General features: G+C 44.7%; 2 protein-coding genes and 1 long non-coding RNA gene across 6 annotated transcripts; 1 reads left to right on the plus strand and 2 right to left on the minus strand.

Moving 5' to 3' along the window:
• The first annotated feature begins 5,325 nt into the window (after nt 1-5,325).
• LOC128123700 (uncharacterized) lies at nt 5,326-14,041 on the plus strand. 2 transcript variants are annotated; one of them, XR_008222785.1, is made up of 4 exons: nt 5,326-5,454; nt 8,129-8,185; nt 8,505-8,776; nt 12,247-14,041. It is a non-coding gene; the product is annotated as an uncharacterized LOC128123700 (long non-coding RNA). The 2 variants fall into 2 exon arrangements; XR_008222786.1 differs by lacking the exon at nt 8,129-8,185 and having other exon boundaries at nt 5,334-5,454.
• A 7,244-nt stretch (nt 14,042-21,285) lies between these two features.
• On the minus strand, nt 21,286-47,532 carry LOC128123699 (uncharacterized). The gene is made up of 4 exons (XM_052759968.1): nt 47,473-47,532; nt 29,604-29,862; nt 24,832-25,102; nt 21,286-21,358 (listed from the first exon to the last, which is right to left on the minus strand). Exons 1-4 carry the CDS (start codon nt 47,530-47,532, stop codon nt 21,286-21,288), a joined length of 663 nt encoding a protein of 220 aa, XP_052615928.1.
• Nucleotides 47,533-62,369: 14,837 nt separating this feature from the next.
• Nucleotides 62,370-63,670, minus strand: LOC128123701 (periphilin-1-like). Of its 3 annotated transcripts, none has more exons than XM_052759971.1 (3): nt 63,580-63,670; nt 62,945-63,399; nt 62,370-62,806 (listed from the first exon to the last, which is right to left on the minus strand). In XM_052759971.1, the coding sequence occupies exons 1-3, from the start codon at nt 63,653-63,655 to the stop codon at nt 62,483-62,485; spliced, it is 855 nt and encodes a 284-aa protein (XP_052615931.1). In that variant the 5' UTR covers nt 63,656-63,670; the 3' UTR covers nt 62,370-62,482. The 3 variants fall into 3 exon arrangements, with proteins under 3 accessions (XP_052615931.1, XP_052615929.1, XP_052615930.1); XM_052759969.1 differs by having other exon boundaries at nt 62,370-62,839; nt 63,077-63,399; nt 63,580-63,655; XM_052759970.1 differs by having other exon boundaries at nt 62,945-63,670.
• Between the last annotated feature and the right edge of the window lie 7,834 nt (nt 63,671-71,504).

The following is a 71,504-nucleotide window of genomic DNA, read 5'->3' on the forward strand; positions in this document are numbered from 1 at the left end:
CAACATACAAAAATCCAATCCAATGTAAAATATATGAAATTAGTAGTTGCCTTCTAAAAGTAGATTCAATAATTGAACATTTTGTCTATATCATATCTAAATCCTCGCTTTTTTCTTTTTAGAGTAGATTCAATAATCTACCCTTCATAGTATCATCTCTGTGTCTTTTTTTTCAGGGTAGATTCAATAATCTATCTCATATCTCTATCTTCTTTTTTCTTTTTCCTTTTTTTTCTTTTCTTTTCAAACAAGAACCTACCTACAAGATTTATCTAATCTCCTTTTTTATCCTTTTTTTTCTGATCCTTAACAATAACAAATTGTAACGAACCATCCTAAACAATAATTATCATAAACCCATAAACAGACCAAACACCACTCACACCACCTCTTGGGAATGTGGGCGTCATGTTAGTAAAATTAATTCCTGCTGTTTGGGGACAAAGGAATCTTTAGGGGATCCTGAAAAGAAAAATTTTGAATTAATTGTCAAGTCCTGGGGGAGGTAGCTCTATCATTTGTTGTCCAGTCTCTGCATAATGCAAAAGTGCAGGGATTATCTCAAGTCCTTGTTCAAGAAGTCTGTGAGGCTGGATCATCGCAGAGAGCCATTTTGGAATTGTCCTGAGCAGTTTGTAGTCCAAAGCTGATCTTTGGGTGATGTTTGTCAGCTTAGTGGTATTATTATTGTCCATGTGGAATAGTCATTGTGGGGCCCCATCATCTTTTTAGAGACTTCAAACTGGCTGTTAGGTGTGGTCGTGATTCCTTGCAGAAAACTGAGAGAGACTCAAACACAAAAACTTGTACAGGCAGCCAGCTATCTGTGTTATTTTAGATTTTTTGAAGTTGCTTACAACGTACTTCCTGTTTTCTTAGGTAATATATCCTTCTGGAGTCTTTGATGTAGTTGAAGAAAAGATAATTATAATTATAATTTTTCCTTAATTATGATAAATGATCAATTAAATACAAAACTTTAGACTCACAAATATAGGCTAGATAGAATATTTTCATTGATTTTTGCCAAATACAAATAGTCTAGATATTATAACTGCAATTCTTGCTTGATAACTCTTCTATTATATGCAGTTTTACTATGTGAAAGTTAAAACTTTCCTTTTTATTAGATAGAAAAGGGGAAGGGCTGTGGGATCTTTCTGTATGCTGTGAATATGTGTTGCTCTGATTGGTTGATAAATAAAGCTGCATTGGCCTATGGCAGGGCAGGAAGGAGCCAGGTGGGAAAATCCAAGGGAGATAGGGAAAGGAAAAAGAAGAGGCAGGAGAGACACTATCTTGCAGTCAAAGAAGCAGCACGTAATGGCACACAGGTAAAGCCATGGAACACGTGGTGACATATTGATTAATAGAAATGGGCTGATTTTAGTTATAAGAGCTACCTAGTAAGAAGCTTGAGCCATAGGCCATCACCATACAATTCATAATTAATATAAGCCTCTGTAAGTTTATTTGGGTCTGAGCAGCTGTGGGACCAGGCAGGGCACAGGAAAACTTCAGACTACACACCTCTCTGTATGAACTAATATCCCTGTACTATCAAGTGAAATCCTCTTGGAATAAAGCAACAGATCACTACTTTCTACCCACCCAAAGGCTTGGAATATTATTAAATGATTATTGAGCTTATACTAGATTTTACCCAGCTAGCTTTAATCTCCCATACTTGATGCTCCCATCAATAGAACTGGGGCAGAGAGAGCGAGAGCACACAGGGCAGAGGTGGCACATGCCATTAGAAATTCATTAACAATATTTATTCAATAAGCAGGGAATTCTTTTTCTATGCCCTATCTTATGTCAATTGTTCTGGGTGTGCTACAAGCACATATTCATAATCCTATATTGTTAATGGTGCCAAAAGATTTTGAAAACTCTAATTCAATATATTGCAAGTGTATCATGGGATTTTATCATTGCTGGTTTTTCTAATAGAATTTCTTGCCAGGTGGTGGTGGCTCACTCTTTTAATCCCAGCACTTGGGAGCCAGAGGTAGGCAAATCTCTGTGTTTGGGGACAGTCTGGTCTACAGAGCTGGTTCTAGCACACTAGCACAGTGTGGTCTACATGGTGAAACCCTGACTTGAAAACACACACACACACACACACACAGAGAGACAGAGAGACAGAGAGAGAGAGAGAGAGAGAGAGAGAGAGAGAGAGAGAGAGAGAGGTTAAACTTAACACCAAAGATGAGAGGAGAAAGATCACCAACCCAAGTCATCATTGCCAAATTAATTAAAGCAAGCTTTTTTATTTTTATTTGTGTACATGGACTGCCCTCCCCTAAGTTGGAGTCAAGAGGTCAACAATGGACATGAGGAAGAAAAAGGTTTTGTAGCTTAGAGGTAGGGGCTTTCCAAAAGGGAGGATTTGGTGGACAAAGTAGGTGGCATTACAGGAAGAGAACAAAAGCATAACAAGTTCATCATAACAGTCTCCTCAAACAAAGACATAGTGGCAAGGTGGGCATAACAATCTAGTTATAACAACAGGTAGTCATAACAACTTTTTGAAACAAAGATATGGTTGTCTTTTCTCAGAGCAGGCCATAGAGAACCATGTGTAGATAAGGTTACAGGTGAGATATAACCCAATCCTTGAGAAGCAAAAGTTTAATCATAAATAGGAATGAACATAGTTTCTCTTTATTATAAGATGATCTTTCACTCTAAGATGGAGGAAGGCTGATTCATCAGTAGCCCAGGCTATTCTCAAATTCACTATGTAGCCAAGGATGATCTTGAATTTCTGATCTTCCTAACTCTACCCCTTATGTGCTGGGGTTATATTCATGTACCACCATGCTTGAATTTTGTGGTGCTGGGAATCAAATCCAGCCAGGACTTCCTGCATACTTGGTAAGCAATCTACCAAATGAGCTCTCTCTCTCCACAAAAGCTGTTTTTGCATTGACAGAGGAACATCTGGCTTGAACATTGTACTCAATTGTAATTTCTAGCTGGCTATAGACTGCTGTGGAACAATCTCTGTACACTGTAAACATGTATTGCTCTCATTGTGAATAAAAAGCCGATTGGTCAATACCTAGACAGGATTTTTTTGGGCAGAGAGAATGCTGGGAGGGACAAGGGCTGAGTCTGAGTGTCATTGGCAAGATACAGAGGGAGCAGGATATGAGGTAACAAGCCATGAGCCATATGGCAGCACATAGATTAATAGAAATGGGTTAATTTAAGTTACAAGGCCTAGCTAAAAATCAAGTCTTAGCAATTGGTTGCACATTTATAATTAATAAGAAGTTTCTTTGTGGTTTTTTTGGGGGGAACTGGCTGGTGAAAAATGAAAGTCTGACTACAATAGACAGACACAGGTGCTCCTAGTAACTTTCTGAAACATGATGTGTTATCCATATTCTTCTTTGAATCAAGCAGTAAATCCATTCGAGCAAAAAGAGTATTCATCCTGCCCTAACCCAATGCTAGGCCATATGTAGTTCCTTAAATGACATAGTGAAATAATAAGGAAATGTAAAGATATAGGGGCTAATGTAGAGTTGTAGGGACTGGGGTATATATTAAGCATGAGGTTCATTTCTCAGCACAGTCACCCAGAATAGGATGCAAATATTTAATGATATACAAATATGTTGTCAATGTTTTAGAAAATGAACAGAATAACTTACAGAATAATTTGGATAAGATACTTGAATTAAACTATTCCTCACTTGCTTGGCCTGGTAGTGCAGACTTGTAACTCCAGCTGCTCTGGAGGTAAAAGCAGGAGGGTAGGAAGTTCAAAGCTGGCTTGGGCAACTTAGCCAGACCCTGTCTCAAAATTTTTGATTAAAAAGAGCTAGGGATGTAGTTCAGCCAGCTCAGGCTAGAGTGTGAGTCCTTGTTTCAGAAACAACAAAATGAAAACATTTAAGCATTTTGTTTAAACATTCATCAGAAAATGGACATGTGTCTTGTTTCACACTTGAGGTCATGTGAAAAATGGTATCAGGAACATACATGGAAGGAATTTTTAGTAGAATGGGCTGCTTTCAACCAAATAGGAGAAGGACTATTTGAGTGGAGGTACAGGACGATCAGATAGAAAGAGGAAATCAGGGGTACAGGGTAGAGTGGGGGAAGGGGGAATGAAAAAGTAAAATGAAACACGTCTATAAAAATGTCATTTCATCAATAACGAAAGGCAACAATTTGTCTGCTAATTTAAAAAATTAACACTGGGAGGTGGTAGCACACATATTTAGTTCCAGTACTTAGGCAGATGCAGGTAGATCTCTGAGTTTGAGGCCAGTCTGAATCTACAGAGCGAGGTCCAGGACAGCCAGGGGTACACAGAGAAACTCTGTCTCTAGAAAAATGAAACACCAACAACAGCAAAAACCTTTAACAATCACAGAGCACATATAAAAAAGGAATATCTCTTTTGGTTTCTTGGCTCTGTAGTAGAGCACAGGTACCATGAAGACAGGAAGGGGAAATGGGGGGAAACATAAGTGGGGAGGGCAATGAGGGGGGTGGGGGTGGGGGTGGGGGGAGGGTGATGTATGGGGTGGGAAAGCTAGCAGGAGAGGGGATGGATAAAGAATGCTTTGGGTGTTTGAAAAAATCCATAGGCAGATCTAGTTCTCATAGGCTTTCTTAAAAATGCATATACAAAATATGTACATGTAGTTTAATTGGAAATATCCCATCCTGGGGAATAATGCCCTCCCCTGGAAGCACAGACATTAGGAGAAAAAAATCTGGTGCCAGGTGTGTGAAACCTCCTTTGAGTTTTGTGGTTTGATAGTCCAAGAGATTTCCTCAGACAATATAAACTGTTGCCATTGGTCTGGTTGCCTGCCAGAACTTGAGGACATGCCCCTCCTGAAGAGCAAGCAACCACTGCTCTTCCAAAGGACCCAGGCACAGTTCCCAGCACTTCTGAGGCAGCTCACCGCCATCTGTGTCTATAACTTCGGTTCCAAGGGATCCAGTGCCCTCTCAGTTCCTCTTCTGTCCTCTGTGGGCACAAGGAATGCTTGTGGTACACACACATATATGCAGGCAAAACACCCGAAGGGGTGTGGTGGCACAACACTTTAATCCTTATTAAAACCTATTTAAGCTTGTTTCTCCCGTAAATGCTAATTTCCCGTTATATGGTTCCCTCAGTCACCCTTTGTCTCACTTAATGGAGCCAAAGATTTTCTCAGGAAGTAGCAAAGAAACCCTCGCTGCTTTCCCAGGTCCACAGCTCCCGCCCCTTTGAGACTCTGGGGCGGATCTAGGATAGATCAGTTATCCGCTGGGCGGGGCCAGCACTCAGAGGGACAGGAATTTCCTTCTTCCTTTCCTACTTCCCCCTCAACCAAGAGTTGGGAGAGTGGGAAGAAGGCGCCAAGTGCACGCTGCTGGCGGTTGCAGCCCCCCAGAGGCCTGAGATCGACCACAGGACGGCCCTGCCTGGACCACGTAAGATTCTTGCATTATCCCCACCTTCCTGGTAGCTTGAGCGATCTCTCTGGAGCCAGGGCCTCTCCCGTCCCTGAGTGTGGGACCCTGAGCCTGGAGCCTTGGGACTTGGCGCTCACTGGGACGGACCCTCTGGCAGGTGGAGGAGACACCACGTGGGATGGCCTTGTTCATGAGTTTAGGGACACTTGAGTTTGTGCACTGGGCAGCATCCGGAAAGCCTGGTGGAAGGGCCTCGTGGGGGACCCGGAATCACTTCCCTGGTCCAGAGGAGGCTGCGGGAGGCCAGAGAGGGCTCAGGGACTCAGCACTAAGCAGGGCCCCCTATTCTCTGCCTGTGCACCGCCATTTAGGCGCGGGTGCTGTGGTGGTTTGAGCTAAGTAATCGCTAAAGTGTAGCCGCCCTGTGCAAGGCTGTGCGGGTTCCCCAAACTTAGTGCAAGAACGTTTACTTTCGGGGATGTTTCAGAGGTGAAAACATCACCAAAAACAGCTGCCTTTCTGAGTGTGCATTGGAAAGATCTCACAAAATTTCAGGGGCATTTTATTCTTTCCAGAAAGACAGGGTTTCTTTGTGTAGCCCTGGCTGCCCTGGAACTCGCTCTGTAGACCAGGCTGTCCTCCATCTAAGAAATCCTTCTACCTAAGTCTCCCAAGTGCTGGGATTAAAGACATGGACCACCGGCCAGTCACATTTTCACTGGTCTAGACTCTAGAGTTTTGTGAACTGGAGAAGATATGAAATCATGGTTATGAATATTTTACAGCACTGATTTACCAGGACCTTGCTCATGTGAGGAAAAGCACTCTGCCCTACAACCACTTGCTCCCTGGAATATTAAAGGAATAATGAAACTTAAATTTTAAAATTTTTATGACTAGATTCTTTCCTATCCCAAAGTTTATAATAATACATAATATGCCTAAGAAGAACAAGTCCTACTTAAAAAAACAGATCAAAATGCAAATTATGTACAAATGAGGGCATTGTTGGTATTTGTGGGTGTTCCTCTGTATCCTTGTATTGGTGGTTAATCATACTGAAGCATAAGCCTCCAATGCAGCATTATTTAAAACTTAAAGTTTCTGAAGAGATTGATATCATAGTCCCTACTTATTTACCACGATGAATATTATGTTCACATATAGCCACGGGCTTTTTTTTTTTTTTTTTTGCTGTGTTTTTACTCAAATGTAGGAATACTTAAGCTTCCTCCTCTAGAGTCTAGAATGATAAAGGAATGTCCTAATACACAAAACAACACAAAACAAGTTACCTCTCTGCTTAGTTTCTGCATCCCTACAAGGTTTATCAAGGTTTATCAGTGAACCAGGCATGGAACTAGGAACTTCCTGTACATAGCCATCGCTCTTTCTCAAGTTTGTGTATACTCCAAGGTGACTTGATACCTGAGAAGCTTTAGGTTCTCTTCCTCTATTATTTTTCAAACTAAGTGTCTTGTCTCCAACATCCTCCTGCTTTCATCACCCAAGGCTAAGATAAGAGGCCTCTTATAACACATTCAGCACAGCAGAATTATTTTTGAAGTTTACTTTATCTTTTAATTTTCTATGTGTGTGTGTGATAGTGTGTGTGCGTGTGTATACAAAGTGTGTATGTGTTGCATGAGGCACGTATACACAGTGGTTAGAACAATTATATCCAGTTGGTTTTCATTGTTAACCTGGTCTGAAACAGGGTCTCTCTTATTTTTACATTTTCAGCGCACACTCCAAAATGGTGGACCTCAAAATTTTGGCGTTATTCTGCTCGCTTCTTTAATTTCTATCTACCTAAACAAAGGTAGAACAACAGGGGCACTATAATTTGCAGAGGATCTAGACACAGGTTTTCAGGCGCACACAAGGAAATGTTTTTACCTGAGACACCTCTGTGATCTTACAATTCTTCTTCTATGACTGTTACAACTTTTTATATGTCGACAACAATTTTAAGTATATTTTTAAGTCAAGGAAATTACTCCGTGTTTATATCCTTATAGGAAAGATAAAGAGTGGGCTTTCAATGTCATTTGAAATTATAAGGGTCAGGATAGAATAATTAACATAATCATATGATATATATATATTGTATACACATTAAAAATAAAAAAAAATATAATATGCATGAATGCTGTATAAGATCTCATGTATTTAAATTAAATATTCTCTCAGAAGAATTGCTGTCACTGTCCCATGGAGAATCATGCCATTCTAGGCTGCATCGGGGTTGATGTGGGGAATTTCTCATGCCGTACTTCACAATGAGTAAACGGCCACATAATGACCCACTAAATATGGTGGAGCCTTCCCAGCAGCACCCACATTTCACTTCTGGAAACCATACACATACTACCAGGTATCTAGAGTGGTACACAAAAGCTTAGGGACATATGGTAGTGTGGCCACATGTCTGTCATCCATTTGGCTCACTCCCTGACATCCTCTCTAATCTCTGTCCGCCAGGCTAGGGGGCAGTCCCTATCTGTCTATGGACACTTTTTACTGTTCCATGGGTCTGGGAATCTGGAGGGAATGATGTGTGAGTATACCCGGAAAGTTGTGGGAAGTCACAGAGGAAAGACAGGGGAGGGTGTTTGCTGGAGGCATCCTGGTGTTGGTGTTAAGAGTGAGAATAACTTCCTGTCTCTTAATTATATGTTGTCTGTCCTAGGTCCACTTGAAAATCCTGACAGAGCTGAGTCTTGTGTGTGCCTAGGCCCTGCCACAGGTAGGTGGGTGTCCACAGAGGATACAGAGAGTTCCTTGCCTGACAGGGTCTTGGGGATGTTAGAGAAAGGAAAAGAGAAGTTTCCTGAGTGGTACCTGGTACTTGGGGTAGGGCAGGGTGGGGAGGTGGGAGGTTAGGGGTGGGAGGCAGAGGACTGTGCAGAGGAGAGGGATTGTGACAGAGCTGGAGGTAGGTCAGAATGGTTGCCTGCTGCTGCCTAGGAGACGGTTAAGGTGGGAGCCGGGGCCCAGGGTTTGGTGACAAGAGGGCAGGTGGGCGCAATGTTTCTTCTTTTGATGTGTCCTTGTCTCCTCCTCAGGGACCTGGTCGGCCTGCCTGTTGAGGCGAGGTTGTGGATGTCCCCGGACCCTAGTGGTCCCTGCTTCGGATGATGTAGGGCAGCATCCACCTGAATGCACATCACTACCAAGGCCAAGGTTTTGGAAGGAAGCCCTTCTCCTCTCCCATCTCAATATTAGACCATGGGACCCTGGGCCACGGGGCTCAGGCCGCCGACCCTGGAGCCCTGACCAGTGAACACAGCTGCCTGTCCTTTACCCTTGTGTCCATCCAGGAGCGGCCATCTGCCAGGTGGGAAGCCCGTACTGGGCCTAGGGTTCCATTGAGTCGGGTGGTCTCCTCCCTTGTTGTCACACCTCCCCGTGTGCTCTCGGTTCTGGGACACCACCAACCCACTGCCCTAGCAGGAACGGGGTCAGCATGGGAGGCCCCTCTTGGCTGGTCCCTTGACCTTGAAGCTTGGGTCAGCAGACCCAAGGCCATCCTGGCAGCTGTACTGGTCACCTTGTTGTGTGGAGTCATGTAGACAGCTGCTGGATCTCTGAAAGCTGCTCTGTGTGTGTGTGTGTGTGTGTGTGTGTGTGTGTGTGTGTGTTTGGGGTGAGGGCGGGGTGTGGGCAGGGATGCAGCTGTGAGAATACCCTGGTTTGGCAGCTAGGGAGTGATGCTCAGCCCCTGCTCCCCAAATCCATGAGTATGTTTCTAAGACTCCTCCCCTTTAGTCCAGATTGGCATGTGGTTTGTGTAGGATTCCCTTAGGGTCTGGTGCGGGCTCTCAAGTGCTTCTGTGCCCACATGCACACACTCCCCACTTGGCCCCCTCCATGACACCCTCCACCACCTGCCCCCTCTCCAGGTACTACATGATACCCTCAGGCAGGGCTATCATGGGATGGCACGTGCCCAAAGCCAAGTGTCTCAGGGCAGTGCAGGGCATGCAGGAACCTGTTAAGGTCGGTATCCTCCATCTGCACACCGCACCCCACCCGCTGAACACCCTGGGGTTACTAGCAGCAGCCCTAGAGTCTCATGTCAGTCCTGTCCCTTCATACTTACTTGGCCTCCATCTTGGAACTTGGCAGGAAAACTCTTTTTTTTTTTTTTTTTTTTTTCAATTTTTTTGCTTTGCGAAGGGCGGAGGGAGAGCACCCTGCACCCTTGGCCGTTGGCATTCTCGGTGCCCTGCTGCCATCACGCGGATTCAGTTTGCCGATTCCGCCAGCAAGTCCCTGTGCTTCCCTGGAAATGGAGGCGGCAGGCTAGGGAAGGACTCCCGCCTGGGTCCCCCAGGACCAAAGCGGTTCTCTTGCCCGCTCCATGAGCCAGGAGAGCTGGAGGAGGGAGCAGGGTCCAGGAGACTAGCTCCGGGCGGGCGCCACTAGGCTTGGCTTGCGGGTCACGGAAGCACAGCCTCCCGGGTCCTGTGGCCTCCATGTCTGGCCGCAGCAGAGGACCTCTCCGCAGGGGATTGTGCAGCCTGGGCTACATCATGGTCGTTTTGGGGAAATTTCCTACCCGTGTGCCGGACCGCCTGCCCTTACTGTGGTGCCCAAGTCCACCCTGGGACCCCCTAGCTTTTGTCTGAGCCTCCCTAGCGGTATCCACAGCTCACTTCCGGAGACCACACAAACTCTGTCCTGCATCTCTGGGAGGTCCTCAGGGTCTCAGGCCTGGTTGCTAGCCACCTTGGCCAAATGTCTGTCATCCATTTAACTCTCTCCCTGCCATCCCCTCTCCTCTCTGGCTGCCAGGCCTTCTCTCTGGCTTTCCTTTTGTTCCTTTTACAGGCTTTCCCCTTGAGCTGTGCTATAGGTGGAATTCAGCGACTGGGACCTGTCAGAAAAGGTTCCTTCTCCAGAACCACATCCCCAGAACCGTACAAGGGCTCTGAAAGCCCCCCACCCATCATCATCCTATGCAAGGTGGTTGTGTGTACCCAGCAAGGCAGTGTGGTGGCTCAAAGTGAATCCCAGTAGAAGCAGCTCGAACAGGATTTGGACACAGGGGTGCTCATAAACAGGCATGGCAGATCGTAGGTACCGTGGTGGCCAGGTTTCATGGTCCCTGCCTCCCCCGACAAGCCTCCTCTGTGTTATGCAGGACACACATGCAGACCACATACTCCTTCCTCTGTTCTCCTGCCTAGCTCACTCTGCCTTAAACCCAGGGAGACCTCCCAGGGTCAAAGGTCAAAAATCCCCTTGTCCTGCACTCACTCCCCTGTGCAGGCCTCATCTCAGCAGGAAGAATACTTAGAGAAGGCTCTGAAATTAACAGAAAGCTCTATCTAGAGTCCTAGAACTGCTATGCATGGAGGAGTATTTGTGAGTGTGTGTGTGTGTGTGTGTGTGTGTGTGTGTGTGTGTGTGTGTGTGTGTGTTGGGTGTTTGTATACCTGGGATTATTGTGGCCTAGTCCTGTGAGAAGCCATACGCAATGGCTGAGAGGCACAGTATGTAACAGTTATGGTGGTCAGCTCTGGGATGTAGAGGAAGGACAGGTTTGCATGCAGGGGAAGCCTTCTAGGGCTCTATCCTTCAGCTCCAGCTCAGGTGAGCACAAGGTTTGGAGTGGTGCATCGTGTGTGTGGTTGGGGGCTCAGGCCTTGCCGGGGCATGGTGGATGAGAGCATTGTGTAGGAACCATTGGAAAGGTGGTGGGACCCTCCATTGGAGTGGCCTGCCAGACAGGTCTAGGAAGTCAGGGCCTCCACCCTCACCAAGGCACCATGAAGCTCCCTTTTTATCCTAAGCAAATGTCTCCATGAGGCTTTGTAGAGAAGGAGATTTGGAAGAGCATAGACAGGCTTGTCTCCAGGTGGCAGGGAGAGTGATTTTCTTCGAGGCTCCATCATGGAAGATGTCAGCAGTGTGGAGGAGGTCCTCTGGAGACTTTCAGTGCTCATGGAAGGAAGGCTTCCTGTTGGGGAGTGCAAAGCATTTCCCAACGGAACATGGCCTAGCTACCGTGGATACCAGGGATGGGACTGTACATAGGAGCGAAGGATAGAGAAAGACAGAGATAGAGGTAGAGGTGGAGGTAGAGGAGGATAGATAAATGAGGGGGGGCGACAGGGAGAGAGAGGGGGTCGGGACAGGATGAGAGGGTGGGAGAGCACATTAGAATCTGCATGTGGGGTGTTGGGTGTTTTCGTGATTGTTGGTGTTTTTTTCATGCAGGCTGGTGGGCAGACCCACTCTGTCTGTGGACACTTTTTTCTGTTGCATGGGTCTGGGCCCCTGGAGGGAATTGTGTGTAGGACACCTGCAATGTTGTGGGATATCCATAAGGACAGACAGGGTGGGTGTGTGCTGCAGGCATCCTGGTGATGGTGTTAAGAGTGAGAATTACTTCTTGTCCCTTAATTCTATGTTGCTGTCCTCGGGCCAGTTGAATCTCCTGAGAGAGCTGAGTCTTGTGTGTGCCTAGGCCCTGCCACAGGTAGGTGGGTGTCCACAGAGGATACAGAGAGTTCTGTGCCTGACAGGGTCTCGGGGAAGTTAGAGAACGGAAAAAGAGAATTTTCCTGAGTGGTGCCTGGTAGTTGGTGTAGGGTAGGGTTGGGAGGTGGGAGGTTAGGGGTGGGAGGCAGAGGACTGTGCAGAGGAGAGGGATTGTGACAGAGCTGGAGGTAGGTCAGAATGGTTGCCTGGTGCTGCCTAGGAGACGGTTATGGTGGGGGCCGGGGCCCGGGGTTTGGTGACAGGAGGGCAGGTGGGTGCAATGTTTCTTCTTTTGATGTGTCCTCGTCTCCTCCTCAGGGACCTGGTCGGCCTGCCTGTTGAGGCGAGGTTGTGGATGTCCCCGGACCCTAGTGGTCCCTGCTTCGGATGATGTAGGGCAGCATCCACCTGAACGCACATCACTACCAAGGCCAAGGTTTTGGAAGGAAGCCCTTCTCCTCTCCCATCTCAATATTAGACCATGGGACCATGGGCCACGGGGCTCAGGCCGCCGACCCTGGAGCCCTGACCAGTGAACACAGCTGCCTGTCCTTTACCCTTGTGTCCATCCAGGAGCGGCCTTCTGCCAGGTGGGAAGCCCGTGCTGGGCCTAGGGTCCCATTGAGTCGGGTAGTCTCCTCCCTTGTTTTCACACCTCCGCGTGTGCTCTCACTTCTGGGACACCACCAACCCACTGCCCTAGCAGGACCGGGGTCAGCATGGGAGGCCACATGGATACCCAGGGTCTGTGGCACAACCTGTGGACTTGTTGTCCAAGCCTCCAGAGCCATGCTGATCTGAGTAGCCTATGCTACCACCTAGGGCCTAGGTGTCATCCGGGCCCAAGTAGCTGCTGAGGGCCATGTCTAGGTCGGTGTCCCTATGGCAGCCATGGTCTGAGTTGATAGCCAGGGCTCCTGTTACCACCAAGGGGCATGAAGGTGCCTGAGGTCTGGTCTGCCACCTGAGAACATGCTGGTGTCCCACAGCCATGCTGCTGCTCTGGTTGGCCTGTGCCATCACCTGGGGCCGTGGTATGTCAGGGCCCAAGCTTCAGTCTAGGGCCATCTCTGGGTCCATGGCCCCACAGCAGCCAGGGTTTAAGTTGATGTCCATGGCATCTGTTGCAACCAAGGGACATGCAGATGCCCAGGGTCTGGTTAGCCACCTCAGACTATGCTGGTGTCTGAGAGTCATGCTACTTGATGCTGGGGCTGAACTGCTCTGAGTGACATGAGCTGAGACACGGGACATGGTAACATCTGGGCCTGAGATGCTCTGGAGGACCACCTCTGGATCTGTGGTCCTGCTGTAACTGGAGTCTGTGTTGACATCTGTGGGCCATGTAACCATAGGAGGTCATGTATGATGAAATCCAAGGGCAGTGCTGAGCCACACCTGCCCTGTGTTGGCCCTAGGAAAGCTGGCCCTGCTCCTCACTAGACACTGCAGCTAGAGTGCTGACCTTGACCCTCACAGGAGAGCTGGCCCCAATGACTCTGGCATGGAGAGCTGGCCCCCTATACTTAGGAGAGTTGGCCCCACCTCTCAACACAGGCATGAGAGAGATGACCCTGATGCCATGGGCATAGGAGAGCTGGTTCCACCTCCACCTGAGGGGGCAGCCTTAGTATCAAGGACTGACCAACTCAACTACCACCCAGGTCCATATCCAGGGCCTTGGATTGGCCCACCCTAACATCAACCCCATCTAGGACCTGCTGGCGCATGTGAAGGGACTGGTTCTGCAGATCTCCATGACTAGGGGCAGCCATGGGATATCAGAGAGGAGTTTCTGTGAGGATTCAGTGATGATGGTGTACCACAAACCAGAGTCCTTGAACCAGACCAATGACTCATTGCAATTTTCATTTTCGGATGGGGCTGATTGAACAAAGGGTATCCTGCAGGACACACCGGGGATCCCAATGCCACTCAAATGAATGAAGAGATGTTGAAGAGGCGGGAGAGACAAAAGAGAGAAGTGGGCTTTTTTGTTTGCGTGGTTGGTTGGTTAGTTGGTTGGTTGGTTTAGTTTGGTATTTTTTTTATTTTATTATAGTGGAGGGCTGCTGCAAGGGTGAAGGGAGGATAGGGAGGACTGGGAAAGGAGCAGATTTGGGGTGCATGATGTGAAATTCACAAAGAATAAAGATTGTGTGTGTGTGTGTGTGTGTGTGTGTGTGTGTGTGTGTGTGTGTGTGTGTGTGAAAACATACAGGCTTCAAAGGAATAATAGTAAAATCAACTATAGCCAAGCTGTTGTGGTACATGCCTTTAATCCCAGCCCTCGGGAGGCAGAGGCAGGCAGATCTCTGTGAGTTCGAGGCCAGCCTGGTACAGTGTGAGTTCCAAGACTGACAGGGCTACACAAAGAAACCCTGTCTTGAAAAACCCAAAATAAATTCATATATACATACATACATACATACATACATACATACATACATACATATATACAGACTGAAAATAGAAACTAACATGTTAGAATACAACAAAATATTGTGCGGCCTGGGTCACTCAGAGATTCACTGTGACCATGAATAAATTTAAATTAGGACAGGCTTTATTAAATAAGAACTGGTGATCCCATCCTGCCTTGGACTTCCCTTCTGGAGCACAGGTGAGTGCCCTGGTTTGGCCTGGACCCCATCGCTGGGCACCAGCCACTCTGGGGAAGACCTGCCCAACTTGGCCCCAGGTTCTGGCCACTGGGCAGGTTCCCTTCTAGCCCCACCGTGAAGGATCCCCTTCTCCAAGACCCCCGGCAGAACCTGCAATCTCCACGCCTTGTCCCCACGCCTACCCACCTGAGACCCCAGGCACTTCCTTAGATTTAGAGGCCGGCCCCCAGCTCCCATCCTGCCCTGGACTTCCCTTCTGGGAGAGAGAGAGAGAGAGAGAGAGAGAGAGAGAGAGAGAGAGAGAAGCTCCCATCCTGCCCCGTACTTCCCTTCTGGACAAGAGCGCCCATCCTACCCTGGACTTCCCTTCTGGACAAGAGCACCTAATCTGCCCCGGACTTCCTGTCTGGACAAGAGCTCCCATCCTACCCCAGACTTCCCTTCTGGACAAGAGCTCCCATCCTGCCCCGGAGTTCCCATTTGGACAAGAGAGCTCCCATCTGGACAAGAGAGAGAGAGACTTCCTGAATCTGTCAGCTCTGTCTGAACCAAGTGTGCTGATAAGACCAAAATCGAACCACAAGGAGATGGGCAGACATCAAGGCAGAAATACATACAACAAAATGAATAGCAATACAGCATCACCAGAACCTAGCCCTCCTCCAACACCTAGACCTGAACATCAGAAATTGGAAGAAGCAGAAGAAAACAGCCTTATGAATGACATCATGAAGAAGGTAGAGGCTTGTGTAGAGGAAAAGACAAAAAAATGGGAAGAACGCTGTAAACAACTAGAGGAAAGGGCAAACAAATTAGAAGAAATCAATAAAGTCCTGGAAGAAAACAATAAAGTACTGAAAGAAAATCAAGAAAAAGCAATGAAACAAATGAAGGAAACAGTCCAAGACCTGAAAAGGGAAATAGAAAAAATGAAGAAGACACAAACAGAGGGAATGCTGGAAATAGAAAATCTGAGTAAAAGATCAGAAACTTCAGATGCAAGTATAACCAACAGAATGCAAGAGATGGAAGAGAGGATCTCTGGCATTGAAGATACAGTAAAAGAAATAGATTCATCAGTCAAAGAAAACACTAAAGCCAACAAAGTCATGAACCAAAATGTCCAAGAAATTTGGGACACCATGAAAAGACCAAACCTACGAATAATAGGGGTCGAAGAAGGAGAAGAATACCAACTCAAGGGCACAGAAAATATATTCAACAAGATCATAGAAGAAAACTTTCCCAACTTAAAGAAGGAAATGCCTGTGAAGATACAAGAAGCCTATAGAACATCAAACAGACTGGACCCCCAAAAAAGTCACCTCGCCAAATAATAATTAAACAACTAGACGTACAGAATAAAGAAAGAATATTAAGAGCAGCAAAGGAAAAAGGCCAAGTGACTTATAAAGGCAAACCCATCAGAATAACACCCGATTTCTCAATGGAGAGTTTGAAAGCCAGAAGGACCTGGACAGATGTAATGCAGACACTAAGAGACCATGGATGCCAGCCTAGACTAATATAACCAGCAAAACTTTTAATCATCATAGATGGAGCGAACAAGACATTCCAAGACAAAGCCAGATTTAAACAATACTTATCCACAAACCCAGCCCTACAGAAAGCACTAGAAGGAAAATTCCAACCTAAGGAAGTCAGATGCACCCTCGAAAATACAGGCAATAGAAAAAGCCACAGTAGTAAACACCAACAAAGAGAACTACACACAAATCACCACCAAAAAATAACAGGAATGAACAATCACTGGTCATTAATATCCCTCAATATCAATGGAATTAATTCACCTGTAAAAAGACATAGGCTTACAGAATGGATACGAAAGGAGGACCCATCTTTCTGCTGCATACAAGAAACACATCTCAAATTCAAAGATAGACACTACCTAAAAATAAAAGGCTGGGGAAAGACTTTCCAATCAAACGGTCTTAAGAAACAAGTGGGTGTAGCCATCCTGATATCCAGCAAAATAGACTTCAAACTAAAATCAATCAAAAGAGATCAAGAAGGGCATTACATACTCATCAGAGTAAAGATCCACCAACATGAAGTCTCAATTCTGAACATTTATGCCCCAAACACAAGGGCACCCACATATGTAAAAGAAACATTACTAAAGCTTAAATCACATATAAAACCCCACACATAAATAGTGGGAGACCTCAACACCCCACTTTCACCACTGGACAGATCTCCCAAATCGAAACTTAACAGAGAAATAAAGGACTTACCTGATGTCATGACTCAAATGGACTTAATCGATATCTACATAACATTCCATCCTAACAAAAAAGAATATACCTTCCTCTCAGCATCCCATGGAACCTTCTCTAAAATCGACCACATACTTGGCCACAAAACAAATCTCAACAGATACAAAACAATTGGAATAACCTCCTGTGTTCTATCAGACCACCATGGTCTAAAGTTGGATTTCAACAACAACAAAAACTACAGAAAACCTACAATCTCATGGAAACTGAATAATACTCAACTGAATCACCAATGGGTTAAGGAAGAAATGAAGAAATTAAAGACTTCCTAGAGATCAACGAAATAGAAGACACCACATATCCAAACCTATGGGACACTATGAAAGCAGTACTAAGAGGGAAATTCATAGCACTAAATGCCCACATAAATAAGTTAGAGAAATCTCACACTAGTGACTTAACAGCACACCTGAAAGCTCGGGAAAAAGAGGAAGCAAAGTCTCCCAGGAAAAATAGACGCCAGGAAATTATCAAAGTGAGAGCTGAAATCAATACAATAGAAACAAAGAGAACAATACAAAAAATTAATGAAACAAAGAGTTGGTTCTTTGAGAAAATCAACAAGATAGACAAGCCCTTATCCAAACCAACCAAAAGACACAGAGAGAGCATCCAAATCAACAAAATCAGAAATGAAAAGGGGGACATAACAACAGACATTGAGGAAATCCAGAGAATCATCAGATCATATTTCAAAAACCTCTACTCCACAAAACTGGAAAACCAAAAAGAAATAGATAACTTTCTGGATAGGTACCACATACCTAAGTTAAATCAAGACCAGATAAACTATTTAAATAGTCCAATAACCCCTAACAAAATAGAAACAGTCATTAAAAGTCTCCCAACCAAAAAAAGCCCAGGTCCAAATGGTTTCAGCGCAGAATTCTACCAGATCTTCAAAGAAGAGTTAATACCAATACCCTCTAAATTGTTCCACACAACAGAAACAGAAGGAGCATTACCAAACTCCTTCTATGAGGCTACAATTACCCTGATTCCTAAACCAAACAAGGATACAACAAAGAAAGAGAACTACAGACCGATCTCCCTCATGAACACTGATGCAAAAATACTCAATAAAATACTGGCAAACAGACTCCAAGAACACATCAAAACAATTATCCACCATGATCAAGTAGGCTTCATTCCAGGGATGCAAGGGTGGTTCAACATAGGAAAGTCCGTCAATGTAATACCCCATATAAACAAACTCAAAGAAAAAAACCACATGATCATCTCACTAGATGCAGACAAGGCATTTGACAAAATCCAACACACTTTCATGATAAAGGTCTTGGAGCGATCAGGAACACAGGGAACATACCTAAACATAATAAAGGTAATTTACAGCAAGCCAACAGCCAACATCAAATTAAATGGAGAGAAACTCAAAGCAATTCCACTAAAATCAGGAAGGAGGCAAGGCTGTTCGCTCTCCCCATACTTAATCAATATAGTACTTGAAGTTCTAGCCAGAGCAATAAGAAAACAGAAGGAGATTAAGGGGATACAAATTGGAAAGGAAGAAGTCAAGTTTTCCCTATTTGCAGATGACACGATAGTATACTTGAGCAACCCCAAAGATTCCACCAAGGAACTGATACAGCTTATAAACACCTTCAGCAGCATAGCAGGATACAAGATCAACTCCAAAAAATCAGTAGCCCTCCTATATACAATGGACAAAGATGCTGAGAAGGAAATCAAAGATACATCACCCTTTACAATAGCCACAAACGACACAAAATACCTTGGGGTAACACTAACCAAGCAAGTGAAGGACCTATATGACAAGAACTTTAAGTCCTTGAAAAAAGAAATTGAAGAAGATCTCAGAAAATGGAAAGATCTCCCATGCTCATGGATAGGCAGGACTAACATAGTAAAAATGGCAATCTTACCAAAAGCAATCTACAGATTCAATGCAATCCCCATCAAAATACCAACACAATCTTCACAGACCTGGAAAGAATAATACTCAACTTCATATGGAAAAACAAAAAACCCAGGATAGCCAAAAGAATCCTGTACAATAACACAACCTCTGGAGGCATCATGATCCCTGACTTCAAGCTCTACAATAGAGCTACACTAAAAAAAAAAACAGCTTGGTACTGGCATGAAAACCGACATGTGGACCAATGGTATCGAATTGAAGAACCTGACATTAATCTGCACACCTATGAACATATAATTTTTGACAAAGAAGCCAAAAGTGCACAATGGAAAAAAGAAAGCATCTTCAACAAATGGTGCTGGTATAACTGGATATCAACATGTAGAAGTCTGCAAATAGATCCATATTTATCACCGTGCACAAAACTTACGTCCAAGTGGATCAAGGACCTCAACATAAATCATGCAACACTGAATCTGCTAGAAGAGAAAATAGGAAGTAGTCTGGAACGCATTGGCATAGGAGATCACTTCCTAAATATAACACCAGTAGCACAGACACTGAGGGAAACAATCTATCAATGGGACCTCTTGAAACTGAGAAGCTTTTATAGAGCAAAGGATACGGTCAACAAGGCAAAGCGACTGCCTACAGAATGAGAAAAGATCTTCACCAACCCCACATCTGACAGAGGACTGTTATCCATAATATATAAGGAACTCAAGAATTTAGACATCAAAATGCCCAACAGTCCAATTAAGAAATGGGCTATAGAACTAAAGAGAGAATTCTCAACAGAGGAAACTCAAATGGCTGAAAGACATTTAAGGAATTGCTCAACATCCCTAATCATCAGAGAAATGCAAATCAAAACAACTCTGAGATACCACCTTACGCCTGTCAGAATGTCTAAGATCAAAAACACTGAAGACATCTTATGCTGGAGAGGATGTGGAGCTAGGGGAACTCTCCTCCACTGCTGGTGGGAATGCAAGCTTGTACAACCACTTTGGAAATCAATATGGCACTTTCTTAGAAAATTGGGAATCCATCTCCCCCAAGATCCAGCTATACCACTCTTGGGCATATACCCAAGGAATGCTCAACCACACCACAAGAGCACTTGTTCAGCTATGTTCATATCAGCATTGTTTGTAATAGCCAGAACATGGAAACAACCTAGATGCCCTTCAACTGAAGAATGGATAAATAAAATGTGGTACATATACACAATGGAATACTACTCAGCAGAGAAAAACAATGACATCATGAGGTTTGCAGACAAATGGATGACTCTAGAAAAAATCATCCTGAGTGAGGTAACCCAGACTCAGAAAGACAAACATGGTATGTACTCACTCATAGCAGGATACTAGATGTGGAACAAGGATGACTGGACTGCTACTCACATCACCAGGGAGACTACCTGGAAAACCGTACCCCAAGAAAGACACGGGGATCACCCAATGACGAAGAAATGGAAGAGATCTACATGAACAGCCTGGACATGAGTGGGGGTAATGAAGGGCGAGGGTCGAGGGAAAAGAGTTTGGGGAATGGGACATCCCAGCTGGATCAACCCAGTACACAAAGTTATTCTATGTTTGTCACGTGGTGCCAGAGTATACATGCATCCATACCCACACAAAATAATACTGACAATGCATTTTTCTTAAATTACATTTAAAAATTGAACCCAGGCATCATGGTGCAAATCTGTAATCACAAAACCCAGGGGGCAAAGGGAGGGGAATCAGGAACTCAGGGTCTGGCTCTACTACATACTGAATTCAAAGACAGTCTGAGCACTTGAGAGCCCGCACCAGACCCTAAGGGAATCCTACACAAACCACATGCCAATCTGGACTATAGGGAAGGAGCCTCAGAAACATACTCATGGATTTGGGGAGCAGAGGCTGAGCATCACTCCCTAGCTGCCAAACCAGGGTATTCTCACAGCTGCATCCCTGCCCTCGCCCCGCCCTCACCCCAAACACACACACACACACACACACACACACACACACACACACACACACACACACACAAACACACACACACACACACACACACACAGCAGCTTTCAGAGATCCAGCAGCTGTCTACATGACTCCACCCACCAGGGTGACCAGTACAGCTGCCAGGATGGCCTTGGGTCTGCTGACCCAAGCTTCAAGGTCAAGGGACCAGCCAAGAGGGGCCTCCCATGCTGACCCCGGTCCTGCTAGGGCAGTGGTTTGGTGGTGTCCCAGAACCGAGAGCACACGCAGAGGTGTGACAACAAGGGAGGAGACCACCCGACTCAATGGGACCCTAGGCCCAGCACGGGCTTCCCACCTGACAGAAGGCCGCTCCTGGATGGACACAAGGGTAAAGGACAGGCAGCTGTGTTCACTGGTCAGGGCTCCAGGGTCGGCGGCCTGAGTCCCGTGGCCCATGGTCCCATGGTCTAATATTGAGATGGGAGAGGAGAAGGGCTTCCTTCCAAAACCTTGGCCTTGGTAGTGATGTGCGTTCAGGTGGATGCTGCCCTACATCATCCGAAGCAGGGAGCACTAGGGTCCGGGGACATCCACAACCTCCCCTCAACAGGCAGGCCGACCAGGTCCCTGAGGAGGAGACAAGGACACATCAAAAGAAGAAACATTGCACCCACCTGCCCTCTTGTCACCAAACCCTGGGCCCCGGCCCCCACCTTAACCGTCTCCTAGGCAGCACCAGGCAACCATTCTGACCTACCTCCAGCTCTGTCACAATCCCTCTCCTCTGCACAGTCCTCTGCCTCCCACCCCTAACCTCCCACCTCCCCACCCTACCCTACACCAACTACCAGGCCCCACACAGGAAACTTCTCTTTCCCTTCTCTAACTTCCCCAAGACTCTGTCAGGCACGGAACTCTCTGTATCCTCTGTGGACACCCACCTACCTGTGGCAGGGCCTAGGCACACACAGGACTCAGCTCTCTCAAGAGATTCAACTGGCCCAAGGACAGCAACATAGAATTAAGGGACAAGAAGTAATTCTCACTCTTAACACCAACACTAGGATGCCTGCAGCACACACCCACCCTGTCTGTCCTTATGGATATCCCACAACATTGCAGGTGTCCTACACACAATTCCCTCCAGGGGCCCAGACCCATGGAAAGAAAAAACTGTCCACAGACAGAGTGGGTGTGCCCACCAGCCTGCTTGAAAAAAACACCAACAATCACGAAAACACCCAACACCACACATGCAGATTCTAATGTGCTCTCCCACCTTCTCTCATCCTGTCCCGCCCCCCTCTCTCTCCCTGTCGCCCCCCCTCATTTATCTATCCTCCTCTACCTCCACCTCTACCTCTATCTCTGTCTTTCTCTATCCTTCGTTCCTATGTACCGTCCCATCCCTGGTATCCACGGTAGCTAGGCCATGTTCCGTTGGGAAATGCTTTGCACTCCCCAACAGGAAGCCTTCCTTCCATGAGCACTGAAAGTCTCCAGAGGACCTCCTCCACACTGCTGACATCTTCCATCATGGAGCCTCGAAGAAAATCACTCTCCCTGCCACCTGGAGACAAGCCTGTCTATGCTCTTCCAAATCTTTTTCTCTACAAAGCCTCATGGAGACATTTGCTTAGGATAAAAAGGGAGCTTCCTGGTGCCTTGGTGAGGGTGGAGGCCCTGACTTCCTAGACCTGCCTGGCAGGCCACTCCAATGGAGGGTCCCACCACCTTTCCAATGGTTCCTACACAATGCTCTCATCCACCATGCCCCGGCAAGGCCTGAGCCCCAAACCACACACACGATGCACCACTCCAAACCTTGTGTTCACCTGAGCTGGAGCTGAAGGATAGAGCCCTAGAAGGCTTCCCCTGCATGCAAACCTGTCCTTCCTCTACATCCCAGAGCTGACCACCATTACTGTTACATACTGTGCCTCTCAGCCATTGCTTATGGCTTCTCACAGGACTAGGCCACAATAATCCCAGGTATACAAACACCCAACACACACACACACACACACACACACACACACACACACACACACACTCACAAACACTCCTCCATGCGTAGCAGTTCTAGGACTCTAGATAGAGCTTTCTGTTAATTGCAGAGCCTTCTCTAAGTATTCTTCCTGCTGAGATGATGCCTGGACAGGGGAGTGAGTGCAGGACAAGGGGATTTTTGACCTTTGACCCTGGGAGGTCTCCCTGGGTTTAAGGCAGAGTGAGCTAGGCAGGAGAACACAGGAAGGAGTATGCGGTCTGCATGTGTGTCCTGCATAACACAGAGGAGGCTTGTCGGGGAAGGCAGGGACCATGAAACCTGGCCACCATGGTACCTACGTTCTGCCATGCCTGTTTATGAGCACCCCTGTGTCCAAATCCTGTTCTAGCTGCTTCTACTGGGATTCACTTTGAGCCACCACACTGCCTTGCTGGGTACACACAACCACCTTGCATAGGATGATGATGGGTGGGGGGCTTTCAGAGCCCTTGTAGGGTTCTGGGGATGTGGTTCTGGAGAAGGAACCTTTTCTGACAGGTCCCAGTCTCTGAATTCCACCTATAGCACAGCTCAAGGGGAAAGCCTGTAAAAGGAACAAAAGGAAAGCCAGAGAGAAGGCCTGGCAGCCAGAGAGGAGAGGGGATGGCAGGGAGAGAGTTAAATGGATGACAGACATTTGGCCAAGGTAGCTAGCAACCAGGCCTGAGACCCTGAGTACCTCCCAGAGATGCAGGACAGAGTTTGTGTGGTCTCCGGAAGTGAGCTGTGGATACCGCTAGGGAGGCTCAGACAAAAGCTAGGGGGTCCCAGGGTGGACTTGGGCACCACAGTAAGGGCAGGCGGTCCGGCACACGGGTAGGAAATCTCCCCAAAACGACCATGTTGCAGCCCAGGCTGCACAATCCCCTGCGGAGAGGTCCTCTGCTGCAGCCAGACATGGCGGCCACAGGACCCGGGAGGCTGTGCTTCCGTGACCCGCAAGCCAAGCCTCCTGGCAGCCGCCCGGAGCTAGTCTCCTGGACCCTGCTTCCTCCTCCAGCTCTCCTGGCTCATGGAGTGGAAAGAGAACCGCTTTGGTCCTGGGGGACCCAGGCGGAAGCCCTTCCCTAGTGGGCCGCCTCCATTTCCAGGGAAGCACAGGGACTTGCTGGCGGAATCAGCAAACTGAATCCGCGTGATGGCAGCAGTGCACCGAGAATGCCAACGGCCAAGGGTACAGGGTGCTCTCCCTCCGCCCTTCGCAAAGCAAAAAAATTAAAAAAAAAAAAGAGTTCTCCTGCCAAGTTCCAACGTGGAGGACAACCCTGTAGGAAGGGACTGGACACACATGAGGCTCTAGGGATGCTGCTAGGGATCCCAGGGTGTTCAGCGGGTGGGGTGCGGTGGGCACATGAAGGATACCGACCTTAACACTTCCTCCATGCCCTGCACTGCCCTGAGACACTTGGCTTTGGGCACATGCCAGCCCATGATGGCCCGCCTGAGGGTATCATGTAGTACCTGGAGAGGGGGCGGGTGGTGGAGCGTGTCACAGAGGGGGCCAAGTGGGGAGTGTGTGCATGTGGGCGCAGAAGCACTTGAGAGCCCGCACCAGACCCTAAGGGAATCCTACACAAACCACATGCCAATCTGGACTATAGGGAAGGAGCCTCAGAAACATACTCATGGATTTGGGGACCAGAGGCTGAGCATCACTCCCTAGCTGCCAAACCAGGGTATTCTCACAGCTGCATCCCTGCCCTCGCCCCGCCCTCACCAAAAACACACACACACACACACACACACACACACACACACACACACACACACACACACACACACATACACAGCAGCTATGAGAGATCCAGCAGCTGTCTACATGACTCCACTCACCAGGGTGACCAGTACAGCTGCCAGGATGGCCTTGGGTCTGCTGACCCAAGCTTAAAGGTCAAGGGACCAGCCAAGAGGGGCCTTCCATGCTGATCCCGGTCCTGCTAGGGCAGTGGGTTGGTGGTGTCCCAGAACCGAGAGCACACGTGGAGGTGTGAAAACAGGGAAGGAGACCACCCGACTCAATGGGGCCCTAGGCCCAGCACGGGCTTCCCACCTGGCAGAAGGCCGCTCCTGGATGGACACAAGGGTAAAGGACAGGCAGCTGTGTTCACTGGTCAGGGCTCCAGGGTTGGCGGCCTGAGCCCCGTGGCCCATGGTCCCATGGTCTAATATTGAGATGGGAGAGGAGAAGGGCTTCCTTCCAAAACCTTGGCCTCCGTGGTGAAGTGCATTCAGATGGATCTGCCCTACATCATCCGAAGCAGGGACCACTAGGGTCCGGGGACATCCACAACCTCGCCTCAACAGGCAGGCCGACCAGGTCCCTGAGGAGGAGACAAGGACACATCAAAAGAAGAAACATTGCACCCACCTGCCCTCTTGTCACCAAACCCTGGGCCCCGGCCCCCACCTTAACCGTCTCCTAGGCAGCACCAGGCAACCATTCTGACCTACCTCCAGCTCTGTCACAATCCCTCTCCTCTGCACAGTCCTCTGCCTCCCACCCCTAACCTCCCACCTCCCCACCCTACCCTACACCAACTACCAGGCCCCACTCAGGAAACTTCTCTTTCCCTTCTCTAACTTCCCCAAGACCCTGTCAGGCACGGAACTCTCTGTATCCTCTATGGACACCTACCTACCTGTGGCAGGGCCTAGGCACACACAGGACTCAGCTCTCTCAAGAGATTCAACTGGCCCGAGGACAGCAAATTAGAATTAAGGGACAAGAAGTAATTCTCACTCTTAACACCAACACCAGGATGCCTGCAGCACACACCCACCCTGTCTGTCCTTATGGATATCCCACAACATTGCAGGTGTCCTACACACAATTCCCTCCAGGGGCCCAGACCCATGCAACAGAAAAAAGTGTCCACAGACAGAGTGGGTCTGCCCACCAGCCTGCATGAAAAAAACACCAACAATCACGAAAACACCCAACACCCCACATGCAGATTCTAATGTGCTCTCCCACCCTCTCTCATCCTGTCCCGCCCCCCCCTCTCTCCCTGTCGCCCCCCCCCTCATTTATCTATCCTCCTCTACCTCCACCTCTACCTCTATCTCTGTCTTTCTCTATCCTTCGCTCCTATGTACAGTCCTATCACTGGTATCCACAGTATCTAGGCCATGTTCAGTTGGGAAATGCTTTGCACTCCCCAACAGGAAGCCTTCTTTCAATGAGCACTGAAAGTCTCCAGAGGACCTCCTCCACACTGCTGACATCTTCCATCATGGAGCCTCGAAGAAAATCACTCTCCCTGCCACCTGGAGACAAGCCTGTCTATGCTCTTCCAAATCTCCTTCTCTACAAAGCCTCATGGAGACATTTGCTTAGGGTAAAAAAGGAGCTTCCTGGTGCCTTGGTGAGGGTGGAGGCCCTGACTTCCTAGACTTGCCTGGCAGGCCACTCCAATGGAGGGTCCCACCACCTTTCCAATGGTTCCTACACAATGCTCTCATCCACCATGCCCCGGCAAGGCCTGAGCCCCAAACCACACACACGATGCACCACTCCAAACCTTGTGCTCACCTGAGCTGAAGCTGAAGGAAAGAGCCCTAGAAGGCTTCCCCTGCATGCAAACCTGTCTTTCCTCTACATCCCAGAGCTGACCACCATTACTGTTACATACTGTGCCTCTCAGCCATTGCTTATGGCTTCTCACAGGACTAGGCCACAATAATCCCAGGTATACAAACACCCAACACACACACACACACACACACACACACACACACACACACACACACACACACTCACAAACACTCCTCCATGCGTAGCAGTTCTAGGACTCTAGATAGAGCTTTCTGTTAATTTCAGAGCCTTCTTTAAGTATTCTTCCTGCTGAGGTGATGCCTGGACAGGGGAGTGCAGGACAAGGGGATTTTGGATCTTTGACCCTGGGAGTTCTTCCTATGTTTAATGCAAAGGGAGCTAGGCAGGTGAACACAGGAAGGAATATTTGGCCTTCATGGGTGTCCTTCTTGAAACAGAGGAGGCTTGTCAGGGGAGGCAGGGGCCTTGAAACCTGGCCACCATTGTACCTAAATTCTGCCTGGCCTGTTTGTGAGCACCCTTGAGTCCAAACTCTGCTCTAGCTGCTTCTACTGGGATTCACTTTGAACCACCACACTGCCTTACTGGGTACGCACAACCAGCTTGCATAGGATGATGATGATGTGAGGGGGGCGTTCAGACTTTTTTTAGTGTTCTGGGGATGTGGCTGTGGAGCAGGAAATTTTACGGACAGCTCCGAATTCTTGAATTCCTCCTGTAGCACAGTTCAAGGGGGAAAGCCTTGTAAAAGAAACAAAAGGCAAGCTAGAGAGAAGGCCTGGCAGACAGAGATTAGAGAGGATGTCAGGGAGTGAGCCAAATGGATGACAGACATGTGGCCACACTGACCATATGTCCCTAAGCTTTTGTGTACCACTCTAGATACCTGGTAGTATGTGTATGGTTTCCAGAAGTGAAATGTGGGTGCTTTTGGGAAGGCTCCACCATATTTAGTGGGTCATTATGTGGCCCTTTACTCATTGTGAAGTAGGGCATGAGAAATTCCCCACATCAACCCAGATGCAGCCTAGAATGCCGTGATTCTCCATGGGACAGTGACAGCAATTCTTCTCAGAGAATATTTAATTTAAATACATGAGATCTTATACAGCATTCATGCATATTATATATTTTTTTATTTTTAATGTGTATACAATATATATCATATGATTATGTTAATTATTCTATCCTGACCCTTATAGTTGCAAATGACATTGAAAGCCCACTCTTTATCTTTCCTATAAGGATATAAACATGGAGTAATTTCCTTGACTTAAAAATATACTTAAAATTGTTGTCGACATATAAAAAGTTGTAACAGTCATAGAAGAAGAATTGTATGATCACAGAGGTGTCTCAGGTAAAAACATTTCCTTGTGTGCGCCTGAAAACCTGTGTCTAGATCCTCTGCAAATTATAGTGCCCCTGTTGTTCTACCTTTGTTTAGGTAGATAGAAATTAAAGAAGCGAGCAGAATAACGCCAAAAATTTTAGGTCCACCATTTTGGAGTGTGCGCTGAAAGTGCAAAAATAAGAGAGACCCTGTTTCAGACAAGGTTAACAATGAAAACCAACTGGATATAATTGTTCTAACCACTGTGTATACGTGCCTCATGCACCACATACACACTTTGTATACACACACACACTTTGTATACACACACATATACACACACTTTGTATACACATACACACATAGAAAATTGAAAGATAAAGTAAACTTCAAAAATAATTCTGCCTTGCTGAATGTGTTATAAGAGGTCTTTTATCTTAGCCTTGGGTGATGAAAGCAGGAGTATGTTGGAGACAAGACACTTAGTTTGAAAAATAATAGAGGAAGAGAGCCTAAAGCTTCTCAGGTATCAAGTCACCTTGGAGTATACACAAACTTGAGAAAGAGCGATGGCTATGTACAGGAAGTTCCTAGTTCCATGCCTGGTTCACTGATAAACCTTGATAAACCTTGTAGGGATGCAGAAACTAAGCAGAGAGGTAACTTGTTTTGTGTTGTTTTGTGTATTAGGACATTCCTTTATCATTCTAGACTCTAGAGGAGGAAGCTTAAGTATTCCTACATTTGAGTAAAAACACAGCAAAAAAAAAAAAAAGCCCTTGGCTATATGTGAACATAATATTCATCGTGGTAAATAAGTAGGAACTATGATATCAATCTCTTCAGAAACTTTAAGTTTTAAATCATGCTGCATTGGAGGTTTATGCTTCAGTATGATTAACAACCAATACAAGGATACAGAGGAACACCCACAAATACCAACAATGCCCTCATTTGTAAATAATTTGCATTTTGACCTGTTTTTTTAAATAGGACTTGCTCTTCTTAGGCATATTACGTATTATTATAGACTTTGGTATCAGAAAGAAGTTTTTCTTAAAAATTTTAAAATTTAAGTTTCATTATTCCTTTAATATTCCAGGGAGCAAGTGGTTGTAAGGCAGAGTGCTTTTCCTCACATGAGCAAGGTCCTGGTAAATCAGTGCTGTAAAATATTCATAACCATGATTTCATATCTTCTCCAGTTCACAAAACTCTAGAGTCTAGACCAGTGAAAATGTGACTGGCCGGTGGTGCATGTCTTTAATCCGAGCATTTGGGAGACTTAGGTAGAAGGATCTCTTAGTTGGAGGACAGCCTGGTCTACAGAGCGAGTTTCAGGGCAGCCAGGGCTAAACAAAGAAACCTTGTCTTTCTGGGGAAAAAAAAAAATGCCCCTGAAATTTTGTGAGAACTTGCCAATGAACACGTAGAATGGCAGCTGTTTTTGGTGATTTTTCCCCTCTGAAACATCCCCGAAAGTAAACGTTCTTGCACTAAGTTTGGGGAACCAGCACAGCCTTGCACGGGGCGGCTACACTTTAGCGATTACTTAGCTCAAACCACCACAGCACCCGCGCCTAAATGGCGGTGCACAGGCAGAGAGTAGGGGGCCCTGCTTAGTGCTAAGTCCCTGAGCCCTCTCTGGCCTCCCGCAGCCTCCTCTGGACCAGGGAAGTGATTCAGGGTCCCCCACGAGGCCCTTCCACCAGGCTTTCCGGATGCTGCCCAGTGCACAAACTCAAGTGTCCCTAAACTCATGAACAAGGCCATCCCACGTGGTGTCTCCTCCACCTGCCAGAGGGTCCGTCCCAGTGTGCACCAAGTCCCAAGGCTCCAGGCTCAGGGTCACTCACTCAGGGACAGGAGAGGCCCTGGCTCCAGAGAGATCGCTCAAGCTACCAGGAAGGTGGGGATAATGCAAGAATCTTACGTGGTCCAGGCAGGGCCGTCCTGTGGTCGGATCTCAGGCCTCTGGGGGGCTGCAACCGCCAGCAGCGTGCACTTGGCGCCTTCTTCCCACTCTCCCAACTCTTGGTTGAGGGGGAAGTAGGAAAGGAAGAAGGAAATTCCTGTCCCTCTGAGTGCTGGCCCCGCCCAGCGGATAACTGATCTATCCTAGATCCGCCCAGAGTCTCAAAGGGGCGGGAGCTGTGGACCTGGGAAAGCCGCGAGGGTTTCTTTGCTACTTCCTGAGAAAATCTTTGGCTCCATTAAGTGAGACAAAGGGTGACTGAGGGAACCATATAACGGGAAATTAGCATTTACGGGAGAAACAAGCTTAAATAGGTTTTAATAAGGATTAAAGTGTTGTGCCACCACACCCCTTCGGGTGTTTTGCCTGCATATATGTGTGTGTACCACAAGCATTCATTGTGCCCACAGAGGACAGAAGAGGAACTGAGAGGGCACTGGATCCCTTGGAACCGAAGTTATAGACACAGATGGCTGTGAGCTTCCGCAGAAGTGCTGGGAACTGTGCCTGGGTCCTTTGGAAGAGCAGTGGTTGCTTGCTCTTCAGGAGGGGCATGTCCTCAAGTTCTGGCAGGCAACCAGACCAATGGCAACAGTTTATATTGTCTGAGGAAATCTCTTGGACTATCAAACCACAAAACTCAAAGGAGGTTTCACACACCTGGCACCAGATTTTTTTCTCCTAATGTCTGTGCTTCCAGGGGAGGGCATTATTCCCCAGGATGGGATATTTCCAATTAAACTACATGTACATATTTTGTATCTGCATTTTTAAGAAAGCCTATGAGAACTAGATCTGCCTATGGATTTTTTCAAACACCCAAAGCATTCTTTATCCATTCCCTCTCCTGCTAGCTTTCCCACCCCGTATATCACCCTCCCCCCACCCCCACCCCCACCCCCGTCATTGCCCTCCCCACTTACGTTCCCCCCATTTCCCCTTCCTGTCTTCATGATACCTGTGCTCTACTACAGAGCCAAGAAACCAAAAGAGATATTCCTTTTTTATATGTGCTCTGTGATTGTTAAAGGTTTTTGCTGTTGTTGGTGTTTCATTTTTCTAGAGACAGAGTTTCTCTGTGTACCCCTGGCTGTCCTGGACCTCGCTCTGTAGATTCAGACTGGCCTCAAACTCAGAGATCTACCTGCATCTGCCTAAGTACTGGAACTAAATATGTGTGCTACCACCTCCCAGTGTTAATTTTTTAAATTACCAGACAAATTGTTGCCTTTCATTATTGATGAAATGACATTTTTATAGATGTGTTTCATTTTACTTTTTCATTCCCCCTTCCCCCACTCTACCCTGTACCCCTGATTTCCTGTTTCTATCTGATCGTCCTGTACCTCCACTCAAATAGTCCTTCTCCTATTTGGTTGAAAGCAGCCCATTCTACTAAAAATTCCTTCCATGTATGTTCCTGATACCATTTTTCACATGACCTCAAGTGTGAAACAAGACACATGTCCATTTTCTGATGAATGTTTAAACAAAATGCTTAAATGTTTTCATTTTGTTGTTTCTGAAACAAGGACTCACACTGTAGCCTGAGCTGGCTGAACTACATCCCTAGCTCTTTTTAATCAAAAATTTGTTTTGAGACAGGGTCTGGCTAAGTTGCCCAAGCCAGCTTTGAACTTCCTACCCTCCTGCTTTTACCTCCAGAGTAGCTGGAGTTACAAGTCTGTACCACCAGGCCAAGCAAGTGAGGAATAGTTTAATTCAAGTATCTTATCGAAACTGTTCTGTAAGTTATTCTGTTCATTTTCTAAAAACATTGACAACATTTTGTATATCATTAAATATTTGCATCCTATTCTGGCTGACTGTGCTGAGAACTGAACCTCATGCTTAATATATACCCCAGTCCCTACATCTCTACATTAGCCCCTATATCTTTGCATTTCCTTATGATTTCACTATGTCATTTAAGGAACTACATATGGCCTAGCATTGGGTTAGGGCAGGATGAATACTCTTTTTGCTCGAATGGTTTTACTGCCTGATTCAAAGAAGAATATGGATAACACATCATGTTTCAGAAAGTTACTAGGAGCACCTGTGTCTGTCTATTGTAGTCAGAATTTCATTTTTCACCAGCCAGTTCCCCCCCAAAAAACCACAAAGAAACTTCTTATTAATTATAAATGTGCAACCAATTGCTAAGACTTGATTTTTAGCTAGGCCTTGTACCTTAAATTAACCCATTTCTATTAATCTATGTGCTGCCATATGGCTCATCGCTTGTTACCTCATATCCTGCTCCCTCTGTATCTTGCCAATGACACTCAGACTCAGCCCTTGTCCCTCCCAGCATTCTCTCTGCCCAAAAAAATCCTGTCTAGGTATTGACCAATCGGCTTTTTATTCACAATGAGAGCAATACATATTTACAGTGTACAGAGATTGTTCCACAGCAGTCTATAGCCAGCTAGAAATTACAATTGAGTACAATGTTCAAGCCAGATGTTCCTCTGTCAATGCTAAAACAGCTTTTGTGGAGAGAGAGAGAGAGAGAGCTCATTTGGTAGATTGCTTACCAAGTATGCAGGAAGTCCTGGCTGGATTTGATTCCCAGCACCACAAAATTCAAGCATGGTGGTACATGAATATAACCCCAGCACATAAGGGGAAGAGTTAGGAAGATCAGAAATTCAAGATCACCCTTGGCTACATAGTGAATTTGAGAATAGCCTGGGCTACTGATGAATCAGCCTTCCTCCATCTTAGAGTTAAAGATCATCTTATAATAAAGACAAACTATGTTCATTCCTATTTATGATTAAACCTTTACTTCTCAAGGATTGGGCTATATCTCACCTGTAACCTTATCTACACATGGTTCTCTATGGCCTGCTCTGAGAAAAGACAACCATATCTTTGTTTCAAAACGTTGTTATGACTACCTGTTGTTATAACTAAATTGTTATGCCCACCTTGCCACTATGTCTTTGTTTGAGGAGACTGTTATGATGAATTTGTTATGCTTTTGTTCTCTTCCTGTAACGCCACCTACTTTGTCCACCAAATCCTCCCTTTTGGAAAGCCCCTACCTCTAAGCTACAAAACCTTTTTCTTCCTCATGTCCATTGTTGACCTCTTGACTCCAACTTAGGGGAGGGAAGTCCATGTACACAAATAAAAATAAAAAAGCTTGCTTTAATTAATTTGGCAATGATGACTTGGGTTGGTGGTCTTTCTCCTCTCATCTTTGGTATTAAGTGTAAGCTCTCTCTCTCTCTCTCTCTCTCTCTCTCCCTCGCTCTGTGTGTGTGTGTGTGTGTGTGTGTGTGTGTGTGTGTGTGTGTGTGTGTGTGTGTGTTTTCAAGTCAGGGTTTCACCATGTAGACCTGACTGTGCTAGTGTGCTAGAACCAGCTCTGTAGACCAGACTGTCCCCAAACACAGAGATTTGCCTGCCTCTGGCTCCCAAGTGCTGGGACTAAAGAAGTGAGCCACCACCACCTGGCAACAAATTCTATTAGAAAAACCAGCAATGATAAAATCCCATGATACACTTGCAATATATTGAATTAGAGTTTTCAAAACCCTTTGGCTCCATTAAGAATATAGGATTATGAATATGTGCTTGTAGCACACCCAGAACAATTGACATTAGATAGGACATAGAAAAAGAATTCCCTGCTTATTGCATAACTATTATTAATGAATTTCTAAAGGCATGTGCCACCTCTGCCCTGTGTGCTCTCGCTTTCTCTGCCCCAGTTCTATTAATGGGAGCATCAAGTATGGGACATTGAAGCTAGCTGTGTAAAATCTAGTATAAGCTCAATAATCATTTAATAATATTCTCAGCCTTTGGGTGGGTAGAAAGTAGTGGTCTGTTGCTTTATTCCAAAAGGAATTCACTTGATAGTACAGGGATATTAGTTCATACAGAGAGGTGTGTAGTCTGAAGTTTTCCTGTGCCCTGCCTGGTCCCACAGCTGCTCAGACCCAAACAAACTTACAGAGGCTTACATTAATTATGAATTGTATGGTGATGGCCTATGGCTCAAGCTTCTTACTAGGTAGCTCTTATAACTAAAATCAGCCCATTTCTATTAATCAATATGTCACCACGTGTTCCATGACTTTACCTATGTGCCATTACATGCTGCTTCTTTGACTGCAAGATAGTGTCTCTCCTGCCTCTTCTTTTTCAAAAGTTTCCCTATCTCCCTTGGATTTTCCCACCTGGCTCCTTCCTGCCCTGCCATAGGCCAATGCAGCTTTATTTATCAACCAATCAGAGCTACACATATTCACAGCATACAGAAAGATCCCACAGCCCTTCCCCTTTTCTATCTAATAAAAAGGAAAGTTTTAACTTTCACATAGTAAAACTGCATATAATAGAAGAGTTATCAAGCAAGAATTGCAGTTATAATATCTAGACTATTTGTATTTGGCAAAAATCAAAGAAAATATTCTATCTAGCCTATATTTGTGAGTCTAAAGTTTCGTATTTAATTTATCATTTATCATAATTAAGGAAAAATTATAATTATAATTATCTTTTCTACAACTACATCAAAGACTCCAGAAGGATATATTACCTAAGAAAACAGGAAGTACGTTGTAAGCAACTTCCAAAAATCTAAAATAACACAGATAGCTGGCTGCCTGTACAAGTTTTTGTGTTTGAGTCTCTCTCAGTTTTCTGCAAGGAATCACGACCACACCTAACAGCAAATTTGAAGTCTCTAAAAAGATGATGGGGCCCCACAATGACTATTCCACATGGACAATAATAATACCACTAAGCTGACAAACATCACCCAAAGATCAGCTTTGGACTACAAACTGCTCAGGACAATTCCAAAATGGCTATCTGCGATGGTCCAGTCTCACAGACTACTTGAACAAGGACTTCAGATAAGCCCTGCACTTTTGCATTATGCAGAGACTGGACAACAAATGATATAGCTACCTCCCCCAGGACTTGACAATTAATTCAAAATTTTTCTTTTCAGGATCCCCTAAAGTTTCCTTTGTCCCCAAACAGCAGGAATTAATTTTACTAACATGGCGCCCACATTTCCAAGAGGTGGTATGAGTGGTATTTGGTCTGTTTATGGGTTTATGATAATTATTGTTTAGGATGGTTGGTTACAATTTGTTATTGTTAAGGATCAGAAGAAAAGGATAAAAAAGGAGATTAGATAAATCTTGTTGGTAGGTTCTTCTATGAAAAGAAAGGAAAAAGAAAAAAGAAGATAGAGATATGAGGTAGATTATTGAATCTACCCTGAAAAAAAAGACATAGAGATGAATCAAGAAAGGGTAAATTATTGAATCTACTCTGAAAAGAAAAAAGCGAGGATATAGATATGATATAGACAAAATGGTCAATTATTGAATCTACTTTTAGAAGGCAACTACTAGTTTGCAATATTTTACATTGGATTGGATTTTTGTATGTTGTATACAAATTATGTATATTGATACAAAGTGGGATTGATTTTGTTAGAAAATACTGTATGACTATTTGTAATCTTGTTCAAGATATTGTACCTCTACAGTTCATTTAATAGTGTAATGCAATTTACAAGTCCATGAAAGTTACTATTACCAACTACTAGCATATAAAGAAATGAAAGTTAGTAGTTAGTCATTGCAATCGAACTTGTAGTCATGTTAGGTATGTTTTCAAGGTCAAGCAGAAATATAATTTAGATAGATTATCTTCAAACACTTCAGAGATCTATGGAATAAGGCATTTGAAATATTTTCATAACAGATTTTTTTCATTTTTCTATGACTATGAGACATGTCTGCTCCTGGCAGCACCAACCTACTTCAGAGAAGATGGGTATTGAAGAAACTTCATATGGAGTTTACTTTCATTGTGGCAAAAGTTAGCCACTGGGCAAGAAAGTGCCCTCTCATCAACTGCTGACAGTATGCTATCCAAAATGAACAAGCAGGGTACAAAACAATGGAGTGCTGATCCTTGCCAAGACAAGGTAGGAAGGCTCTTTAGACAATCTTGCTTCCCACAGGAGTCTGTCAGATATGCTAAGCCTGTAGACTGAAAATGATGCCCCAATATCGCAGAGAAAACTTGGGTGACTGTTCAGGCGTCTCGCTATTTCTGTCATAACTCACATTTTTTGGAAGTCGCATATTTGTACTTCCTAGGTAATCTTAATTTCTTATCGGGTCTCTGAGGGAGTTGAAGATTAGATAGTTATAGTTACAGATTTCTTTGTTAAGAAATTGAGAAAAGAAATTCACTAAGAGGTGTAAAGTGCAAAAGTTTGAAAGACATCAAAAGATAGTTGTGGTAATGCAAATTCAGATCAAACGTAAATTAGATACAATTCTTTGGATCCACAAAAATAGTGTAGCTAGTGGAATATTTTCACTGAATTTGTCAAATGCAAATGGACCAGACATTGTGATATATTTATTGCTTGTATATGTTGTACATAGTTATTGTTCTTATTGTATATAGCTTTTCTTACATTAGTCATAACTTTATTTTTTTTTTTTAGACAAAAAAGGTGGTAATGTGGTGATATTTTATCTGTGTACATCAATAAAGGTTGTCTGAGGATCAGAGGAAAATTCCAGCCACTATAGTAAGCATAGAGGTCAGGCAATGGTAGCAAAAGCCTTTAATTCTATCACTTGGAAGGCAGGTTCAAGGCCACACTGCAAACAGAGCCAGGCATGGTGGTGTATACCTTTAATCCCAGCACTAACCATAAATGTCTGGAGGTCTGTAAAGACAGACAGGAAGTGACAGAGCTGGGTAGGAAGAGGAAGTGATGTAGCTGGCCAGAGAGAGGGAATGACATGGCAGAACAGAAAGACATATAGGCATGGGTATACAGGAAGTAGGTCTCTTTGGCAGAGGATCTCAAAGTGATAAGAACATGGCTTGCTTCTTTCTGCTTTTCTGATCTCTCAGCTTTTTACTCCAATATCTGGCTCCGGGTTTTTATTAGTAAGACCATTTAGCAATTGGTCCTACAGAGGTGAACATTAGGTGGCTCTTAATGGGGTAAAGATAGCCCAAGATATTCTGTCTCAGGTCTTGCATCCTTCCTATTCTTCATATCCACCAGAAGTTCCAACAAACTAATTGGATTCATAGAATCTTTAACATTGGTGCGCACACACACACACACACACACACACACACACACACACACACACACACACACACACACTGCCCAAAGCTTGGAACTTCAGTTAACAGGAAACGGCCATTTGTAGTCAGCCATAATAAAAGTGTTACATAGTGCAACTACATGGAAGTCGAGACCCTTGCTTTGATATAAGTGTTTCTGGCACATACCCACACAATTAAAGCATTTGTAAACGCACCAGTTCATTTCCAGAGAGTCTGATATGTGGCCCTTACACAGCTGTGACTGTGTTCCCACCCCTCACCTGTATTAACATCTTTGCTGCATGGTGAGAACTCCTTGTCTTCCCTCTGGCCCAGAAAGTGCTGTTGGTCTTTTTCCTCTGGGTCCTGCGTGGCGTTTTGTGTTGTTTGCAGAAGTAGACCTTAGCTCAGTTACTCCAGTGGTGTTCGGTCTGAATCATCTTTGCATACATTCCTATTCTGTTTGTCAGTAAGTAGCTGTCTAGGTGCTTAGTTAAACTTTTAACTAATATCATTTCCATAAATCTATGTGAGGTAGACCTGGTGATTCACATCGATGACCCCAGCACGCAGAAGGAGGAGGCAGCAGAAGTCTGCCTATGCTATGTAGCCAGATCTTGTCTCAAAACCAAAGACAAGACACAATCTTCTCAAGAGGCACATAGGTAACAGGTGTAGCTAGAGTACTAGATTAGCATGCAAGAGGTCCTGGGTTCCATGCCAGCACTGTCAATCAAAGGTAAAGGAACACCACCATTATTTGCCTACTAGGTCTGGATGCATGATTTCATTCCTTGACCAGAAGTGAGTAACATTAAAATTTCCTCTTGCTCGATTTCACAGGCCAGAAATACAGAAGGAATAGGACTTTGCTCTTGTCTTTTCATTTGCTTCATGATCTTACTGAACTAAAAATAGCCAGCCAAGTTTGGAAGAATGCTTAGCGTGTGTAAGGTCCTAGGGCTTGTCCAAGCCTCCCAGTCCCAGATAAAGCCACTTTTGTTTGTTTGTTTGTTTGTTTGTTCACCTGAGACAGGGTCTCCTGTAGTTCATGCTTGCCTGGAACTGAGTTACAGACAGCTGTGAGCTGACATGGAGGTGCTGGAAATTGAACCTGTGTCCTCTGGCAGAGCAGCCAGTGCTCTTATCCATTGAACCAAGTCTCCAGCCCCAAGATGGCGATGTTTTAAATTTTTATTTATTTATATTTTGTGTATGAGTGTTCTGCATATATTCTTACCTGCCTGAAGAGGGATTCCGATTCTACTATAGAGATTCTTTAGAACACATTTATATAGTTCATAGGTCCTAAGAGAGAAGTTGGCCACAGTGGGAAGCACTAGGGTGGGCGGGGTGGGGGTTGATGTGAAGAAGGAATGGGTTGGGGACTGTAGAAAAGCGCCTTTGTTGTGATTTCTATAGGTAAGAAGGGGGTTAGGCTAGGTGCTCAGGTTAAAGACTGACTAATTTGAATGGTTTCAGTGGGTGAGGCCAGTCTTACCTAGTAACTGGCCCCAGGGAGATTAGGGTAGGGAAATAAATACTCCTGAAGGGTTGGGATGGAGGGTGAGTTAGCTTCTGGTTATTTTACATGTGAAAGGCAGTAGCCCAAGCAGTTGTTTACTATCTCTAGGCCTTGGGCAGGGCATTGTCTCCTGCACCAGCAAAAGCCTAGGAAGTCACACCATCAAAATTACAAGAGAAAGAAAGTCCTGTTTGAAACAGGCTTCTGTAAAATATTTCCTTAGGGATGTCTCAATCAGGAGTATCCTTTTGAAACCAGATCCACGGTAGAAAGTAAAAGAGTAAAGGCACTGAAATCCCAAGGCAGGAGTGGTTTAAAGTGGCCTTTTTTTAATGAGGAGCTGGGGATGGAACCCAGGTTCTCAGACATGCCAAGCCACACCAGTAGCCCCTCAACTGGCTTTTAAATGCCTCCATCAGTGTGGAGTTTTCTGCCTCCATTCCCTACAATCCCAACCCCCAGTATTCTTTCCCAGCTGAGGCTCCCCTTTTGACCAAGGGCCTGCTGAGGCGCCCAGCCTTGGCTCAAAGGCCCTGACTTCACAGGCTTTGTTTATCTCTCACTCACTTCCTGGCTGTTGGGGTAGAAATAGATAACTCAGAGGGGAGGGGCAAGGAGGACATTGGAGCCCATGAGGTTCTTTCTCTTGGACAAGGAGGTGTGTTTCTTTGCTTTCCAGGGCAGCAAGAAATCTCACAATATCCCCATTGCCTTCCCCTGGAGAGGGATGCTTGGGGGAGGGGCAAAGACTCAGGTGCAATTACATCTCCTAGGAAGTGGGAAGTGAAGGGAGCTTGAGACTCCTCCTGATGGTTTTTAGGTGCGCTCTCACCCTGCGAGGAAAAGTGACGAAACACAGCAGAATCCACTAACAAGAGTTTTATTACGACAAGGAGAAAAGGATAGATGTGATCAGGCAAACACGGTCATGACCATCTTGGCTTTTACTTCCACAAGGTCTTCGGGAAGAGCATATACTCTGGCTTCGATTCTTTTTAACTATTGATACTGCATACCTGGTTTTTGAGGAGACAAAAATTAAGGCGAGATTTTTCTTTGTCAAAGGAACCTTTGAATTTTTAAAAGAAGATTCATTTATTTTTGTTTCATGTGCTTTGGTGTTTTGCCTGCATGTATGTCTGTGTGAGGCCTGTTTGATCCCTGGAACCTGGAGTTATGGATCATGAGCTGCCCTGTGAGTGCTGGGACCTAAGCCTAGATAGATCCTTTAGAAGAACAGCCAGTGCTTTTAAACACTGACCCATATCTCCAGCCCCAAGGACACCATCTCTTTCTTCTTCTATAAACTAGTGATTGGGTTGCAAATGTTCTGTATGGAAAGTACACGCCACAGAACTGTGCATGGTGGCACATGCTTATCAGTCTATAGCCCTAGCAATCTGGAGGCATAGGTTGAGCCAGAAGGGTCACTGTAAGTTTGAAAGCAGCCAGAACTACACAGTGGGACGTTGTTTCAGCACACAGAAAGTGCCAATGAAAAATTTCACATTTGTTTTCTGTTTTATTTTTTTGTTTGTATCGGGGACTAAGGGGGTCCAACCCCTTAATAGTCCCCTCCCAGGGTCCAGGAAGAATCTACAACCAGCTGATAATTAATCTTTGATGAAAAGAAATGAATCTATGTACACGAGACTCCTAGTTCATACACTTTATTAATTCTGTGGTAGTTCTCTCTCTACACAGCTTCTATTCTGCTCTCATGTCTAGCTCCTTTCTTGCTTGATTTCTCTATATTTATCTGCTGTCCCCTCTAGGTTCTATCTTAATTCCTTCATCTAGTTCTGTCCCTTCTAGGTTCTCATCTATCTAGTTCTTTCCCCTATCAGCTCCTCTTCCGTCTCCTTCTCTCTCATCTGGCTCTTCCTCATCTTGTTCTTCTCCATCTGGCTCTTCCTCATCTTCCATCTCGTTCCTCTAGTCCTCTCTTTTAGCCCTTCAATCTATTTCTTCCCCATCTCAGTTTGTTCCTCTCAAGTTCTTACCCATCTAGTTCTTCCATTCTCTTTTCTCTTCTCCATTCCCCTGTGCCCTGGAAGTCCTGGTATATGTACACTTACAAGCAGTATTCCCTAGCAGTGCAAAGCCAGGCTTCCAGGGTCAGATGGAGGGGTGATAAGAATCACATTGGGAGGCAATAACCGTTAATTATCTTTCACAACCCCAAAGGAAGTGACCAATGGGGAAATGAACTAACTAAAGGCTAAATTCAGGTAATATCTAGGAAGAGGGATCTTATGCGCTCAACTATTAAACTCTTAAACATGATTAGTAGAAAATGTTAAGAATCTATAAGTTGCTAGGTCAATGGGAGAAAAAAAAACTGTCTTCTTTTTTCCTATGGCTGCTATCTGTCCAAGCTATCTGCCGTTTTTCTGCAGGGTGGGGGAAAGTGTGCTCAGTCGCTAGGCAACCTGTGTACAGCTAGATGCCTCTGGTGATAGTTAAAGGGAGATCTGGAACTACAGGTAAGGTTTGGGAAAAGAGGAAGTAAGGCTTAATTGGCACACCCGCCAGGCCTTCTCAAACAGGTAGCCTGGATGCTTAAGTCTGTTCTTAGAGAGTACGGAGGTATCTCTGAGAAGGTGCTTTCCTCCAACTGGGGATGGACCTAGCTGGATGCTGCCAATGATGATAATTACAGGAGGCTTGAACTGGGGTTCTGGCTGAGCATAGCTGTCAGTGCAGAAGGTTATCTAAATATTCCTCGAAATGGTTAGGTAAGGAGTTAGCGGTCTACAAAGTTAGTAAGGCTGTAAGAAAGGAGGGTCCGAGGTGAATTGTGTAAAGCTACTACTTAACGTCCACCTCACCTAGGTGGTGTCTCCTTGTGGAATTTACCTTAAATCAGGAAAATTGCATGTGGACTGTTATTACTGCTAGTCCTTGAAAGTGGCCAAGGGAGATATCTGATTCCAGAGAAAGCCTTTCCTGAGGCTGTTCTCCAAATGCCTGGAATGTGTATGTCTAGAGAGTGATTCAGTCCACATTGTTAGCCCTTCTTAGGGAAAAATCAATTGGGAAAACTATGAAGGCACACATGATTTTCATAACAGAATACAGCTGTTATGTATATAACATATACAACAAGCCAAGTAACACCAAACACTCCTTGGGATTTGTCTTCCTCTGGAGGCATTCCCTGATTCCTCCAGGTAGTGACTTTGCCATAACCAGCTGAGTTCTTATGATATATTCCTGTGGCCTGCAGCAGTTCCCCTTTTTTCGTTTAATAATTGTAATGTGTGGACTTCTCTCTGGGTAACTCATACAGCTGATCCTAGACGTTGGAAGATGACTGGAATAAGGAATGAAAGCAGAATGATTAATGCTCCTATAATGCCCACATTTAAAAGGAGATTCCAAAAGGAGCTATTGTTCACAAAATCCTTTACAGATTTGGTAAGATAGCTGGCTACTTCTAATATAGAGGAAGTTTGGAGTCTCTAAATCTAAACATGAGATTTATTTTATGTGTATGCCAGTTTTCTCTTCATGCAAGTAAGGGCACCACATGTATTCATGGTGATTAAAGAGGTCAAAAGTAGAAATTCATTCTCCTGGAAGCAGAGTTACAGATGTTTGTGAGCCACCATGTGGGTGCTGGGAATTGAACTGAGGTCCTTGTAAGAGCAACAAGTGCTCTTAACCGCTGAGTCCCCATCTCTCCAGCCTCACGTTACACCAATATTTTTCAATCTACTGTTTTGGACTTTATTTACACTTTTCTTCCAAATGTGAAGTGGAAACCAAAGCTTGAAGCAGTGACTTCATGGAAAATGAAATGTGATTGTGCAGGATGACTGCACAATCAATTATGAAATTCTCTGTGCAGTGTAATGAGATAACAGATACTTTTCTTTTATGAATGTGGTGCTGGGGATGGAACTGAGGGACTAGTGTGTGTTAGTTCCCAACCCTTCAGTGCCAGAAGTAAAACTCAGGTGCTTAGGTCAATGCACCCAGTACCTCCAAATACTGAAGAAGAGGTAGAGATAGGATCTGCATGCTACACAGAGAGGTACTGGATCAAGGGCAGGCAAGGTGTAAGATGGAAAGTCTGACAGGTGCAGCTAGGAAAACAGGCAGGAGCACACCTCAAATGATCCAGGAAGCATTTCCGAGAAACTGCAACAGGAATCTTCATTGATATTAAAATTTATCATATCCACTACAAATACTTTTCAAAGATGAGGGAAATGATGTACCTAGTTTCCAAGTTTGGCAGAGCAGCACTTTCATTGTCCTAAAAAGCACTGCTGAGGACTGCTTACCAGCATGTGTTTATGAAATTATCACGGGTGACCCAGCAAACTAGGGCACAGTCTTGGTCTTTAGTGAAGAATGGAAGTGATGGTGGGGAAGACCAGCGTGTTGCTGGAATGTGAGAGACTTCCAAGGCTCAGGCTTCTGGTAAGGGATAGCAAGCAGCCTGCTAGTGCTGGGACTGAGCATATATTGCAAGAGTGCTTGATTCACAGCATGTAAGAGAGGCATGATTGGACAATGTGTTTCAATAAAATGAAAGGTATAGACAAACACTCTAAGGTATGGCCAGAAATGCTTGTAAGGGTCATCTTTGCCTTATTGCAAGTTCGTACTGTCTTGCATTAAGTTGTTTCTATAATCCATTAAAGAAAGAGATGAAAGTTTGAAGGTCAGACACAGTGCTAAATTCTTAGGCTTGTTTGTTTTTTATCTGTTTCTTGACAGTGTTGCACTGTGTAGCCCAGGCTGCTGTTGAAATCCTAATCTCCCTGCCCCAGACTCCAGATGTCTGAGGTTACTGTTGTATTTTCTGACACCCACCGTACCTAGTTCTTATAATGGGGTGTGTTGGGGTCTAAGGATGGAGTCCAGTGCCTTATTCAATTGTCCCAAGCCCTATACCACTCAGCTACACTCCAGGCTTTTTTGTGTGTTTTCCTATTTTGAGATTGAATCTTGCTGTTTTGCCTAGGCTAGCCTAGAATCTGCATTTCTCTTGCCTTAGCCTCTTGAGTACTTGACTTCTGGGCTTGGACCACAGTGTCTGGTTTTATCGTTTTGTTTTCATATATTTAAATTCCAATGATCTTATTTATTTGTGTGTGCATGTGTTTGTGGGATGTGTGCTCACGGTGTGTGCATGGAGGTTAGTGAACAACTCAGAGGACTCAGTCACGCTTTTCACCATGTGGGTACTGGGGAATCAGACTAAGGTTATCAGATTTTCCAGTAGGTACATTTACCTGCAAAGCCATCTTGTAATTTCTATGAAAATAACTTTAAACCTTTGAACTCTCTAAAATAAAAATTTTCTTCATCTTTTTTGTTTTGTTTGTGATGAACTTTGATGCTTCAAAATATTTCCCACATGGCCTAGAGAGATGGCTCACTGGCTCTCTTCCAGAAGACCCAGGTTCAATTCCAAGTACCTGCATGGTGACTCAGAAAATCTGTAACTCCAGTTTCAGTGGATAGAAGACACTCTTCTGACCTCATCAGGCAACAGGCACACACGTGGTGCACTACATCCAGAATGAGCTAAATATCCTTTAAACAGTAATCTAAGGAGTTTCTTGGAATCTGCTTAACATTGCACTGTTTGGTTAAGAAACAATTGATTTCAAAGAATTTTTTATACTTCTTTTCTTCTTTTTTCCCTTTTATTTTTCTTGAGATTTCCTTCAGTAGCTCTGACTGAACTCAAACCCAAGAACTTCTATTTCTGAAGGTGGGGATTTCAAGCACAGGCCAGCAAGTCCAGCCTGTCTTTGATGAACCTTTATTTCCATTTCACTATACTCTCAGATGACTGTTTCATTTTATTTCGGTTTATTTTAAATTGATTGATTCTTCTTTTGTATGTTTCTGTTGTGTGCTCCTGGTTAAGTTTAAAACATCAGGCACAAGCTCCTTCCTTAAGTTCAATGGACAGGTGTTGGTTACCTCTGGGCATGAGTGCCAGTACTGCACCCTTGGGCATATCTCGCCTGCGTGATCATTGCTGTGCTTCCTTTTCTCTACAGCAGGGACTGTGTTGCATGGGCTCTACGGTAGGACTGCTTAAAGCTTTTCTCCCCCAGAAGCCTGCATAGCACCTTCCAACACTGTGAGATCTAGGCATCAGGGAGAAACACTTCAGGTCAGTACCAACTTTGAGTTGATTTCCTCAACTTCGTGATTGAAGTGTATGTATCTTTAACAATAGGTTATTCTGATTGTTTGTTTTGGGAGGGCAGGGTTTGGTTTGATTTAGGTTTTTCAGTCAGAGTCTTGCTGTGTGTCTCTAGTTGGTCTGGAACCCTCTATACAGAGCTGGCTGGTCTCAAACACTTAGGGATTCACCTGCCTCTGCATTCAAGTACAGGGATCAAAGTTGTGCACCAACATACCCCACAGGAAAAGGGGTTTTATATATTTTTTTATGTCTGTAGATGTGGTGGTTTTGATTGAGCCCCCATGGCTCATAGATTTGAATACTTGGTCACCAGAGAGTGGCACAATTTTAAAGGATTAGGAAGAATGGCCTTGTGGGAGAAAGTGTGTCACTGGGGGTTGGGATTTTAGGTTTCAGAATCTCATTCTAAGCCCATTGGCTCTCTCTTCCTGCTGCTTACAGGCTTCCTTCCATGGCCTCCTCAGCCTGCTTTCTTCCACAACTCAGAAACTCCAGCCCAGACAGATCATCCTCCACCATTGCCTGGGCTGTCCCCCATTGATCACTCATTAAGAAAATTCCCTACAGGTGGATCTTATGGATTATTCTCAATTGACTTTCCCTAATATCAGATGACTCTAGCTTGTGTCAAATTGACCTAAAACTAGGCAGGCCAATGGACCCCTTGTCAACTTGAATCACAAACATATCACTGTCATGCCATAATGATTTCTTTCTTGTTTATCTTGTTCATAACTGCTCCTTGGCATGGCTGAGGAGAGGTCTTAATGTCAATATGAGGTTGAAAAGAGCCAGAGACATCTGGAAGGGTCCAGATTGAACCAGGCCATGAAAGGAGAGAGGGTGGAGAGCAGGAAAAAAGAGAAGAGCAAGAGAGGTGACTAGAAGCCAAGAGCACCAGAGAGCATGTAGGAGCCACAAAAATGAGTAGCCAGATGGCTGTTTTACATAGGAATCACTCTGCATAAAACTCAAGTACAAATGGATCTCAAACCTCGACAGAAACCCAGTGACACTGAACTTGAAGGAACAGAAAGTGGTGAATAGCCTTGAATGCATTAGCACAGGAGAAAAACTAAGTCTTTCTGAGTAGAAGTGGAGTGTCTGAGGCTCCCACAGGCAGAGCGAGAGGCTCTGAATCCCCTCTATGAAAGAAAGTCGTTTTCAGACCTCTTGACCAGAGGATGAGAATTTGAAGGCTCAGAAACCAAAGGACTACTTCTGCTGTCCCTTTCAGATAAGGTGTTAGAGGTAAGACATATTTAAATAGAAGTCTGAACCCTCCTTCTTCTCAAAGGGAATGATTGAATCCTTGGTCAGAGAGAGCAAATTTTGAGGGCCTTTTTGATTGGAAGTGGAAAGCCTTGGGGCCTTGGGCAAGTAGAGATGATCTCTGGTTCCCTCAGTCATGCAGGTTAGATATCAGGCCCTGTTGGTTATAGAGTGTGCATTTGATGTCTAATGTGCAGAAATTGATGGTGTTTATGAGTGGAAGACTAGAGCAGATGTAGGGAGAGTAGCAAAGTCACAAAGCATGTAGGGAGAAGGGAGTGTCCCAGCCTACCTTGTGCAGTGGAGGAAGGACTCCATCACAGTTTAGAAGATTCACATCTTCAGGCACACTGTGGTGGTCCTGGCAGCAATCTGTGCAATCTTCATCAGTCACGATTGCCAACCTCAGTCTCCAAGTCCTCTTATCATCAGCTACATTGGTGTGTACATGAAGGAGGCAACCTCTTCACTTCAGTGACTAGAATGTAGGACAGGTGACCTAAGTTTCAGACTCTGTCAACTCAGAGCAGAGGGAATTGAAGTCCCCTGGGTCACACATGCATTTTCTAGTGGCCGTGGTTAGAGGGAAAAGATCTAAGGCCCTCCATTAGAGGGAAAACTTGGAGGCCCACGTGCACCCGGGGGATGCTCTGAGGACCCTTTGATCCTTGTCCCCTTGGGCAAAATGGAAATTCTGAGATTGCTATAGTAAAAGACAATCATTCTTATGACTCTCCTTGGACAGAAAGGGAAGTTCTTGGGTATTACTTGTAATAGCAGAGAGACCTTCTTACAGGTTGGTCGGAAATCCCTGGCTCTGTGTCCTCCACAAGCCTTTCATTCGCAGCGCAGGCATGGGCAACAAAGATGGGACCGCTCCATTTCTGGTGAGAATCTTAAAAGTAGAAGGTGTTTAATCGGGGGTCAGATTTTTTTTCTTTTTTTTCTTTTTTAAAGATTTTATTTATTTATTTTGTATACAGTGTTCTGCCTGCAGACATCCCTGCAGGCCAGAAGAGGGTACCAGATCTCATTGCAGATGGTTGTGAGCCACCCTGTGGTTGCTGGGAATTGAACTCAGGACCTTTGGAGGAGCAGCCAGTGCCCTTAACCTCTGAGCCATCTCTCCAGACCCCGGGGGTCAGATTTTTACAGTGGTTTTACAAGTGGTTTCTCTGAGGAAGCCTTCATCAGGGAGTGTTGATTTGAAGTGTACTTCAAAAAAAGATGAACATCTGTGTGAATTTTCATGTCACTGGCCTGTTCTGTATCTGCTTAATCAGTCAATTTTGTATCAGTCTCCTTGAAGTGAAATGGTGTGTCTAAAGACCTCTTGTTCAGAGAAAGTAGAATGTAGCCAACTTCCTTGACAAGATCTTATGTCAGAGGTTCTTCATGACATCAGTATTGGGCTTACAGTTTACCTTGTACTAAAGGGCAAATCTGGGACCCATTTAATAAGGAGAATGTCAGAGAACCGCTCCATAATGTCAGGCAGTGTGTGGCCCACTCACACAAAATGAATGTCCAGGTCCCCTTTGGACACACTAGAAAGACATAGGGCTCCCTTTGTTTCAGGAGGAAGATCAGATGTCTCCTTAACCAAAGGGAGAAAGATTGAGTACCCTTGAAGAGAGAGGCGTTTCTGAGGCCCATGCGACAGGGGTGATGTGGTCAGAGTGTGAAAATCCCATACAACTGAGCAAAAATTAATTTGACTACCATACCTCATAAGGTCCTAGCATTGCCTCAACTTCTAACTGTTCTTCACAGTTTCGGATGTCCATATCTTTAGCTGAATCTACAAGAGGCCAACTTCAGTACCAGGATTAATTAGCAGCTTGGGTTGGAGCCTCAGTGTGGTTGACTCCTAAGAATTGTGTTCATCCAACCAGAACTAGGTGGGAATGATGATTCCACACCATGACAGGTGATCTCACTCAAAGAAGTGAGTGAGAAATTCCAGATTTCTTTGCTCTTCTTCTGTCAACTCTAACCAGAGGGACCAATGCCCCTTGGTCAGAGGTGAAATATCGCACATGCCCTTGCTCAGAGAAGAAAGTCCTGATGGCCCTTTGTGTAAAAGGGCAAATTTTAAGGCCCAAATTATCAGATCAAAAAATAATAAGGTTTGGAAATGGAGACCAACCCCAGACCTTGTTGAGCAGAGGGGAACATCCCTGCTTACCTTCTCTAGAGGAGGACGGTCCAGGCACTCTCTAGTCACTCTGCAAATCTTCAGGGAACTCTAGGAAATTCTTGTCTCTGAGGACTCCTCTTGAGGCTTGACAGTAATCAGAGCATTCTTCTGACAAGTGGGTCACAGTCCCTGGGTCTGTTCCCTACTAAAACTCATGATAAGCTGCCCAGGTGTGAACATGGAGGACAGTCACCTTTCTGTTGAGCAGCTTGAAAATAAATGGCCTTGGATTCCAGGTGAGGTGTTTATTCTTCTGCCATGCGACATCAATCTAGAGTTCCATGAGGTTCCTTTGGTGATCAAATGTATTTCCCAGCCACTCAGTTCTGAGTGAGAAGTTCTAGTCTCTCTTAATGGTTTGGTAGACCTGAGCTGGCCATGAACAAAAGCAGAAGCTCCTATGTTTTCTTGGTAATAGGGTCTCAGTCTCAAGTACCTGTCAGCAGTGTGAATGTTTGAGACACTCCCTTCAGTCACAGGGCCAGCTCTACAGCTTGCTTCATCAAAGGGGTACATCTCAGACCATTCCAGTACAGACAGACAATGACTAAAATTTTCTTGTTCAAAGGTATGTTACGGCAGCCTGCCTTTGGCATCCCTTGAAAGTCAGGGGCTTCTATGGTTGGAGGAAATAAGTCTAAGGCCCTCTTCAGAAGATGTTCCAGTGAGTGTTAAGTCCCCTGCATTAGTGAGTTAGTTTCCTTCTGAGGAGGCATATCTAACTCCTGATGGAGTTATTAGCTGGAGGCATGACTTGTCCTCATTCTGGAAGGATAAGTCTGAAGCCCCATTGTGACTTTGCAGAATTTCTGTGGCCCATCGATTTTAACAGGGTTGTATTTGTGGCTTTCCTGGGACACTTGAGAGGTCTGAAGCCACTTGTTTCTCAAGTTATATACATCAGGCCCCCTTCAGTCAATAAGAATGTGTGTGACCCCCTTATTCTGAAGAGGTAAATATGATGTCCACTTGTCCATTAGTAAATGTCTGAAAGCCTCTGGTTCTCAAAGGAAAGGTGTGTCAATGTCCCCTGAACACTGTGGAATCCTGAAGCTTTTGATGTCGAGGGGGTAGATCTGAAACTCCCCTTGAGTTACTGATGAAAGTTGTGAGTTACCTTAGTTCTAGACAGTTAAAACTGAGGCCACCTTGGCCATTGGGGAAGACCTGAGAGCCTCTGGTTTTGAAGCTTATTACCGAAGCCCCCTGAGTCCATACTGCATTTGAAGACCTGTGGTTATCAGGTGGTAGGTCTGAAGCCTGCTTGAGAATTAGTGGAGTGCATTTGTCTTCCTGGTTCAGAAGAGATGTCCCTGAGCACACCATGAGCCCCTGAGAACAATCTGAGCTCCACTTCAGGCACTGGGGAAAGTATGAGTCTTCCTAGATCTGAAGGAATAAGTCTGAGGCCCCTTTGTTAGAAACACAATTTGGAGAACCCTTGGACAGAGTCAGAATGTTTGAGGCACCCACAGGCAAACAGGGTATTTGAGGACACCATTCTTTGGTGGCATAAAGTCTCATTCTATGTTGGGGAAAGCAGAAAGTTTGAAGAGTCTGATGGGGAACAGTGGCACATCAAGTGTCAATTTGGGGATTAGAGAAGCCCAGAACATTTCCTTATCCAATCTTCCTGGGAATCTAGGACATCCATGTCATGCAGGGCAGGCAGCAGTGTGATCAATTTCCAACATGCTAGCAGGCAGTTCCCAGCTAGGTCTCCTGACCAATTCAGCTACCTACTTCTGAACAGGAAGGGCATGGCTCCTTTATTTCTGCTGACTGAGTTAAATACATATTTCCTGAGTTTAGGGTGCTGCTGGATACTCTTAGGATCTAGGATTTCAGGCATCAGGTCCTTTTATTTTTGCACAGAGGTGATAAAGTCAGATGATTAGAAAAAGAAACACTAAGAGCCTCTTAGGCAGAGGGAGTTGATCCTTTCTCCCTCTGGGTCAGATGAAGTCATTCTAGGGCCACATTAGTCAGTGGGAGCACATGCTCTTCTCAATGGGTAATAGATTGTTTAGCATGTTGCAGGTAGAAACTGTAGTCTGTTCTTTTTTTTTTTTTTTTTTTTTTTTTTTTTTTGTTTTTTGTTTTTTGTTTTTTGTTTTTCGAGACAGGGTTTCTCTGTGTAGCTTTGCGCTTTTCCTGGAACTCACTTGGTAGCCCAGGCAGGCCTTGAACTCACAGAGATCCGCCTGGCTCTGCCTCCCCAGTGCTGGGATTAAAGGCGTGTGCCACCACCGCCCGGCCTGTAGTCTGTTCTTAATCAGAAGGGAAACATCTGCCTTGTTCATAGTCAGGGGAGCCTGTCTGATGCCTCAAATAAATTGGAGGTAGCATGGAATGGAGGTCAAAGTTTTGACAGATGTTTGATGACAAGGAAACATTCTAAACTCCCATTTTTCATGTGGGACACAAAGTGGAAAAATATGAGGCCAGCTTGTGGATAAGTAGATCTGAAGATGCCATGGTAAGAGAGAGTAGGGCCCAGGCTCCCCTTTTGAGATGAACATCAATAGAACTTGAATTTGACAGGCTTGTAAGGACTGAAGCCACCATGGGCAGGAGGAGTATGTCGGGGGTTTGTTAGGGCAGAAGTTGAAGTTCTGGCCTACTCTTGATTAGAGGGCACATCACCGAAATCCCTTTGGTCAGAAGGAGTACATCGGAAGGTCGCCTTGTGAGATTGGGTATGCTTGAGTTTCTCTCTTTCAGAAGGAACCATTCTAAGGCTGCCTTGAACAGGGTGGCCATGGGAAAGTCATAGAGAAGTTGGGGTACCTCTTTGAGGGGAGAGTTTAGAACTCCAGCTTCCTTTTTGCAGTGGGGTCCTTTGGAGACTGAGTGAGATTGAATGTGACCATCTGTGGCCTCCTAGGACAGAAGGGTCACATCTGGGGGCCTCGTGTTCATATTAGAAGGCTGTGCCTGTCCCATGGTAAGAGAGGAAAGATGTCAGGTCCCCTAGTTGAGATGGCATGCTTCTGAATTTCCCTTGGACAACAGGGAATGATGTAGCATTTGCTGTTGTAACTGGTGAATTTATGAGATCCCATTGGACATGACACAGAGACCTGAGCCCCTCTCTGGCACTAGTGGAAGGTTTCTGTCCCTCTTGGACAGAAAGAGTATGTCTAAAGCCCTCCTTGGTAGAAACAGGGTGTGTGGCATCACTGCTTTGGGGTGATGAGGAAGGTGTGACACTCCCATTGGGACTGTCTCCATCCAGAGATGAGTTGAAGCTTTCTTGGGCTGCAGGGGAAGTTTTGATGGCTTCTTTAGTATAAGGGACATCTCTGAGTCTTGTCCTGGTAGTAGTAGAAGCAGTATGGCTGGAAGTTCCGTGGGGAGAGCTGGAATGTCTGAGATTCTCTTCATGAGAGGAAGTAGTTCCCAAGCCCCCTTCTGTACAGATGAAAGTTTCTATGTTCTCTTGGGGAGTAGGCTTTGGTTTCTGGTCCCTTTTGGCCGAAGAAGAATTTCTGAGCTGACTTTTTGATGAAGAGAATTGTTTAAATCCTTCGTGCTCTGAATGGGAAGCATGAACGTCTGTTTCGTCAGTGGGAGCCTTTTGCAATTTGGTTTTGGTAGATTTGGAATGTCTAGAGATGCCTTGGGGAGCTGGAGAACTTCTGCATCTCTCCTCCTGGGATGGTGAGGATCTGCAGTCTCCCTTATCAGAAGGAGAAGTGGTGAGGCTCTCTTTGGGCTCAGTCTTAAGCCTTACACCCTTTCTGTTAGAAATAGAAGCTTTGCCTCCCTTTTTGGAAGAATGGTGAACTTTGAAACCCTCATCTTCTGATGGGACCGATTTGAGGCCTGCTTCTTTAGAGCATGTCTTGATTTTGTTGTCTTCGATTTATAATGTATGGCGCCACCTCGTAGAGAGGAACAATACCTGAGATCTTCTTTAGGAATGGAACTAGATCTGAAGCTCAATTCTGATGATGTTGGGGGTAGAACACTCCTCTGAGGAGTAGAGATAGGACTTGAGTCCTTTGGGGCATACACTGTAGATGTGAGCCCACCTTTGGCAGAAAGAACAGATCTTAACCTATCAAGTCCTAAAAGGGAATATCTGATATCCCCTTCAGGAAATGGGACATGTCTTGATACATTTTTGGTAGAATTGGAAAGTCTGGGGCTTATTTTTGGATAAGGGCAATGCCTTGGGCAGTCTTGATGAGAAGGCATAAGAATGAAGTCACGAGGTGCACAAATGGACAGGCCCAGAAACTCTGTTGAAAAACAAGGTCCCACCGATTCTCGGGTAGATGGCATAGGTTCTAGAGGCCCTTGGGCTGGTTTGGGGTTTTCCAGAGTATTTTGGAGAGATGTTGATGGTCCCAGATTTCCTTGATCTGATACTGAAGGGCCCAGAGAACCGTGATTAGATTTCAAAAGTCCTAGAGCCCCTAGTACAGATGGAAAAGTTTCTAGAGTCCCTGATGTTGATTCTGAAGTTTTACAAACATTTTTGGTAGATGTCAAAGTTTCAATTGTCTCTGGAGAAAGTGGGGAAGGTTTCAGAGTCTGCACAGAAGGAAGTCGAAATCTGAGAGAATCTTGGGAAGGTGGTGAAATACCTATAATCCCATAAGAAGATGGTATTTCTAGAGCACTTTGCGTATACGACAATGTTCTTAGTGTCCCCTGGGCAGATTGAGAATGTTCAAGATCTCCTGGATCAGATGATGACTGTCCCAAATGCCCTTGGTCCAAACAAGGGCCTGGAGCATCTTGGGATGACAAGGAAGTATCTGGGGACCCTTGAGCAGATGTTGAATGTCCAAGAGAGTCTTCTGCTGATGTGGACAGTCCCAGAGCCTCTTGTGAATACAATGAATTTTGTACACAGTCTTGGTGCGATGGTGAATCTCCTTGTACACCTGAAGATATTTTCTGACAACCTTGTTCTGAGAGAGATAGTGCAGTCCTAGATGCAGATGCAGTGGGTCTCAGAGACCCTTGTTCAGATGAAGAAGGTTCCAGAGTTTCCTTAGGAGATATTGCTGGTTTCAAAATTTCTTTTTCAGAGACAGAATATCCCACAGAATGTTGGGCAGATATTGAGAGTCCCAGAGACCCTGGGGTAGATGGCAAGGTTTCTGAAGTTCCTGGGGATTGGTCTGATATATTACAAATCTCTTTGGTAGGGGGAAAAATTTCTGATGTGTCTGGCATAAGGGGGGAAGTTTGAGGAGTCTCCACAGAAGGAGGTAGAATACCTAGAGAATCATGGGAAGGTGGTGAAGTTTCTATAATCCCATGGGTAGAAGATGGTATGTCTGGAGTACTTTGGGTACATGGCAATGTTCCTTGGTAGGTACAGAAAGTCTAAGATCTCCAATTCAGATGATGACTTTCCTAAAGATCCTTTGTCCAAACAAATTCCTGGAGACTCTTGCGATGACAAGAGAGTATCTGGAGATGCTTGAGCAGATGATGAATGTCCAAGAGAATTTTGTGCTGATGTGGATAGTCCCAGAGACCCTTGTGTAGACAACGCATTTCCTAAATAGATTTGCTGAGGTGGTGAATCTTGCAGAGTCACCTTTTCATCCAAAGACACTTCCTGTAAACCCTGGTCTGTTAGTGAAGGTCTTAGAGGCCCCATTTGAGATGGGGCAGATTTCACAGACCCTTGATCAGATAGAGAAGATTCCACAGTTTCCTGGGGAATTGTTTGTGATCCCAGTATCACTTTGTCAAATACAGAAGGGCCTGAAGCACCTGGGTCAGATGGGGAAAGTCTCAGGGACTCTAGGACAGAGACCAAAGTTTCCAGAGACCTAGAGACAGATTCTAAAGTCTTATAAAGCTCTTGGTAAGATGGCAAAATTTCTGATGTCTCTAGTATCAATTGGGAAGGACACACAGACCCCTCCAAAGGAGCCTGGATTCCCAAAACACTTTGAGTAGATGATGCAGAGTCTGTATAACATTGAATGGATGGTGGTGTTTCTCTTGCACCTTGGGTAGATGGTGATGTTCCTAGAGTACCTTCTGAAGATTGATAAAGTCCACATTCTCCTGGAGGAGATGAGGAATGTGCTAGAGCCTCTTGGACTGAAGAAGGTCCAAGATACTCTTGGGAAGATATGGAAATTTCAGGAGGCTCTTTGGCAGATGAGGTGGTTTCCCTAGCAACTCGAGTAGATGGTGATATTCCTAGAATACCTTCTGAAGATTGAGAAATTCCACAATCTCCTGAAGCAGATGATGAATGTGCTAAAGCCTCTTGAGCTAAAGAAGGGACTATACCCTCTTGGGAAGATGTGGACATTTCTGGAGACTCTTGGGCAGATGATGGTGTTACTCTAGCACCTTTGGTGGATGGCAATGTTCTTAGAGTACATTCTGAAGATTGGGAAAGTCCACAATATGCTGAAGCACATGATGAATATGTTAAAGTCTCTTGGGCTAAAGAAGGGCCAAGATTCTCTTGGGAAGATGTGCAAGTTTCTGGAGACGCTTGATCAGGATTTGAATGTCCTATATACTCTTGTGCTGATATGGAATTTCTCAGTGTGCCTTGGTTTGATAGTGAATCTCCTAAACAGCCTTTCTGAGATGGTGAAGGTCTTAGAGCTCTTTGGGCAGATCTATACAACCTCAGACCAAATTGGGTTAATAATAAAGATTCCAAGGTCCCTGGTACAAGTGTAGTAGGTCCAACTGAACCTTCAGAAGATGGAGAAAATTGAAAAGTTTCCTGGAGAGATGTTGAAGATGCCTGAATTGGTTGGTCAGGGTCATGTAGGCACACAGCACCTTGGGCAGATACTGAATGTTCCAGAGAACCTGGGAGTGGTGACAAGTTTCCTAGTGTCCCTGATGAAGACTCAGAAAATTTAGGAACCATTTGGGGAGATGACAAAGTTTGTGATGACTTCTGAATATGTTGGGAAAGTCCCACATACCCTGGGCAATGAGACTGAAGTGGTAGAGCACTGTGCACATCTAATGAAGCCTCTACAGATCTCTGGACATATGATGTGTCTAGACAAATGTGGGAAGATGGGAAAGTTCGCAGTATGCCCTGAGCAGAGGGAGAAAGTCCATCTCCTGGGACAGATGGAAACTTTGCTACAGTCCCTTGATCATAAGAAGGGCCTAGCTCTTTGTGGGAAGATGTGGAAGTTTCTGGAGACCATTGGGCAAATGGTGAGTATCCTAGAGACTCTTTCCCCTGGGAAAATTGGGAAGGTTCCCAAGTTCCCAGGGAAGGAGACTCGAGTCTCACCTTGTCTTGGGCATATGGCAAAGGTTCTTTATTCCCCTAGCCTGCTGGTGAAAATTTCATAGCCCCTTGGGCAGATGTGGATGTTCCTAGAACACCCTGGGCAGAGAGGGGAGGTCTCAGAGACAATGATACAGGTGGAGACACTCCCAAATTTACTTGGGCAGGTGGAGAAGATCCTATAGTCACAGGAGTAGATGGGGAAGACCCCAAATCTCCTATTGAAGAAGTGGATATCCTTAGATCTCCATGCGTACATATAGAAAGTTCAGGAGTTCCCTGTGAAGGCAGGCAAGGTCCTCCAGCTTCTTGTAAAGAAAACAAAGGTCTTGAACTCACTTGAACAGATAAGGATATTACCAAAGGTCCCAGTGAAGATGCTGTAGATCTTAGAGTCTTTTGTCCAGATGAAGAAATTACCATGTGCGCTTTTGAAGAAGGCATAGATCCTAAAGAGTCTGCAGCTGATGAATCTGTTTGTTGACCCTTTTGGGCAGACTGCAAAGACTCAAGAGGTCTCTGGGAAGAAACAGAAGGTCCTAGAGTATTTTGTGTATGTGTGGAGAGATCCAAAGTCCCTTCTACAGACAGGGAAGCTTCCCAAAGGCTTTGGGAAGAAAGGAAAGAACTCAAGTTTGCCTGGGTAGTTAGGGAAAGCTTCAGAGTCCCTTCATCAGATACCACAAATCCTGGCATAGCTGTCAAAGATTTGCATGCACCTGGTGCAGATGATGAATATCCTGGAGTCTCCCAGGGAGGTGGCAAAGGTTCTAGAGACACTTGTGCAGTTATAGAAATTCTTGGAGACCCTTGTGCAGTTTTCAAAGTTCCAAAGGGCAAGGTGGGTAGATCCTCAAGACACTGGCATAGACGGTAAATGTGCTACTGTACCTTGTGTGTGTGAGGATGTGCTTGAAAGCCCTTGAGAAGATGGAGGATGTCCTTCGTCCCTTTGTGTAGATGTGGACATTCCTTTAGTCCCTTGTGTAGATAGGCAGGAACCCACAGATCCTTGTGCTCAATGAGAAGTTGCTTGATTTCCTTGTTGTAAAGAGGAAAGTCGCAGAGGCTTTGGAGCACAAGGTTGATACACAGAAGTCCCTAGAGTAGATGAAGTTCCAAAATACCTCCTACATGGGATAATTGCCCATGACAACTCTGTAGATTGGAGTGTTGCTAGGATGTCTCCAGAAGATGACAAGGACTCTAGAGTTACTTTGGTAGATGCTGAAGGACTCAGAGGACCCTGGGCAGATATACCAAGTTCTAGATGCCAATGATCAGAGAGCAGAGGTGCTGGATCACCAGGAGCATGTAATGAATATTCTCTACGCATTTTGTTATATAGTGAAGTCTCTCTAGGACCTTGGACAGATGGAGAGAAATGGACTGAAGTTTCCAGAGCCCTGTGGAAGGATTTCACAGGCAAAGTCTTTTCTGCAGTTGTGGTGAGTTCTTTATTCCCTTTAGAAGACAGCAAATGTTCTAGAGTCCCTGGAACTGATAGAGGATATTCCTGAGCATCTGGTGCAGATGGTGAATGTTCTGCATCCTCTGCTGAGGACAAAAAAGGTCCTTGAGTTTCATGGCTATATAGGAAAGGTCCTATAGCTCTTTTGGAAGTTCCTGAACCTTGAAAAGTACTTTGGGCAGACCGAAAATATCTTGGAACCTCCTGGGAAGAAGTTAGATGTTTCAAAGCCATTTGAGAAGATGGCACAGTTTCTACAGTTCCTTGTGTGGGTGTGGAGAGTTTTAGAGGCCCTTGGGCAGATAGGGAAGGACCCAGAGCCTCTTGTGCAGATGAACAAAATGCTAGAGTTCCTTGCATAGAGAAGGAAATTATCAGAGGTACTTGGGCAGTTGGAAAATCTCCTAGTTCCTTCTGGGCACTTTGATTAGATCCCAGAGTCCCCGAGGTAGAAACTGAATGTCCTTCAGTCTCCTGTGCAGATGTGGGCTGTTCTAAAGTGGGTTTTGCATAAAGGGGATCTTGCTCAGGCTCTTGAGTAGATGGTAAAGTATCTAGAGAGCCTTGTGCTGATGTGTTCAGTTCCAGAGATGCTTGTGTATATAGGCAAGATTTATCATCTTTTTTCAAAGATGGGAAAGGGGATGGACTTGCTCGTGTTAGTGAGGCATGTCCAGGAGCCATTGGGGCAGGTGGCAATATGTGGCTCACTTGAAATATCTTGGAATATATTTGGTTATTTTGGGCCCGATGATGAGACAGGATGGCCTTTTTGGCCAGCAGGGGATATTTGAAGCCCTCTTGGTCTGATAGGGACACTGGGAAATCCTCTTGTTTAAAGGGAGCATCTCTCCATCTCCTTTGGCTACAGTGGCAATGTGTAGGGTCCTGTTTCATAACAGAAGGTTTGAATCTCCTTTTGTAAGAGAGAATAGGTCTTTATCCCTCTACTGTAGATGTGGACAATCCTAGAGTCCCCTTGACAGATATGGGAGGACTCAGAACCCCTGAGGAAGACGGTGAAGGCGCTAGAGCCCTTTGCGTGTCTTGAGAAGGCCCAAGAGTCCCTTGGGCAGACTTGGGAGTTCCTAACACCTCATGCATATATATGGAACCCTCCAGGACCCCTTCTGAAGATGGCAAAGGTCCTTGAGCCCCTGGTATAGATGTGGATTGTTTTGTTTCTGCTTGGGCAGAGATGGGTGGTGTGAAGCACACTTGGGGATTTGTGGTTGGCATAAGCCTTTTGGCTGTAAGGGAAGAGCTGAGCCCATTTTTTAGTGGTGGAGGACATTTAATGCCCTCTTGCTTTAATGGTAAAGTTATGAAATTCCCTTGGTCAGAGGAGGCAGGACTCAAACTCACTTCAGCAGAATTGGTTTGCTTAGGGTCCTTTCGGGAAGAGTGGAAACGTCCTTGACTGTCTTCATTAGAGGGAGTAGCTCTCCAGCTACCTTTGGCAGGTGTCAAAGGTGTGAAAGTCCCCTGTGGAGAGGTGGTGGGACTCAATCCATTTTGGGAAAGTGAGAAATCACTGAGTCCCCCTTTTGGAGAAGGTTTGGAAGCCTCTGTCTGATGGGGCCTGTTGGAGGCCCCCTTGATCGGAAGGGCCTTATCTAAAACTCTTTGGGAAAGAACTGGAACGATTGGTGACCCCATGGTTAGAGGATGGACCTCTGAAACCCCTTCTGGAAGAGGAGATATGTTTGACTTTCCTTTGAGCACAAGTGGGAGGTCTCTGGAATTCCTGCACAGATGTGGAATGGCCCATGGCCCCTTGGTCACATTGGGGTCTTCCCAGAAGCTCTGGGATGGATAGGGATAGTTCCTGAGCATCTTGGGAAGAAGGGGAAGATGCCAGAGCTCCATGGGTAGGTGGGGAAGTTTGCAGGGATCCTTGAATATGTGGGGAGATTCCCGGTCCACGTTGGTCAGTGGGAGAGTCTGCAGAAGATGGCCCAGGCACTGTGTCGTCTTTGAACTTTTCACTAGCATCCCCAGCACAGTGTCCTGAAGATGTTGCACTTATTCTGGTGTCCAACTGATCAATGTCCATAGGTTCCTCAAACACAGTAGACATAGCCAGGCTATGCATGTGCTATGACATACTTGTGGAGGTGAGAGGATGACTTTAAGAAAGACTATCTCTCCTTCTATCATGTTGGTTCCTGGAACTGGATTGAGGTCATCAAGCTTAGGAGTAAGTACCATTACTAGCCTAGAAGTACGCAACAGCTGCACTCACCTCTTGGGTATATATATATCCTCACTCACTGAGGATGGGGGCACATGTCTTTAATCCCAGCATGCAGGAGGCAGAGCCAGGGGGATCTCTGTGAGTTTGAGGCCAGTCTGGTCTACACAATGTTTTTCAGTCTAGCTAGGTCTAGACTGTAAAACGTTGTTCAAAAAAAAAAGGAGATAATGAAATTGGGCAGTAATTAAAACTGTGATTTTAGTGTACCTATTGTCACAAATTGTGTATTGTGGCTCAGTGCTATGCTGGGAAGGATCAAGAAGTGAGTGGAATGTCCTAATTTGCCACGCCCACGACGGTGTCGCCCGCGTGACAAATGCCTTGGACGAGGTGGTTACGTGGGAAAGGGGGGCTCGCGGCCCTCGGGTCTATGCCCCCGGCGACCCCTTATCAATCTGCCCGAATCATGGTGCCAGGCTACATGGAACCACGCAAAATCTGCTTACAGAAGCTGGCTGGCACTCTGCCTTTTTCTCTTTGCAGCTGTGACTATTGCTGTTTCCTTGTGTATTGATTTCAGGGAGTTAGCTCTCAATGTTTCTGATGTGCCCCATAAAGAGAATAATGATTCCTCAAAAGTGGCCTCAATACCCCCACCTATAATTCAAGCTTTTAGGCAAACAGTTAAAGAGGGTCCTAGAAGTTTGGGGGAATTTATGAATGACTTAGAACAAAAAGAACTTATGACTCAGAGGGACAAAGAGTCTAGCGAGGAGAGATGAAAGTAAAAGTCCAGGAACTCATAAGCAATCCACACGCGCAGCCAACAGCAGCTGCAAGGAAGCAGTTACAGGAACTAACCAGTCCTACAAGAATTATCAAGGGACAAATAGAGTTTCTCATCAAGGGTCGGTGGTGGCAACCCCCTAACTTTAATCCTAGATATAATAATTATTTGGAGCCATTGCCCTTTACGGGAGCTTATGATAAACATGGGAACCAATGGGTGAATCATAATAGCATGAAAACAGAATGGCATAAGTTACAGTTCATGGAAAGAATAGCTAGGTCCCAACCCCCCTGGTGCCTTCTCACCTGCAAGCAAAGGTTAAATATTTTCACACAAATGAAACCGTGGTTAGAACGATGGTGGGAAGGGTTTAATTTTGATACAAAACAAAGGTCTAATAATTACGTAGAAGGAAAAACTTCAGCTAGGGCCGTAATGTTCTCTGTCTGGATGAGGGACCACAAAAGAGGAAATAACACCTGTACTCATGAGATCTATTAATCATTCTGAGAAAATTGTGAGACCACATTGTTAATTCTATGTCTATCGCCCCACTGGCCGATTGCCATGTTTCCTCAAATGAATGTATAAAAAACACTGCTTGATCTGAGTAAAATTGCAGCAGTTCACAGCATACTCTGGTGTCTGTGTCTGTCTGTCATTCGCCGAATCCCACTTATCCTGAGTACCTTCAACCCGTTCTCCCTCGGTCTGGTGTTCCTACTGAGACCCAGTCCGCGGCACTAATTGTCTCTTCACTTGATCACTGACTCACTTACAAGGTGAGGGGTGCTCTGCTGGTCTTGCTGTCTTCTGCCACGTTTTTTTATTTCAATTTTTTTCATTTACAATTTTTTTCATTTTACATACCAACCTCTGTTCCCTTTCCCTCCCCTTCTCCCCTCCCCACCAATCCCCCCATCTTGCCCATGGAAATGGGACAAGGACTTATCCCAGGTACACAAACTAGCATTTTTTTTTTAATTTTTTAATTCATTTTACATACCAACCACAGATCCCCCTCTCATCCCTCTTCCATATCCCCCCCACTTTCCCCCCCAATCCCTCCCCCATGCCTCCTCCAAAAGGGTTAGTCCTTCCATGGGGGAACAGCAAAGCCTGGTATATTCACTTGAGGCAGGACCAAGTTTCACCCCCATGCATCAAGACTGAGCAAGGTGTCTCACCATAGGTAATGGGCTCCAGAAAGCCAGCTCATGAGCCAGGGATAGATCCTGATCCTACTGCCAGGGGCCCCTCAAACAGACCAAACTACACAACTGTCTCTCGCATGCAGAGGGCCTAGTCCAGTCCCATGCAGACTCCACAGCTGTCAGTCTAAAGTTAGTGAGTTTCCATGAATTTGGTTCAGTTGTCTCTGTAGATCTCCCCATCATGGTCTTGACCCCACTTGCTCATATAATCCCTCCTCCCTCTCTTTGACTGTCTCCCAGAGCTCAGCCTGGTGATTGATTGTGGATCTCTGCACCTGCTTCCATCAGTTACTGGATGAAGACTCTATGATGACAGTTAGGGAGGGTATTCACTAATCTGTTACCAGGGTAGGCCAGTTCAGGCAACCTCTCCACTATTGCTAGTAGTCTAATCTGGTGTCAACTTTGTGGATTCCTGGGAATTTCCCTAGCACCAGGTTTCTCCCTGGCCCCATAATGTCTCCCACTATCAAGATATCTCTTTCATTGGTCTCTCACTCTGTCCCCGCCCCCAGCTTGACCATGTTCTCATTCCACATCCCCTTCCCCTGATTGGCCCCCTCATCCCCAATTTACTCATGTAGATATCCTCTGTTTCTCCTTCCCAGAGTGATTCATGCATCCCTCTTAGTGTCCTCCTTGTTTCCTAGCTTATGAACTGCCTTTTTAGAGCCCATTCTCTATGGTGCAATGCCTTATTCTGCCTTGTTTTTATGATAACACTTGTGAAGAGGGAGATTCTCTAAGTCTACAGAACTTAGATCACGGAAATTAACAGAGAAGTCTGTCATTTTATCACAAGCATGAGCTCCTTGTCAGGTCCCTCTTTGATAAAGAAATGGCTTAAAGCAAAACTCCAGGTTGTTGTATAGTCCAATCTTTTATTATTGCCACCAGAGGCTTTTCGGAGAAATTTCAAGTTAAAATGCATCTTACATCTCAGGTTACCCCTCCTATCTGTCTTATCTACAGTGTTGTTCAGAGAGAGCAGTTAGGAGCCTCACTTCATAGAAGAGACACACTAAGTTCAATGACTTGAAAATAAGGTTTTGTTTTAATGTGTCCTTTAGAGATTTTTTTAAGTGCTTCTTTCCTACACTAAAGAAGAATTATTCTCAGCAAAGATTGCAAGACAGCTAAGTTCTACTTCCTTAAGACAGCATATTTTGACATCCCCGAAAGTTGCAACGCAGAAGAAAAGCAGGCAGCAAGTCAAACTCAACTCGAAATGCTAGCAATGCCTATGATGCAACCTGGAATGATCTCTAACTACAAATTATACCCCGGAGACCAGCACACCATGGAAGACTATTGATTATGAGTAAATACAGAGAGCTGCTCTCCAGAACTGCCTTTTCAAACATTAAAAAATTAATTGAGCATTATGTTTGGGAGGGAGGAAATGTATGAAGATAGATTAGCCGATTCTACACATAGGGAAAACATTCTAATTAAGAGACTTTAAAAGCTACTGTAGATGTTTATTTGATACTAGCAATGTGGTCAGTTATCATAAAGTATTTCTCTTCATCACAAAATAGTAAGGATTTAAAAAGTCCAAAGGGAAAAATCTAGAAGCTTTAAAAATTTGTTTGAACTGAGCCCTAATTCTTCTAAAAAGGGCCTCCAAAATCTGGAGTAGAATTATCATACTCCATAATGAAATGCTTGAGTTCTTCAACATGTTGCTCACCTATTTCATGCAAACTCTGCTTCATTGCAAACTGTATAGATTTTTCTAACGAACGATCCTTGTCAACCAGCCTTTCCACCACCATCCCGAAAGTTTCACAGACTTGTCGGTAAACCTTCTCAATCTCCGTGATTTTTGATGCAATCGCTTTTGAACGACTGCTAAACTGGCTGTCTTCACACAATTCTGGGCCAGCTGTTGTGTTTGACTCGGGTTCTTCTGTCTGGTTGATACATAACGGTGCCTTGGATCCCTTTGGGCCAGCTGTTGTGTTTGACTCGGGTTCTTCTGTCTGGTTGATACATAATGGTGCCTTGGATCCCTTCGGGCCAGCTGTTGTGTTTGACTCGGGTTCTTCTGTCTGGTTGATACATAATGGTGCCTTGGATCCCGTCTCAAACTCGGAAATTTCAGCCAAGTTATTTTCTTCTGACTTCTTGGGATTTTCATTAGCCCACTTGCTTGCAGCATCAGCCTCTTCTTTCTCACTCAGTCGGCAGGGGCTTTTTAACACCTTGGATGAAGAACTTGAGGGCACAGTATCTCTTGATGTTTTCAAAAACTGGATGGCTCTCTCTCTACATCTAAGCCGAGACTGATGGAAGGAGCGCATCCTGCTTCTCCTGCTGAGACTGGAGCCAAATCTGCTGGGTAGGGAGTCCTTCCTGCCCACACGTGATTCTCTCAAAAAAGAAGCGCCCTGTTCATGGGGAGATCGTTGTCTTGAATAATGGGAAGAATAGAAACCTCTTCTTCTAAAGCCGTTTCTCATGGCCCTGTATTGAGGCTGTCGGCTTGTGGCATACTCATCTCTTGACCATCGGGAGCCATAAGGGCCTCTTTTGTAGGGTGGGCCACTTCTTGGATTCTGAGAAAAACAGCGGCCTTCATCCCATTCTTGGTAATCGACCTGACAGTAGTATCTACTGTAGCCTCCTTCATCGGGTCTGGCTAGCAGAGATGGTCTCTTGTCTCCCAGAGGCGGTCTCTTTGGCACGTTAATTAATCGATGGTTGCCATCACTGGGATGGCTCCAAGGAGGCGCTTGTTTTCCTGGAAGTCGCCTGTAGTCATACCATCCCTCAGACCACATTTCATCTCTTGTGGAAGCCACTGTACTTCGAACAGAAATGTGTATTTCCCTTCCTGTTCACTTTCAATTTCCAACCATACTCATGGCTCAGCTCAAGAATCTGTTATTGTCTAAAAATTCGTCATCAGAACTCTCCAATACGTACGTTCCACCGCTCCTGCTGAAACCCCACCAACAGCTCTCTAATTAGACTTAGGCCCACTCAACAGCAGGGAAATCATGCCCGGTCCTTGAAAGCTAGGAAATTAGCTGGAGCTAGTGAGGTCATGCGTCCTAGACGAGAATGCAGTACTACCACTTGACTAAATCAGTACAATTCCTAAGTGAATTCCACTTACGACAAATAAGTGTAGCTCTCACCCCTCACCAAAAAAAGCTTCTCTTTGCAACAGAGAGAGACCATTGCAGAAAACCACAACCACTCAAATTCAGAGAACAAGTGATTGTGGGGTGTCTAGCCCCAGCATACACACACACACACACACACACACACACACACACACACACACACACACACTCACACACCACAACTCCTGCACCTAAGGCTCAGGGAGCATCATTAAGAGGAGGAGGAAAGATTGTAGGAACCAGAAATGAAAGGGAAGCTTCACCCATGATATTTCAACAATATGACTGCCTAAACAAGACCTGAACAAGGACAATACCAATCAAAACGCTAACTTGAAAGGGGGGAAATCTCATAGGGTTCCACCACTAAACAAAGAACTACAGACTGCTAAAGAATTTGTCTTCCCCAGGGATGATCCTTTTAACTGGTTACCAATATCAAGTGGTCAGCTCTGAAACCATTTACATGTATAAGCAACACTAAATACACTGGGAAGACTGTATTTATATATGTGTGTGTGTGTGTTTGTGTGTGTGTGTGTATGTGTGTGTGTGTGAGTGTGCATGCAATAATTAAGGAAAAGAGATCATAAATTTGAGAGGCATCCAGAAAGAGATGATATGGAAGGGAAGGAAACATGACAGGAAAAGATGTAATTGTATCTTCATTTCTGAAAATTTAAAAATTAAATAAGATATAAATATTTAAAATATATAATGCCAAGAATACAAACATATATTTACATATTGAACAAATGTAAAATTAATTTTTAAAATTAATTTATAGAATAGCAAAAATCATAATATTCTAATAAATTTCAGTAGTGATAAAATTAAAGTGCCTTAAAATAAAATTAATAATGTGGGAGAGCATTTTTATAGTCCATTATAAACTTTTATTTGAAGATAATCAACAAGACACACATAAACAGAGATAAATATCTATGGACAGAATTCTTGTATCAATATATCAATTCTAACAAATCTCATATACAGATTTAATGATTCTAATAAAAATCTGAACAGAGACTTTTAAGAAATTTGACAAATTGAAACTGAACTTCACAGGTTACAGTGAAGTTTCAAGAATAGGTAAGAAATGCCTGAAGAACAAGAAAGAGGATGGGGAAACAGGGCAGGGAAAAAGATAAATATGAAAACTTGCTCTTCCAGATCTCTGAACTGAAAAATCCATAGACATGAAAGCTGTGTGGTTTTAGTATAAAACAAAAACAATAATCAATGGAACAGAATTGAGGTACCAGTCATGTATTCATATACTTCAGAGTACAGATACCAGATATGACCCAAAATATCATAACATTATGGCCTTTTATTTTCATTGACCCCATTGTTGAAGATACCCATACTTGAGTCATAGAACATGGCAGAATCAAGTTGGTAATGACCTAAATGTTTCATCCCTGCTGGTTACTTTTCATGTGCTGGAAGATGCTATGTAGGCTACCAAAGGAGAAAAGTAATCATCAGTCATAACTATCTATGAAACCTTTGAGCTACAACAACGATCAGCATAACACATGGCCGTTGGTGTAATAGTAGCTCAAATAGTATTGGTGTAACCAACCACTTTTTGATTGGATTTGAATTCCTCTCCACAAGATGAAACCCATACTAGCACCGTTATCAGACCAAGAACATACAGCTAGCAGTCATAGGCCCTAGGGGAGAACTTACTACTGGTATGCCGCTAAATGGACATAGTATTAAACTGACTCATCATTACAGCCGTAGATCAATGTATCTCTTATTCCTCACCTAAGGAGCTTTGATTTGCAGTCAACGGTGGTTAACATAGTAGCCCACAACTGGCCAAGGTGCAGAGAATAAGAGACAGAAGAATGCTCAGCCCTTAGGGGAAACCATGTACCTCATCCTACCCTCACAAGAGATCATTGAGGAAGAGGACAAAGAAAGAGTATAATAATCTGAGGTGGTGGAGGAATACAAGGAACATCTGGACACAGTAGGGCAGATGCACATATGGACTCACACAAACTGCAACACCATGAAAAAGAAAACAAACCTGTGCAAGCCCAAGGCAGACCAAATCCCAGCATGGAAGTGGGAGCTGGTCACACAATCCCCCTCTATGCCCAGGAGCTATTGACAAGTGTTATCTGCTGGGAAAGGAATGGGCAATTTCCTTTTAAGAGTGTAGGTCTGGGAAGTTGACATCTCTCCAGTTGAAGAACACACACCCAAGGATATCTGGGCACTACATTTTGGTCTTAAAGAAACCTTGTTTTTACTTGTATAAATTACTTTTATTCTATAATTATAGATTGCACAAAATATTGAAACAAGTTCATTTTCTACAGCTGATGTAGGAAACTTGGTGGCAAGAGATGTGCTGTCACAGTTCTGAGGGACAAAACTGGAGACCAGTGTGAGCAGGGCCTTGTTCTGTGACTGTGGAATCCTTTCCTAAAACACTTGGTGTTCTTGGCTTGCAATTCCAACACTCCAGTCCCAGCCTCTCTTTCCCACAATGCCCTCCCTGCCTTTCTTCTCACGGAATTAAGACAGTGGTCCCCGTGCATCAGGCCCATCCTTGTCACAGGCACTGAGAGTTGAGGTTAACATTTTTTAGGGACACAATTCAACTCAGCATATCCATTTAAGTTTTTATGCCATTTTTACATATATAAAGAAAATGCCCATTTTGATTTGCTTTCTCAAATTTGGGGGATTAAAGCACCTTGACAAGCTAAGTCACTAAACCAGAGAGAATTGGTGAAATTATACAAGAGGAGGATAAATGGAAGGGAGAGGAGGAGAGAGAGATAGGAAGATGTATTCAGAACACACCACTGGGATCCAACTATATGGTAACAGCAGAGGTCAGGGGAAAAGGACTTGTTGGGGAAATGAGCAGAAGACAAATTATCTATTGGTTTATCCACAATACTTTAAATAGTTGGCAGGGTGTTCGTGTAGGAAGCAGGAAGATCAATTCCACTACAAACGATGTTTTGTGTCGGCTCTGCTGGCGATGGAAGCTAGGTTCTTGTACATACTAGGCAAGTGCTCTACCACTGGGGTTCTCATGTACTGGCTGTCATCTTCTTTCTCAATTTCTTTTTGTCCTTGAGGACTCTGAATAGATGAGGTATTCCTCACTGAGAATCAGTTGGTATCACAGAATTTTGGTTAAGCTGATAGTGAGCAAAACTAAGCCCCCATGTACCAAAGACAGGGTGAAGTTGTTTCAGAGTTAGTGTTACTTTGTTTTTTAGGTGAAAGCCCTTTGCTGTCTCTAAAATACTGTATTGGGAGATAAATATAACTATGGTCTAAAAAACTGGTTCCTGAGTCCCCAGTGTAAGTAAATTGGTTGCAAAAGGTGAGTTTTGCAACCCTGTGGGTTTGGTGTCCCGGGTTCCAGCACCAAAAATGTAAGCATATTGGTTGCAACAACTCTGGGTTTGGTCCCGGAGTTTTGCAACTCTGTGGGTTTGGTGTCCTGACTACCTGGGAGTCAGGCAATACCTTGAGCTGCTTAGGACAGCTCTGATGGCTGAACTGCAAGGAGACACTTCAGCCCTGGAGGGCGAGGTATCCCGGACACCTCAAGCTGCTCAGAACAACAACTCTGCCCTGAAGGTGTATCAGACACTCGGAGCTGTTTAGCAGAGCTATGATGGCTGGAACTGCAAAGAAGCAGCCCAACCCTGGAAGGCAACTTTTTCTGACTTCTCGGGAGAGTCAGGCCTGGAACTGCTTCAGAAGGGAAGGGTATCCTGACTCTGGGAAAGTCAAGGTATACCTGGTGTGATGGGGGATGGCCTCCTCGCAGGATATAGCAATCCTGCTCCTCTCCTGGAGAGCCCCTACAGCTGAGCTTTGCTGAGCCCCCACTTAAGGGGGTTTCCTAGCAGAGCTCTGCTTCTCTGGCCTAAGATGTTGCTTCTTTTGCTTCACTCTGGGAAAGAGGAAACCCCTGCAGAAATGCAGCCATCTACTCCAGCTCTGGAGAAAAGTGTTACTTATCCACTGAGGGATGTCTCAGCAAAGATCTTCTGTTCAGCTCCTCCTTGCTCTGCTCTTTCAGCTCTGCCTTGTTTTGTCCACTGGGAGACGTCTCAGCAAGGATCTTCCCTATGCCAGTTAATGAAGACCTTCACACCCAAAACTCTTTTGAGAAAGAGATTCATTTGGGTAGGAGGCATCCAGGAGAGTAGCTGCCTCTACCAGGGTGGAGAGAACAGCCTTTTTTTCTAACTGACCAGGCAGGGCAGTTTACACAGGATGTCTTGGGGGGTGAAGTCAACCCCAGGCCCAGGGTTCTACTATCCTGCTCTGTGATTGTTTAGTTTCACAAGTCAGTTGGCCAGGGCAGAGATGGCTTTGACATGACTGAGCCCAACTGTATTTCTTTCTGCCCTGATCTGAGTCATCTTTCCCTAGTTCTGGGCTCCAGAGTCAGGGTGGATTTCTTTAGCCAGCCCCTTTTTCCTATACCGGGGAATCCCCACCCAACTCTGCCCCAGTTGCTGGCCAGCAGGGAAAACTCCCTGAGGCCAGGCTCCCCACCCCATTGGACCCTGTAATCTATAAGACCCAAGCCCTACCCCAATATCCATCTTCCTGTGACCCCAATAACTTTCTGAGACAAGGAACAGGCAAACTCCATTGGACCAAGAGGTGAGTGATTCCTCTCCCTCCTGTATTTTATTGGACCACCATGGCTTAATGTTAGATTTCAACAACTTCCACAACAACAAAAATTATAGAAAGCCTACAATCTCATGGAAACTGAATAATGCCCAAATGGATCAACAATGGGTCAAGGAAGAAATAAAGAAAGAAATAAAGACTTCCTAGAGATCAATGAAAATGAATACACCATATACCCAAACTTATAGGAAGCCATGAGAGCAGTGCTAAGAGGAAAATTCATAGCACTAAATACCCACATAAAGAAATTGGAGAAATCTCACACCAGTGACTTAACAGCACACCTGAAAGCTCTAGAACAAGAAGAAGCAAACTCACCCAGGAGGAATAGATGCCAGGAAATAATCAAATTGAGAGCTGAGATCAATAAAATAGAAACAAAGAGAACAATACAAAGAATCAATGAAACAAAGAGTTGGTTCTTTGAGAAAATCAACAAGATAGACAAGCCCTTATCCAAATTAACCAAAAGGCAAAGAGAGAGCACCCAAATTAACAAAATCAGAAATGAAAAAGGGGACATAACAACTAACACTGAGGAAATCCAGAGAATCATCAGGTCATACTTCAAAAACCTGTACTCCACAAAACTGGAAAATCTAAAAGAGATGGATACTTTTCTGGATAGGTACCACATACCTAAGTTAAATCAAGACCAGATAAACTATTTAAATAGACCAATAACCCTTAAGGAAATAGAAACAGTCATTAAAAGCCACCCAAGCAAAAAAAGCCCAGGACCAGATGGTTTCAACGCAGAATTCTACCAGATCTTCAAAGAAGAGATAATACCAATACTCTTCAAATTGTTCCACACAATAGAAACAGAAGGAACATTACCGAACTCTTTTTATGAGGCTACAGTTACTCTGATTCCTAAGCCAAACAAAGAAGCAACAAAGAAAGAGAACTACAGACCAATCTCCCTTATGAACATTGAGGCAAAAATACTCTATAAAATATTGGAAAACCAACTCCAACAACACATCAAAAACATTATCCACCATGATCAAGTAGGCTTCATCCCAGAGATGCAAGGATGGTTCAACATACTAAAGTCTGTCAATGTAATACACCATACAAACAAACTGAAAGAAAAAAAAACCCACATGATCATTTCATTAGATGCTGAAAAGGCCTTTGCTAAAATCCAACATCCCTTCATGATAAACGTCTTGGAGAGATCAGGAATACAGGGAACATACCTAAACATAATAACGGCAATTTACAGAAAGTCGACAGCCAACATCAAATTAAATGGGGAGAAACTCAAACTGATTCCACTAAAATCAGGAACAACACAATGCTGCTGTCTGCTCTCCCCGTATCTATTTAATATAGCACTTGAAGTTCCAGCTAGAGCATTAAGACAACAAAAGGAGATCAAGGGTATACAAATTGGAAAGGAAGAAGTAAAAACTTTCACCATTTGCAGATGATATGTTAGTACACATAAGTGACCCCAAAAATTCTTCCCGGGAACTCCTACAGCTGATAAATATCTTTAGTAATGTGGCAGGATACAAGATTAAGTCAAAAAGTCCATAGCCCTCCTATAAACAAATGATAAACAGGCTTAGAAAGAAATCAGAGACACATCACCCTTTACAGTAGTCACAAATAATATAAAATGCTTTGCAATAACTCTAACTAAGCAAGTGAAAGACCTGTATGACAAGAAGTTTAACTCTCTGAAGAAAGAAACTGAAGAAGATATCAGAAAACGAAAAGATCTCCCATGCTCGTGGGTAGGAAGGATTAACATAGTAAAAATGGCAGTCTACAGATTCAACACAATCCCTATCAAAGCCCCAACATAATTCTTCACAGACCTGGAAACAATAATACTCAACTTCATTTGGAAAAATAAAAAATGCAGGATAGCTAAAAGAATCCTGTACAACAAAACCACCTCTGGAGGCATCACCATCCCTGACATCAAGTACTACTATAGAGCTATAGTAATAAAAACAGCTTGATACTGGCATAAAAACTGACATGTGGACAAATGGAATCAAATTGAAGACCCTGACATTAACCCACACACCTATGAACATATGATTTTTGACAAAGAAGCCAAAGCTGTACAATGGAAAAAAGAAAGCATCTTCAAGAAATGGCGCTGGCATAACTGGATGTCAACATGTAGAAGATTGCAAATAGATCCATATCTGTCACCGTGTACAAAACTTAAATCCAAGTGGATCAAAGACCTCAACATGAACCGAGTTACTCTGAACCTGACAGAAGAGAAAGTAAGAAGTAGTCTTGAACGCATTGGCACCAGAGACCACTTCCTAAATATAACACCAGTAGCACAGACACTGAGAGCAACAATTAACAAATGGGACCTCTTGAAATGGAGAAGCTTTTGTAGGGCACAGGACAAAGCCAATAAGACAAAACGACAGCCTACAGAATGGGAAAAGATCTTCACCAACTCCACATCTGACAGAGGCCTGATCTCCAGAATACATAAAGAACTCAAGGAACTAGACATCAAAATACCTAACAGTCCAATTAAAAAATGGGCTATAGAGCTAAACAGAGAATTCTCAACAGAAGAATCTCAAATGGCTGAAAGACATTTAAGGGATTGCTCAACATCCTTAGTCGTCAGGGAAATGGAAATCAAAATGACTCTGAGATACCATCTTACACCTGTCAGAATGACTAAGAGAAAAGACACTGAAGACAGGTTATATTAGAGAGGATGTAGAGCAAGGGGAACACTCCCACAGAGTTGGTTGGATTGCAAACTTGTACGGCCACTTTGGAAATCAGTATGGCCGTGTCTCAG

This window comes from Peromyscus californicus, unplaced genomic scaffold, assembly GCF_007827085.1.
Source record: "Peromyscus californicus insignis strain IS unplaced genomic scaffold, ASM782708v3 Scaffold_41__1_contigs__length_357258, whole genome shotgun sequence".
NCBI lineage: Eukaryota > Metazoa > Chordata > Mammalia > Rodentia > Cricetidae > Peromyscus > Peromyscus californicus.

What these genes read in the sequence shown, in the direction of transcription:
- LOC128123699 (XM_052759968.1), bottom strand. Translation starts at nt 47,532, where the DNA reads ATGGACATCCGAAACTGTGAAGAACAGTTAGAAGTTGAGGCAATGCTA. An exon ending in CAATGCTAGGACCTTATGAG is followed by an intron (nt 29,863 to 47,472) that starts GTATGGTAGTCA and finishes AGATTTTCTCAG; the next exon opens with GAAGTAGCAAAGAAACCCTC. An exon ending in GACGGCCCTGCCTGGACCAC is followed by an intron (nt 25,103 to 29,603) that starts GTAAGATTCTTG and finishes TCTCCTCCTCAG; the next exon opens with GGACCTGGTCGGCCTGCCTG.
- LOC128123701 (XM_052759970.1), bottom strand. Translation starts at nt 63,655, where the DNA reads ATGTGGTCTGAGGGATGGTATGACTACAGGCGACTTCCAGGAAAACAA. An exon ending in AGTTTGAGACGGGATCCAAG is followed by an intron (nt 62,807 to 62,944) that starts GCACCATTATGT and finishes AAGGGATCCAAG; the next exon opens with GCACCGTTATGTATCAACCA.